This window comes from Nicotiana sylvestris, chromosome 11 (genome assembly GCF_000393655.2).
Source record: "Nicotiana sylvestris chromosome 11, ASM39365v2, whole genome shotgun sequence".
Lineage (NCBI taxonomy): Eukaryota > Viridiplantae > Streptophyta > Magnoliopsida > Solanales > Solanaceae > Nicotiana > Nicotiana sylvestris.
In genome coordinates this window covers 60,286,019-60,358,107 of record NC_091067.1, presented here as the reverse complement: position 1 = coordinate 60,358,107, position 72,089 = coordinate 60,286,019, and the positions used below count along the sequence as shown (strand labels likewise).

General features: G+C 40.5%; 3 protein-coding genes across 3 annotated transcripts; all 3 read right to left on the bottom strand.

The window, feature by feature from the left end:
- Positions 1-33,601: 33,601 nt before the first annotated feature.
- Positions 33,602-33,970, bottom strand: LOC138881084 (uncharacterized). The gene has a single exon (XM_070161284.1). It carries the CDS (start codon positions 33,968-33,970, stop codon positions 33,602-33,604), a length of 369 nt encoding a protein of 122 aa, XP_070017385.1.
- A 2,917-nt stretch (positions 33,971-36,887) lies between these two features.
- LOC104217698 (uncharacterized) lies at positions 36,888-37,934 on the bottom strand. Its single transcript, XM_009768005.1, has one exon. The coding sequence runs from the start codon at positions 37,932-37,934 to the stop codon at positions 36,888-36,890; it is 1,047 nt and encodes a 348-aa protein (XP_009766307.1).
- Positions 37,935-39,395: 1,461 nt separating this feature from the next.
- Positions 39,396-40,088, bottom strand: LOC138881083 (uncharacterized). Its single transcript, XM_070161283.1, has one exon. It carries the CDS (start codon positions 40,086-40,088, stop codon positions 39,396-39,398), a length of 693 nt encoding a protein of 230 aa, XP_070017384.1.
- Between the last annotated feature and the right edge of the window lie 32,001 nt (positions 40,089-72,089).

The window sequence follows — 72,089 nt, the reverse complement described above, 5'->3', positions numbered from 1 at the left end:
TATTATAATACTCGCACCTCTGGTACATACACAATCCAGTGAGAGCTTCGTACTGACTTCTTATGGGGCTGGTACTTCTTCTAACTGGCTTCCTTATAGAGTCATTATAGATTATGGTTGTTGTGTTATTTCTCTTGAACATTTGATATTAAGAGTGAGTTTGTCATGTTCTCCAACACAACTTCTATAATTTTTCTAGTCCAATAATCAAACTCCTGATTTACTTAGATGATGTAATTCTTTAGTTTCTTCTTCTTTCTAATAAGCCTTTACGTAGGCTTAAGCTATCTTCCAATCTGTGGCTCATGGTATCAGTTATTACCTTAGCCTTTCATGGGCGTTACGAAATATCCATGATACAATCTTCTAACAATTCAATCCTTTGTCTATGCCCTGGGCTCACTTCTTTCTTTTAACTTATACCAGAGTCTTTTATGGATGTATGATTGTTAACAAATATGCTGCCTGGACAATGCTCCAAAATCTTTAGTGTATCCATAATGTACTAACTCTGGATCATTGATCAAATAATTCTTTCGTTCCATTTTAGCTTTCTTCCAACGTAAGCTATTGCTTTCCTGGTCTTTCTGCCCCCTTGTTACATCCATACTTAGCTTATCTTAGTGTCCACGCTTGCTAGAGTTTTTATACAACTCGTATGATCTCGAAAATTACTTTTAACTCTTACTTCCTGTTCATTAGCCACGGTATGTGCCACTTTCCTTTGGAATGCTTACAATGTTGTTACGAGATTATTGTTACGCGACCATTTCCTCTTTAGGTCGTTGTGCTTAGGTTGATGCCTTTTTTCTTATCTCCTCGGCTAGTCTTTCGTTGTAGTACATAGGGAGAACCATTGACTATCGTAAAGTTGTGAGCTTATTACAGACCTTTTCTGATGTCCTTACTTGCCTATAATCATCTGTAGTTGCTTACTTCCATGTCCTTGTGCTTGTATAGTTGCTTCTGAACTGATATTTTGACTGTCTTCCCAGTGGCAATTTCTTTTATCCCTGTAACACTCATATGGTACATTTAACACCCTGACTATTGTTTGAATATATCTCAAGTATTATAATGATATTCTCCGAGGCTAAATTCTCCATGTTGGGTTATACTATGTTTATCTTACACGATATGATAACTCATCTGTAACCTCCTGTTTAGCCATAACTGAGATCTTCCTAACCAATTACTAACTACTCGTTGGACCATTCTCATATCAATATTCTTCGTAATCTTTCTTGGGTTATTTACTTTGTTTTAACTTACGTCTCATACTGGCTCCTTATTTATTAATAACAGCTCGGGCAGGAACCTTTAATTCCTCTCCTTGACGTCGTGCTTGCATAATATTCTTGAATCGTAGTGTATTTGTAAGATTTGGATAAGTACCATCTCATTCCTCTTTCATTTATCACATTCTTCCTTTACCATTCCATAGTCACTAGAACCATTAATTCTGACTTAATGCCACATTACTCCATATTCCCCCCTTAAGGGGTGTACTAAAAGCTGAAGCCACGAGGATCTACCTATAGATGTTTTACCTCTTTATCTTTGGCGTCGTTTCTCAATACCAATGATCCTTACTCGCCTTGCGGAAATTCTTCTGTACCAAGGATGACAAATTCCCTTACTTGCGAGGGTGACACTTACCGTAACTGGCACATACAGTCTCTTAAGCTTAACTTTGCTCACATTGCTTGCTCTAGGGAAGCGTCTCCCTGAATGACTATTCTCTGAATTCATCGTGAATCTTCTTATGTGGTCCATTCTATTACCGCCGGAATGAAATCTGAAATTCCCATGATACCGAGTTCTTTCCAATCATTCAGTCCCTAATTCATATTTAGTTCATCTTGTTTACCAGTCCATACTAATTTTTGTTACCTCAAGGATTAACTCTCCCCTCTGGTAGTCGCATTCGAGTCACAGACTTATTTCTCGAAATGAGGATATAACCTTATGGCCTATACTCTTTTGTTGTCATAAGGCCCATCACCTTTCGTCTCTTCCCTCATTTAACTATAGGTTTTGTAACACTCTACTGTTTTCATCCATGTATCACACCTTATTCATAATGCTTTCTTATCCCTCTTCTCATTATTCTGCTAATATTTCTATGACATTCTTTCGCTTTTAGCTTTCCTTTGCTCCATCCAGTGGCTCTTCAAGTTGCTTAACGTTCTCGCTTTACTAGGGACACGAGCAACACTACGGTAATATTTATCCCTGCAAGGCTTGTAGTGCATGTCTTTGTAGCACTCATATCTGGCTGCACTATTTTAGAGTGCACCATCTAGGCATCTCATAAAGAGATCTATTAACACATTTGCAATACCCTTCGAAAATGTCAACTGACGCAATCAATTCATCCATTATATCTTCTTATACTACTTTTGTTAACCCCCATAGGGCATATCTGGAAGGGGTGAGGCCAATTGTATATACTTCTATTACTATTGAATATAACTCAAAAAGCTTATGTTCCTCTGCCTAAATTATAAACACTGTTAACCTTCATTAACTGGGTGCCTCATACTTTTCTTCATCTTACTTCCTTTACTTGTTGACACTTGTATTTACCTTCTAAATCTCTCATTGTCATTCACCATTAAGATGGATACATATTCTTTCCTCAAGATCCTTACCAAGAGGCTTACACCTTTTACTACGCATGTGATCTACTGAAGACCTCATATTTACTTATCATAAACATGATGCAAAGTCGAGTTCCTCTGACTCAAATCTCCCATAGCTATATATCTTACCACCTGTCTCTCTGGATGTAGGCATCGTCGTATTATGAATAAGGTAGAGTTTAGGAAATTGAGTTCTTACAACTGAGTTGTACCACACGATCTAAAGTAGGAAGAAAGAGTGACAGTCCTAAATGTCCTGTAGCCTCCTGCTTATAAAAGTGGTGCACGACACACCCATAAACAAGACTCTACTAGACACGGCTTGTAGACTCCCTAGGACAGAACTGCTCTGATACCACTTTTGTCACGACCCAAACCGATGGGCCACGACGGGCACCCGGTACCTTACTCAACCGAGTACCAACTTAACGTATCTTTCTTATTACATCATTATATACACATGACATACGGGCCTAATAGGCCAACATTATCCTTTATAAACTCAAAACATAGGCCAACTAGACCGTACAATCTTTTATATACACGACATATGTCTACAAGCCTCTAAGAGTACATAAATGTCATAAAGGTCGGGACAGAGTCCCGCCATACTAAACAATAAACGTCTAAATCATACTAACCAAATGAGCAACTCCGAAGCAAATGGAGCGCACCAACATCTTTCGCTGATCTCGACCTGTCTATCGGGACCTGCGTGCATAAAACGCAGCGTCCCCAGGCAAAAAGGATGTCAGTACAAATAATGTACCGAGTATGTAAGGCACATAAATAAGTACATAAGAAACAATGAAGAAATATAGAGTACATGACTCAACTTGTAAGTCTGAATAACTTTGTAAATCATAAATTAATTTAGCATCATGCATATGCGTATGAATGTCATGTCGTGCATAGGTACATGTTTCATAACATCATCAGCCTCTGAGGGCATCCCATCATATCATATCGGCCACTGTGGGCAAAATCATCATCGTATACCAGCTGATCAGGTGGTGGTGCGTATATAACGCCATAACCTTTCCCATATCCCATATACATATATATATATATATACTCATATATATACGTGTATATAATGCCGTTTGAATACATACATATATACGTGTATATAACGCCGTTTGGATTATATTTTAGCCACTATGGGCAATATCATCATCATATACCAGCTGATCAGGTGGTGGTGCGTATATAACGCCGTAACCTTTCCCATATCCCATATACATATATTTACATATATACGCGTATATAACGCCATCTGGTCATGAGTCAATGCACATGTATTAATGAGTAAAATGCATGAAAATACATAATAATCTCGATATTCCTTCCGGATAAACATTTCCAACTGTGTATTATTCTAAGACCCATGAACAGAAGATAATAATAATTCTCATGGGGAATCAAGAATATAGATTCCCCTACTATTTCTATGAATAGGGTAATTTATAGAAACTGTGTATTTGCTCGTTTCTTCAATATAATTATGACCATGCCAAAAGAAAGAAGGGAGTAGGAAAAAATCCGTATGATATTTTTGAGAATGATTGCACCGTACTCCCTTAGAATTGTAAAATCCCGTTGTTATTACGCAGTACAATTTCATATGAATTTCAAAACTCTATCACCTTCGTTCCTTGTTTTGTCTATATACAATATATAATACTGCTTGAAATGAATATATAATAAACACTAATTTGGGATTCAAAAAAAATAATGACTTGAAGCCTTCTAATGGGTAATATTCGGTGGTTTGAGTTCAATTCTTTTAACCCGATTTTCCCTTTCTTTCCTCCAATCCACTAATACAATGGAAATCTTTTGAAAATAGAACCTACTTTCTTTCATATCTTATCTAACGAACTAGACCAAATTTAATCTCAGAATACGCGAATTCGCTCCTTATATATATATATCTGAATATGCGAATTCGCTCCTTATATATATATTGCTAGAGGCTAGGGTACTTCCACGACTTTGCCACATTTCATATGACTTTAAGAGTCATCAATATGTTAAGGGAGGGGCTGCCACGTTGAGTTTTCTATAAGGCTTATCCAAAATATTATCCACTTATTAGTTAACTGGGTAATGTTCTGTTACCCAGTAATCAACCAATTACCCGTATAATTGAGAATTATTTCCACTTTCTTAAAATACTACTCACTTTTCACATACCTTATACACCTTACTATCATGGTCATGTGGTACCTTGTATGGTACTAGTTCATAAATAGTGGGTATTTTAACTCGGGCCGTATTTTATCCCAAAATTCCAAATTTCAACAAAATTCATTTTCTTCGACTTGCTTCCCCTCTCACCTTCACGAATTTATTCATCACTTACAATCTTTATAATCTCCAAATAATCTTTTCCTTGGATTGATGTCAATTACCTTACGACAAATTCAACGTACATTACTACAGGGTGCAACATTGTCGTAACTTATTACTGCGAAGCTTAACATCACCGTAATATATTACTGTAGAGCATAACATTATTGTAATATAATACTGCTGAACGTAATATCGACGTTATATTGCGGGGCATGGCAGACGGGTTAATATTTCAACAAGTTCGAAATAACACCCTTTAAGGCCAAGGGCCTTCGCCCAAAAGAAGAGTTCGACCTCGATCGAACGATGATAGGTCAGTATTTCGACAAGTTCAAAATAACACCCTTTAAGGCCAAGTGCCTTCGCCAAAAAGAAGATTTCGACCTTGATCGAACGACGACAGGTTAATATTTCGACAAGTTCGAAATAACACCCTTTAAGGGTAAGGGCCTTCGCAAAAAAGAAGAGTTCGACCTCGATCGAACGGCGACGGGTCAGCGTTTCGACAAGTCCGAAATAACACCCTTTAAGGCCAAGGGCCTTTGCCAAGATGAAGAGTTCGACCTTGATCCAACGACGACGGGTAAGTGTTTTGACAAGTTCGAAATACTACCCTTTAAGGCCAAGGGCCTTCGCCAAAAAGAAGAGTTCGACCTTGATCGAACGGCGAAGTTTTAATATTTCAACAAATTCGAAATAACACCCTTTAAGGCCAAGGGCCTTCGCCAAAAATAAGAGTTCGACCTTGATCGAACGACGATGGGTTAATATTTCGACAAGTTGGAAATAACACCCTTTAAGGACAAGGGCCTTCGCCAAAAAGAAGAGTTCGACCTTGATCGAACGACGAAGGGTCAGTATTTCGACAAGTTTGAAATAACACCCTTTAAGGCCAAGGACCTTCGCCAAAAAAAAGAGTTCAACCTTGATCGAACGATGACGGGTTAATATTTCAATAAGTTCGAAATAACACCCTTTAAGGCAAAGGGCCTTCACCAAAAAGAAGAGTTCGACCTTGATCGAACGACGACGGGTTAATATTTCGACAAGTTTGAAATAACACCCTTTAAGGCCAAGGGCCTTTGCCAAAAAGAAAAGTTCGACCTTGATCGAACGACAAAGGGTTAGTATTTCGACAAGTTTGAAATGACACCCTTTAAGGCCAAGGGCCTTCGCCAAAAATAAGAGTTCAACCTCGATCGAACGGTGACGGGTTAATACTTCGATAAGTTCGAAATAACAACTTTGAAGGCCTAGGGCCTTCGCCAATAAGAAGAGTTTGACCTTGATCGAATGAAGACAAGTTAATATTTCTACAAGCTCAAATTAACACCCTTTAAGGCCAAGGGCCTTCGCCAAAAAGAAGAGTTCGACCTTGATCGAACGACGACGGGTTAATATTTCGACAAGTTCGAAATAACACCCTTTAAAGCCAAGGGCCTTTGCTAAAAAGAAAAGTTCGACCTCGATCGAATGACGATGAGTCAGTATTTCAACTAGTTTGAAATAACACCCTTTAAGGCCAAGGGCCTTCGCTAAAAAGAGGAGTTCGACCTTGATCAAATGACCCGGGTTAATATTTTGACAAGTTCAAAATAACACCCTTTATGGCCAAAAGCCTTCGCCAAAAAGAAGAGTTCGACCTCGATCGAATGACGATGGGTCAGTGTTTCGACAAGGTCGAAATAACACCATTTATGGCCAAGGACCTTCGCCCAAAAGAAGAGTTCGACCTTGATCGAACTATGATGGTTCAGTACTTCGACAAGTTCAAAATAACACTCTTTAAGGCCAAGGCCCTTCGCCAAAAAGAAGAGTTCGACCTTGATCGAACAATGACGGGTTAATATTTCGACAAGTTTGAAATAACACACTTTAAGGCCAAGGGCCTTTGCCAAAAAGAAGAGTTCAACCTCGATCGAACGATGATAGGTCAGTATTTCGACAAGTTCAAAATAACACCCTTTAAGGCCAAGTGCCTTCGCCAAAATGAAGAGTTCGACCTTGATCGATAGACGAGTTAATATTTCGACAAGTTCGAAATAACACCCTTTAAGGCTATGGGACTTCGCAAAAAAGAAGAGTTCGACCTCGATCGAACGGCGACGGGTCAGCGTTTCGACCAGTTCGAAATAACACCCTTTAAGGCCAAGGGCCTTTGCCAAGATGAAGAGTTTGACCTTGATCCAACGACGACGGGTAAGTGTTTCGACAAGTTCGAAATACTACCCTTTAAGGCCAAGGGCCTTCGCCAAAAAGAAGAGTTCGACTTTGATCGAACGGCGATGGATTAATATTTCGACAAGTTCAAAATAAAACCCTTTAAGGCCAAGGGCCTTCGCAAAAAATAAGAGTTCGACCTTGATCGAACGACGATGGGTTAATATTTCGACAGGTTCGAAATAACACCCTTTAAGGCCAAGGGCCTTCGCCAAAAAGAAGAGTTCGACCTTGATCGCATGACGAAGGGTCAGTATTTCGACAAGTTTGAAATAACACCCTTTAAGGCCAAGGACCTTCGCCAAAAAGAAGAGTTCAACCTCGATCGAACGATGACGGGTTAATATTTCGATAAGTTCGAAATAACACCCTTTAAGGCAAAGGGCCTTCTCTAAAAAGAAGAGTTCGACCTTGATCGAATGACGACGGTTTAATATTTCGACAAGTTTGAAATAACACCCTTTAAGGCCAAGGGCCTTTGCCAAAAAGAAGAGTTCGACCTTGATCGAACGACAACGGGTTAGTATTTCAACAAGTTTGAAATAACACCCTTTAAGGCCAAGGGCCTTCGCCAAAAAGAAGAGTTCGACCTTGATCAAATGACGACGGGTTAATATTTTGACAAGTTCGAAATAACACCCTTTATGGACAAAAACCTTCGCCAAAAAGAAGAGTCCGACCTCGATCGAACGACGATGGGTTAGTGTTTCGACAAGGTCGAAATAACACCCTTTATGGCCAAGGGCCTTCGCCCAAAAGAAGAGTTCGACCTTGATCGAACGATGACGGGTTAATATTTCGACAAGTTCGAAATAACACCCATTAAGGCCAAGGGCCTTCGCCAAAAATAAGAGTTCGACCATGATCGAACGACGACGGGTTAATATTTGACAAGTTCGAAATAACACCCTTTAAGGCTAAGGGCCATCGCAAAAAAGAAGAGTTCGACCTCAATCGAACGGCGACGGGTCAGCGTTTCGACAAGTTCGAAATAACACCCTTTAAGGCCAAGGGCCTTTGCCAAGATGAAGAGTTCGACCTTGATCCAACGACGACAGGTAAGTGTTTCGACAAGTTCGAAATACTACCCTTTAAGGCCAAGGACCTTCGCCAAAAAGAAGAGTTCGACCTTGATCGAACGGCGACGGTTTAATATTTCGACAAGTTCGAAATAACACCCTTTAAGGCCAAGGGACTTCGCAAAAAATAAGAGTTCGACCTTGATCGAACGACGATGGGTTAATATTTCGACAAGTTCGAAATAACACCCTTTAAGGCCAAGGGCCTTCGCCAAAAAGAAGAGTTCGACCTTGATCGAACGACGAAGGGTCAGTATTTCGACAAGTTTGAAATAACACCCTTTAAGGCCAAGGACCTTCGCCAAAAATAAGAGTTCAACCTCGATCGAACGATGACGGGTTAATATTTCGATAAGTTCGAAATAACACCCTTTAAGGCAAAGGGCCTTCACCAAAAAGAAGAGTTCGACCTTGATCGATAGACGGGTTAATATTTCGACAAGTTCGAAATAACACCCTTTAAGGCTATGGGACTTCGCAAAAAAGAAGAGTTCGACCTCGATCGAACGGCGACGGGTCAGCGTTTCGACCAGTTCGAAATAACACCCTTTAAGGCCAAGGGCCTTTGCCAAGATGAAGAGTTTGACCTTGATCCAACGACGACGGGTAAGTGTTTCGACAAGTTCGAAATACTACCCTTTAAGGCCAAGGGCCTTCGCCAAAAAGAAGAGTTCGACTTTGATCGAACGGCGATGGATTAATATTTCGACAAGTTCAAAATAAAACCCTTTAAGGCCAAGGGCCTTCGCAAAAAATAAGAGTTCGACCTTGATCGAACGACGATGGGTTAATATTTCGACAGGTTCGAAATAACACCCTTTAAGGCCAAGGGCCTTCGCCAAAAAGAAGAGTTCGACCTTGATCGCATGACGAAGGGTCAGTATTTCGACAAGTTTGAAATAACACCCTTTAAGGCCAAGGACCTTCGCCAAAAAGAAGAGTTCAACCTCGATCGAACGATGACGGGTTAATATTTCGATAAGTTCGAAATAACACCCTTTAAGGCAAAGGGCCTTCTCTAAAAAGAAGAGTTCGACCTTGATCGAATGACGACGGTTTAATATTTCGACAAGTTTGAAATAACACCCTTTAAGGCCAAGGGCCTTTGCCAAAAAGAAGAGTTCGACCTTGATCGAACGACAACGGGTTAGTATTTCAACAAGTTTGAAATAACACCCTTTAAGGCCAAGGGCCTTCGCCAAAAAGAAGAGTTCGACCTTGATCAAATGACGACGGGTTAATATTTTGACAAGTTCGAAATAACACCCTTTATGGACAAAAGCCTTCGCCAAAAAGAAGAGTCCGACCTCGATCGAACGACGATGGGTTAGTGTTTCGACAAGGTCGAAATAACACCCTTTATGGCCAAGGGCCTTCGCCCAAAAGAAGAGTTCGACCTTGATCGAACGATGACGGGTTAATATTTCGACAAGTTCGAAATAACACCCATTAAGGCCAAGGGCCTTCGCCAAAAATAAGAGTTCGACCATGATCGAACGACGACGGGTTAATATTTGACAAGTTCGAAATAACACCCTTTAAGGCTAAGGGCCATCGCAAAAAAGAAGAGTTCGACCTCAATCGAACGGCGACGGGTCAGCGTTTCGACAAGTTCGAAATAACACCCTTTAAGGCCAAGGGCCTTTGCCAAGATGAAGAGTTCGACCTTGATCCAACGACGACAGGTAAGTGTTTCGACAAGTTCGAAATACTACCCTTTAAGGCCAAGGACCTTCGCCAAAAAGAAGAGTTCGACCTTGATCGAACGGCGACGGTTTAATATTTCGACAAGTTCGAAATAACACCCTTTAAGGCCAAGGGACTTCGCAAAAAATAAGAGTTCGACCTTGATCGAACGACGATGGGTTAATATTTCGACAAGTTCGAAATAACACCCTTTAAGGCCAAGGGCCTTCGCCAAAAAGAAGAGTTCGACCTTGATCGAACGACGAAGGGTCAGTATTTCGACAAGTTTGAAATAACACCCTTTAAGGCCAAGGACCTTCGCCAAAAATAAGAGTTCAACCTCGATCGAACGATGACGGGTTAATATTTCGATAAGTTCGAAATAACACCCTTTAAGGCAAAGGGCCTTCACCAAAAAGAAGAGTTCGACCTTGATCGAATGACGACGGGTTAATATTTCGACAAGTTTGAAATAACACCCTTTAAGGCCAAGGGCCTTTGCCAAAAAGAAGAGTTCGACCTTGATCGAACGACAAAGGGTTAGTATTTCAACAAGTTTGAAATAACACCCTTTAAGGCCAAGGGCCTTCGCCAAAAAGAAGAGTTCGACCTCGATCGAACGACGACGACTCAGTATTTCAACAGGTTTGAAATAACACCCTTTAAGGCCAAGGGCCTTCGCCAAAAAGAAGAGTTCGACCTTGATCAAATGACGACGGGTTAATATTTTGACAAGTTCGAAATAACACCCTTTATGGACAAAAGCCTTCGCCAAAAAGAAGAGTTCGACTTCGATCGAACAACGATGGGTCAGTGTTTCGACAAGGTCGAAATAACACCCTTTATGGCCAAGGGCCTTCGCCCAAAAGAAGAGTTCGACCTTGATCGAACGATGACGGGTTAATATTTCGACAAGTTCAAAATAACACCCATTAAGGCCAAGGGCCTTCGCCAAAAATAAGAGTTCGACCATGATCGAACGACGACGGGTAAATATTTGACAAGTTCGAAATAACACCCTTTAAGGATAAGGGCCTTCGCAAAAAAGAAGAGTTCTACCTCGATCGAACGGCGACGGGTCAGCGTTTCGACAAGTTCGAAATAACACCCTTTAAGGCCAAGGACCTTTGCCAAGATGAAGAGTTCGACCTTGATCCAACTACGACGGGTAAGTGTTTCGATAAGTTCGAAATACTACCCTTTAAGGCCAAGGGCCTTCGCCAAAAAGAAGAGTTCGACCTTGATCGAACGGCGACGGTTTAATATTTCGACAAGTTCGAAATAACACCCTTTAAGGCCAAGGGCCTTCGCAAAAAATAAGAGTTCGACCTTGATCGAACGACGATGGGTTAATATTTCGACAAGTTCGAGATAACACCCTTTAAGGCCAAGGGCCTTCGCCAAAAAGAAGAGTTCGACCTTGATCGAACGACGAAGGGTTAATATTGCGACATGTTTGAAATAACACCCTTTAAGGCCAAGGGCCTTTGCCAAAAAGAAGAGTTCGACCTTGATCGAACGACAAAGGGTTAGTATTTCGACAAGTTTGAAATGACACCCTTTAAGGCCAAGGGCCTTCGCCAAAAAGAAGAGTTCAACCTCGATGGAACGATGAAGGGTTAATATTTCGATAAGTTCGAAATAACACCTTTTAAGGCCAAAGGCCTTCGCCAATAATAAGAGTTATACCTTGATCGAACGCAGACAAGTTAATATTTCTACAAGCTCAAATTTACACCCTTTAAGGCCAAGGGCCTTCGCCAAAAAGAAGAATTCGACCTCGATCGAACGACGATGGGTCAGTGTTTCGACAAGGTCGAAATAACACCCTTTATGGCCAAGGGCCTTCGCCCAAAAGAAGAGTTCGACCTTGATCGAACTATGAGGGTTCAGTACTTCGACAAGTTCAAAATAACACTCTTTAAGGCCAAGGGCCTTCGCCAAAAAGAAGAGTTAGATCTTGATCGAACGATTACGGGTTAATATTTCGACAAGTTCGAAATAACACCCATTAAGGCCAAGGGCCTTCGCCAAAAATAAGAATTCGACCATGATCGAACGACGACGGGTTAATATTTGACAAGTTCGAAATAACACCCTTTAAGGCCAAGGGCCTTCGCCAAAACGAAGAGTTCGACCTTGATCGAACGACGAAGGTTGAGTATTTCGACAAGTTTGAAATAACACCCTTTAAGGCCAAGGACCTTCGCCAAAAAGAAGAGTTCAACCTCGATCGAACGATGACGGGTTAATATTTCGATAAGTTCGAAATAACACCCTTTAAGGCAAAGGGCCTTCGCCAAAAAGAAGAGTTCGACCTTGATCGAACGACGACGGGTTAATATTTCGACAAGTTTGAAGTAACACCCTTTAAGGCCAAGGGCCTTTGCCAAAAAGAATAGTTTGACCTTGATCGAACGACAAAGGGTTAGTATTTCAACAAGTTTTAAATAACACCCTTTAAGGCCAAGGGCCTTTGCCAAAAAGAAAAGTTCAACCTCGATGGAACGATGACGGGTTAATATTTCGATAAGTTCTAAATAACACCTTTTAAGGCCAAGGGCCTTCTCCAATAAGAAGAGTTTGACCTTGATCGAACGCAGACAAGTTAATATTTCTACAAGCTCAACACCCTTTAAGGCCAAGGGCCTTCGCCAAAAAGAAGAGTTCGACCTTGATCGAACGACGACGGGTTAATATTTCGACAAGTTCGAAATAACACCCTTTAAGGCCAAGGGCCTTTGCCAAAAGGAAGAGTTCGACCTCGATCGAATGACGACGAGTCAGTATTTCAACTGGTTTGAAATAACACCCTTTAAGGCCAAGGGCCTTCGCCAAAAAGAAGAGTTCGACCTTGATCAAATGACGACGGGTTAATATTTTGACAAGTTCGAAATAACACCCTTTATGGCCAAAAGCCTTTGCCAAAAGAAGAGTTCGACCTCGATCGAACGATGATGGGTCAGTGTTTCGACAAGGTCGAAATAACACCCTTTATGGCCAAGGGCCTTCGCCCAAAAGTTGATCGAACTATGATGGTTCAGTACATCGACAAGTTCAAAATAACACTCTTTAAGGCCAAGGGCCTTCGCCAAAAAGAAGAGTTCGACCTTGATCGAACGATGACGGGTTAATATTTTGACAAGTTCTAAATAACACCCTTTAAGGCCAAGGGCCTTCGCCAAAAATAAGAGTTTGACCTCGATCGAATGACGACGGGTCAGTTTTTTAACAAGTTCGAAATAACACCTTTTAAGGCTAAGGGCCTTTACCAAAAAGAAGAGTTCGACCTCAATCGAATGACGACGGGTCAGCATTTCGACAAGTTCGAAATAACATCCATTAAGGCCAAGGGCCTTCGCCAAAAATAAGAGTTCGACCATGATCGATCGACGAAGGGTTAATATTTGACAAGTTCGAAATAACACCCTTTAAGGCCATGGGTCTTCGCCAAAAAGAAGAGTTCGACCTTGATTGAATGACTACGGGTTAATATTTTGACAAGTTCGAAATAACATCCTTTAAGGCCAAGGGCCTTCGCCAAAAAGAAGAGTTCAACCTTAATCGAACTACGATGGGTCAGTACTTCGACAAGTTCAAAATAACACCCTTTAAGGCTAAGGGCCTTCGCCAAAAAGAAGAGTTCGACCTTCATCGAACGACAACGGGTTAATATTTCGACAAGTTCGAAATAACACCCTTTAAGGCCAAAGGCCTTCGCCAAATAGAAGAGTTCGACCTCGATCGAATGACGAAGTGTCAGTGTTTCGACAAGTTCAAAATAACACCCTTTAATGCATGGGGCATTCGCCAAGATGAAGAGTTATACCTCAATCGAACGACGACGGGTTAATATTTCGACACGTTCGAAATAACAACCGTTAAGGCAAAGGGCCTTCGCCAAAAAGAAGAGTTCGACCTTGATCGAACGACGACGGGTTAATATTTCGACAAGTTTGAAATAACACCCTTTAAGGCCAAGGGCCTTCGCCAAGATGAAGAGTTTGACCTCGATAATATTTATAAAAGTTCGAAATAACACCCTTTAAGGCCAAGGGCCTTCGCTAAAAAGAAGAGTTCGACCTCGATCGAACGACGACAGGTCAGTATTTCGACAAGTTTTAAATAACACCCTTTAAGGCCAAGGGCCTTCACCAAAAAGAAGAGTTCGACCTTGATCCAATGACGACGGGTTACTATTTTGACAAGTTCAAAACAACACCCTTTATGGCCAAGAGCCTTTGCCAAAAAGAAGAGTTCGAGGTTGATCGAACGATGACGGGTTAATATTCTGACAAGCTCGAAATAATACTCTTTAAGGCCTAGGGCCTTCACCAAAAAGAAGAGTTCGACCTTGATCGAACGATGACAGGTTAATATTTCGACAAGTTCGAAATAACACCCTTTAATGCCAAGGGACATCGCCAAAAAGAAGAGTTCGACCTCAATCGAACGACGATGGGTCAGTGTTACTACAAGTTTGAAATAACATCCTTTAAGGCCAAAGGGCTTCGTCAAAAAGAAGAGTACGACCTTGATCGAACGATGACGGGTTAATATTCTGACAAGCTCGAAATAACACTCTTTAAGGCCTAGGGCCTTCGCCAAAAAGAAGAGTTCGACCTTGATCGAACGATGACATGTTAATATTTCGACAAGTTCGAAATAACACCCTTTAAGGCCAAGGGACTTCGCCAAAAAGAAGAGTTCGACCTCAATCGAACGACGATGGGTCAGTGTTACTACAAGTTCGAAATAACATCCTTTAATGCCAAAGGCCTTCGTCAAAAAGAAGAGTACGACCTTGATCTAACGATGACGGGTTAATATTCTGACAAGCTTGAAATAACACTATTTAAGGCCAAGGGCCTTTGCCAAAAAGAAGAGTTTGACCTTGATCAAACAACGACGGGTTAATATTTCAACAAGTTCGAAATAACACCCATTAAGGCTAAGGGCCCTCGCCAAAAAGAAGAGTTCGACCTTGATCGAACGACGACGGGTTAATATTTCCACAAGTTTGAAATAACACCCTTTAAGGCCAAGGGCCTTCGCCAAGATGAAGAGTTTGACCTCGATAATATTTATAAAAGTTCGAAATAACACCCTTTAAGGCCAAGGGCCTTCGCTAAAAAGAAGAGTTCGACCTCGATCGAACGACGACAGGTCAGTATTTCGACAAGTTTTAAATAACACCCTTTAAGGTCAAGGGCCTTCACCAAAAAGAAGAGTTCGACCTTGATCCAATGACGACGGGTTACTATTTTGACAAGTTCAAAACAACACCCTTTATGGCCAAGAGCCTTTGCCAAAAAGAAGAGTTCGAGGTTGATCGAACGATGACGGGTTAATATTCTGACAAGCTCGAAATAATACTCTTTAAGGCCTAGGGCCTTCACCAAAAAGAAGAGTTCGACCTTGATCGAACGATGACAGGTTAATATTTCGACAAGTTCGAAATAACACCCTTTAATGCCAAGGGACATCGCCAAAAAGAAGAGTTCAACCTCAATCGAACGACGATGGGTCAGTGTTACTACAAGTTTGAAATAACATCCTTTAAGGCCAAAGGGCTTCGTCAAAAAGAAGAGTACGACCTTGATCGAACGATGACGGGTTAATATTCTGACAAGCTCGAAATAACACTCTTTAAGGCCTAGGGCGTTCGCCAAAAAGAAGAGTTCGACCTTGATCGAACGATGACATGTTAATATTTCGACAAGTTCGAAATAACACCCTTTAAGGCCAAGGGACTTCGCCAAAAAGAAGAGTTCGACCTCAATCGAACGACGATGGGTCAGTGTTACTACAAGTTCGAAATAACATCCTTTAATGCCAAAGGGCTTCGTCAAAAAGAAGAGTACGACCTTGATCTAACGATGACGGGTTAATATTCTGACAAGCTTGAAATAACACTATTTAAGGCCAAGGGCCTTTGCCAAAAAGAAGAGTTTGACCTTGATCAAACAACGACGGGTTAATATTTCAACAAGTTCGAAATAACACCCATTAAGGCTAAGGGCCCTCGCCAAAAAGAAGAGTTCGACCTTGATCGAACGACGACGGGTTAATATTTCGACAAGTTTGAAATAACACCCTTTAAGGCCAAGGGCCTTCGCCAAGATGAAGAGTTTGACCCTGATCGAACGATGACGGGTTAATATTTTGACAAGTTCGAAATAACACCCTTTAAGGCCAAGGGCCTTCGCGAAAAAGAAGAGTTTGGCCTCTATAATATTTCGACAAGTTCGAAATGACACCCTTTAAGGCCAAAGGCCTTCGCCAAAAAGAAGAGTTCGTCCTCGATCGAATGACGACGGGTTAATATTCTGACAAGCTCGAAATAACACTCTTTAAGGCCAAGGGCCTTCGCCAAAAAAAAGAGTTCGACCTTGATCGAACGACGACGGGTTAATATTTTGACAAGTTCTAAATAACACCCTTTAAGGCCAAGGGCCTTCGCCAAAAAGATGAGTTCGACCTTGATCAAATGACGACGAGTTAATATTTTGACAAGTTCGAAATATCACCCTTTATGGCCAAAAACCTTCGCCAAAAAGAAGAGTTCGACCTCGATCGAACGACAATGGGTCAGTGTTTCGACAAGGTCGAAATAACACCCTTTAAGGCCAAGGGCCTTATGATGACCCGGCCAGTCGTCTCATGAGTTACCGCTCTATTTCCCCCATTTCAGCTTCTTTACACTTCGTTATCCGTGTTTTATGGGATCGAGATGATTAGTTGGAATTTGGAGAGGATTTGGTAAGAAATGAGACACTTAGTCTCTTTTAAGAAGGCTTAAGTTGGAAAAGTCAACCGGATGTTGACTTATGTGTTAGAGGGTTCGGATGTGAGTTCTGATGGTTCGGTTAGCTTCGGGAGGTGATTTGTGACTTAGGGGAGTGATCGGAAGTGGTTTTGGAGGTACGGTGTAGAATTAGGCTTGAATTGGCGAAGTTAGTATTTTGGCGAATTCCGGTTGATAGGTGAGATTTAGATCCGAGGGTCGGAGTGGAATTCCGATAGTTTATGTAGCTTCGTTATGTCATTTTGGGCTTGTCTGCAAAGTTTGAGGTCATTCAGACGTGGCTTGGTTGGGTTTTGGATCAAAAATGGAATTTGGAAGTTCTTGAGATTCATAGGCTTGAATTCGAGGTCATTTGATGATTTTGGTGTTAGTCAAGGTGTTTTGATGAGTGGAACGAGGTTGAATAATGTTTAGGATGCGTTGGTGCTTTTGGTTGAGGTCTCGGGGGCCTCGGGTGTGTTTCGGGTGAGTTTTGAGCGAGTACGGACACCCCGGAACTTAGAAAAATGGAGGGAGCAGCAGTTTTTGCGCAGAACGTGCTCCTTTTCGCGCTGGCCTAGTGCTGGCCGCGTCAAACTGGCCACGACCGCGGTCATGAAGACAGCAGGTTGCTGGTCCTACTTCGGAAACTCATATCTTTTGATCCACAAGGAATTTTGAGGTGATTCAAAAACGAAAGTTGTAGCCCTTTGTGTATAGTTTCCAGAAAGGTAAAGATATTGTAATTTGGACATCTGTAGGGAAAGGTATGGCCAAAATACTAAAGCTTGTCCCTGCAAAGCAAGACCTGCGCGGCCGCGGTCGTTTTTGCACGGACCCCGCTGGTTTTGCGCGGACCGCGGTCATTTTTGTGCGATCAGCGGTGTCAGAATCCGAGGGGTACTCTATAAATACGAGGTTTTGGGTTTTATTTGATATTTTGACCTAGAGAGCTCGGATTTTGGCGATTTTTCGAACGTTTTTCAAGAAATTGGTCGGGGTAAGTGATTCTAACTCAGATTTTGTTAGAGTACATGAATCTATCACTGAATTCATCATTTAATTCGTGATTTGAGATGGAATTTGGGAAGAAAATTGTGGAACCTTTAAAAAATATAAAATGATGATTTGAAGGACCAAATGGTATCAGAATTGGATAATTTTGGTATGGTTAGACTCATGAGGGAATGAGGATTCTGAAAATGTAAATTTTACCCGATTCCGAGACGTGGGCCCGGGGCTCGGGTTTTGCTAATTTCGAAATTTTTGATATTTTTCGAATATTTTCGCTTGGGCTTTGTTCCCTTAGCATATTGTGACGTATTCGTTCTGATTTTGAATGAATTCGACGCGCGTGGAGGCCAATTCAAGGGGCACAGGCGTCGTGAGCTAGAGAATTAGCCAGTTCAAGGTGAGTAATGGTTGTAAATGATGTTCTGAGGGTTTGAAACCCCGGATTTCACGTTGTAGTGCTATATTGAGGCAAGATACGCGCTGGGTGATGAGCGCGGGGTTTTCACTACTGGGGATTTTGACTTGGTCCATCCTGATTGATGATTTTACCGAATATTTGACTAAAATTCATTTGTTACCATCATGATTTGGGCTGATTGCCATAATTGAGCTTCGTGCCAACTATTTGGACCCTTCGGGGATTTTTATCACTATTTCTTTACTGCTTGACTTATTATTTGAAATCAGTCTTGTTGATATCTACTATTTTACAAACTCAGTCACTTTTACACAGATTTGAAACTTAAATGATATTTCTACATCATGTTTTGGGCTGATAACTAATGTTTTACTAATGCCCAAGGGGCTTATGATGATTTCTGGACTGAGTGAGGCCAAGGGCCATATGTGAGGATATGCTGAGTGATATGAGGCAAGGGCCTGAGATACTATTTATGCCATGCGGTGGCTTGAGTGATGTAAGGATATGTTGAGTGATGAAGCCACGAGGTGGCTTGATATAGCGTTTGGGCCGTAAGGGGCCCCTCCGGAGTCTGCACACCCACAGTGAGCGCGGGTACCCATGTGATTTGAAACAGTGGTAACAATGACACTGTTTGATGAAAGGTTGGTCAGGTAACAATGGTTGACCATTATGCTGAGTGATTGTGAGGTAGCCCGCGGGGCTGATACTGTATTGAGAGTGAGCCCGAGGGGCTGAAACTATGCTGAGCGATTGATATTGTGCCCGAGGGGCGGATTTCTACTTGTTAATTACCTGTTAAATTACCTGTTTTACTTGTTTTAAAAAGGAATATCATTTGATTTCTTCACTGATTTACTGCTTTAAGTGATTTTACTGCTTGATATGGAATTGCTTTGTGCCTTTACGTGTTTTCATACTTTCAGCCATTATTTGTAATTATTACTCACTGAGTCGGAGTACTCACATTACTCCCTGCACCATGTGTGCAGATTCAGGTATAGCAGAGTCTGCACCTGAGCGTTGATTCCTTCAGGCTAGGGAGTGATTTGGAGTTATGAGGTAGTTGTTGACGTCCGCAGCCCCTTGACTCTCTTATCCTCTATCATTTATGTTTTCTTCAAACTGTTGTATCAGATTTCGTACTTTGTAGACCTATAGTAGATTCTGTAGTAGCTCATGACTTGTGACACCCCGGTTTAGGCTGTGTCGGGATGATTCCGGCTGTTATCATCATTAAATTCCGCAATTTATGAGCATTATATTATATGTTATTATTGTTTATGATGATTAACTGTTTTAAAGAGGTGTTCCGTTTTGGTCTGGCTGGCCTTGTCTTCACGAGAGGCGCCATCACGACCGGGTTCGGGGATCGGGTCGTGACAAGTTGGTATCAGAGCCTAGGTTACTTAGGTCTCACGAGTCATGAGCAGGTTTAGTAGAGTCTCGCGGATCGGTACAGAGACATCTGTATTTATCCTCGAGAGGTTGCAGAACCTTTAGGAAAAATTTCATATTCTTAAAACTCTTGTCGTGCGAACTTGTTGGTCCGAGTACTAAATTTCTGATATTCCATTCTCTCACAGATTGTGAGGACGTGAGCTACCAGATGAGGTGGACGACCACCAGTGCCACCCACTGAGGCCACTAGAGGCCGTGGACGCGGTCGTGGACGTGGCAGGGGCAGAGCAGCGAGGGCAGCACCTGTTGATGCATCGGCTACCCCGGCTCTGGATCAGGCTCCCGCTAAGGATGCTCCAGCAGCACCAGTTCAGGCACCAGCTATGCCTATTGTGGTTCCGGGTCTTCAGGAGGCCTTGGCATAGATCTTATCAGTTTGCACTGGCCTGGCTCAAGCAGTTTCAGCCACTACAGCAGTAGCTACTTCACAAGCCGGGGGAGGCAATCAGACCCCCGCTGCTCGCACACCTGAGCAGGTAGTGCAGGGACTACAGACACCGGGGGCACCTCCAGCTCAGCCGGTTGCACCAGATCAGGAGTTTATTATGCCAGTTATGCCGGATGATAAGCAGCGTCATCTTGAGAGGTTTGGTAGACTCTAGCCTCCGTCATTCAGTGGTGCCGAGAGCGAGGATGCCTAGGGTTTTCTGGATAAGTGTCAGCGGATGCTCCGTATAGCACGGATTCTTGAGACTAGTGGTGTGGAATTTACCACCTTTCAGTTTACTAGGGCTGACTTCACATGGTGGGAGGCATATGAGAGGCGTAGGCCTGTTGGAGCAGCGCCCCTTACTTGGCAGAAGTTCTCTACTCTCTTCTTAGAGAAGTATGTGCCGCAGTCCCGCAGAGAGGAGCTGCGTAGACAGTTTGAGTGGTTGCGACAGGGGGATATGACTGTGTCACAGTATGAGTCGAGGTTTTCTGAGTTGGCTCATCATGCCATTTGGATGGTTCCGACAGATCGTGAGAGGATCAGGAGATTTGTTGATGGCCTTAACTATCACCTCCGTATTCTTATGACCCGAGAGAGGGTGTTGGGTGCTACGTTCGAGGAGGTGGTCGATATCGCTCGCGAGATTGAGACGGTTCGCCATCAGGATCAAGAGGAGAGGGAGGCCAAGAAGCCTCGAGGATTTGGCAGTTATAGTGGTGCTTCTTCGAGGGGCCAGTTTCAGCATGGTAGAGGTCGTTCTTTCAGGCATTCTCAGCCAGTCCGCCCAGAGTATCGCGGGGCATCTTCGGGTCATGGTCATCATGGATCTCAACGGGGCCAGTCATCACTCAGTGCCCTTCCAGCCCAGAGTTCATCTCGTGCCCCGTAAGCTCAGGGTTCTTCTATGCTGAGTGCATCAGCTGGTCACTCCGGTGTGAGGGGTTCCCTTCAGTCCCCTTCTCCAGCACCTGGGAGTTGTTATGAGTGAGGAGAGTTTAGACATGTGTGGAGGCAGTGTCCTCGTTCCATAGCTAGTTCATATCAACAGAGGGGTCAGCCCTCGACTACTACTCCACTTACCTCACCACCCGCCTAGCCAGCTAGGGGTGGAGGTCATGCAGCTAGGGGTCATCCTAGAGGGGGAGGTCGATCAGGGGGCGGTCAGGCCCGTTTCTATGCACTTCCTGGTAGGCCAGATGCTATTGCTTCAGATGCTGTCATTACAGGTATTGTTTCAGTCTGCCACAGAGGTACCTCTGTATTATTTGATCCTAGTTCCACCTTTTCTTATGTGTCATCATACTTTGCTCGTTATTTGGGTATGCCCCGTTATTTTCTTGCTTTACCTATTTATGTATCTACCCAGTGGGCGATACTATTGTGGTAAACCATGTGTACCGGTCATGTGTGGTGACTATTGGGGGTCTGGAGACCCGAGTGAATCTATTGCTATTGAGCATGGTGGATTTTGATGTCATTTTGGGCATGGATTGGCTATTTCGGTGTCATGCTATTCTAGACTGTCATGCTAAGACAGTCACTTTGACTATGCCGGGTGTACCGCGGATCGAGTGGCGTGGTGTGACTGATTATATCCCTAGTAGAGTGATCTCATTCTTGAAGGTCCAGCGTATGGTTGGGAAGGGTTTCCTTTCATATCTAGCATTTGTGAGAGATGTTGGAGCTGAGACTCCTAGTATTGATTCTGTCCCAATTGTGAGGGATTTTCCCGATGTTTTTCCTGCAGACCTACTAGGGATGCCACCGGACAGGGATATTGATTTTGGTATTGACCTAGTGCCGGGCACTCAGAACATTTCTATTTCTCCATATCGTATGGCACCAATAGAGTTGAAGGAATTGATACAACAGCTTCAGGAACTCCTAGATAAGGGGTTCATTCGGCCTAATGTGTCCCCTTAGGGTGCACCGATTTTGTTTGTGAAGAAGAAGGATGGCACGATGAGAATGTGCATTGATTATAGGCAATTGAACAAAGTAACAATTAAGAACAAGTATCCTTTACCTCGCATTGATGATTTATTTGATCAGCTTCAGGGAGTGAGGGTGTTCTCCAAGATTGATCTCCGTTCAGGTTATCACCAGTTGAAGATCAAGGATTCAGATATTCTTAAGACCGCTTTCAGGACTAGATATGGTCATTATGAGTTTCTTGTTATGTCCTTCGGTCTAACTAATGCCCCAGTAGCATTCATGCATTTGATGAACAGTGTATTTCGGCCTTATCTGGATTCGTTCGTTATTGTATTCATTGATGATATCCTGGTGTACTCACGTAGTCAGGAGGAGCACGCGGAGTATTTGAGAGTTGTGTTACAGAGACTGAGGGAGGAGAAGCTTTATGCAAAATTCTCCAAGTGTGAGTTTTGGCTCAGTTTTGTGGCTGTCTTGGGGCACGTGGTGTCCAGCGAGGGTATACAGGTTGATCCGAAGAAGATAGAGGCGGTCCAGAGTTGGCCCAGACCATTCTCAACCACAGAGATTTGTAGCTTTCTTGGGTTAGCAGGCTATTATCGTTGGTTTGTTCAGGGATTTTCCTCCATTGCATCGCCCTTGACCAAGTTGACTCAGAAGGGTGCTCCATTCGTATGGTCGGACGAGTGTGAGGAGAGCTTTCAGAAGCTCAAGACAGCCTTGACCACAGCTCCAGTGCTGGTTTTACCATCAGCTTCAGGTTTATATATGTGTATTGTGATGCTTCAAGAGTTGGGATTAGTTGTGTGTTGATGTAGGAGGGTAGAGTTATTGCTTATGCTTCTCGGCAGTTGAAGCCCCATGAGAAGAACTACCCCATTCATGATTTGGAGTTGGCTGCCATAGTTCACGCATTGAAGATTTGGAGGCATTACTTGTATGGCGTATCTTGTGAGGTGTTCACTGATCATCACAGTCTTCAGCATTTGTTCAAGCAAAAGGATCTTAATTTGAGGCAGCGGAGATGGTTGGAGTTGCTTAAGGATTATGATATCACTATATTGTACCATCCGGGAAAGGCCAATGTGGTGGCCAATGCTTTGAGCCGAAAGGCAGTGAGTATGGGGAGTTTGGCATATATTCCAGTTGGGGAGAGACCTCTTCCGGTTGATGTTCAGGCCCTAGCCAATCGGTTCGTGAGGTTGGATATTTTGGAGCCTAGTCGGGTGTTGGCTTGTGTGATTTCTCGGTCTTCTTCATATGATCGCATCAGAGAGTGCCAGTATGATGATCCGCATTTTCTTGTCCTTAGGGACAGAGTTCAGCATGATGATGCCAGAGATGTGACCGTCGGTGATGATGGTGTGTTGAGGATGCAGGGCCGGATCTGTGTGCCCAATGTGGATAGGCTTAGAGAGCTGATTCTGGAGGAGGCCCATAGCTCGCGGTATTCCATTCATCCGGGTGCCGCGAAGATGTATCAGGATTTAAGGCAACACTATTGGTGGAGAAGAATGAAGAAAGATATTATGGGATGTGTAGCTTGGTGTCTCAACTGTCAGCAGATGAAGTATGAGCATCAGAGACCGGGTGGCTTATTTCAGCAGATGGTTATTCCCGAGTGGAAGTGGGAGAGAATCACAATGGACTTTGTGGTTGGACTTCCTCAGACTTTGAAGAAGTTCAATGCTATTTGGGTGATTGTGGATCGGCTGACCAAGTCTGCGCACTTCATTCATGTGTGTACTACCTATTCTTCATAGCGGTTGGCAGGGATTTATATCCGAGAGATTATTCGGTTGCATGGCGTTCCTGTTTCCATCATCTCAGATAGAGGTACTCAGTTTACTTCGCAGTTCTGGAGATCCGTGTAGAGAGAGTTGGGTACTCAGGTAGAGTTGAGCACAGCGTTTCATCCTCAAACGGACGGACAGTCCGAGCGTACTATTCAAATATTGGAGGACATGTTCCGTGCTTATGTTATTGACTTTGGAGGTTCATGCGATAAGTTTCTACCACTTGCAGAATTTGCTTACAACAACAGCTACCAGTCGAGTATTCAGATGGCTCCATATGAGGCTTTGTACGGGAGGCGGTGTAGATCTCCAGTTGGTTAGTTCGAGCCCGTCGAGGCTAGACTATTGGGGACAGATTTGGTTCAGAATGCCTTAGAGAAGGTGAAGGTGATTCAGGAGAGGCTTCGTACAGCGCAATCACGTCAGAAGAGTTATGCGGACCGGAAGGTTCGAGATGTGTCCTACATGGTCGGTGAGAAGGTCCTGCTGAAGGTTTCGCCCTTGAAGGGTGTTATGAGATTTGGGAAGAAAGGCAAGTTGAGTCCTCGGTTCATTGGTACTTTTGAGGTGCTTCGGAGGATTGGGGAGGTGGCTTATGAGCTTGCTTTACCACCCAGCCTATCGAGTGTGCATCCGGTATTTCATGTTTCTATGCTCCAGAAGTATATTGGGGATCCGTCTCATGTTTTGGACTTCAGCACGGTTTAGTTGGATGACGACTTGACCTTTGATGTGGAGCCAGTAGCTATTTTAGGTCGCTAGGTTCGGAAGTTGAGGTCAAAGGATATAGCTTCAGTGAAGGTGCAGTGGAGAGGTCGACCCATGGAGGAGGCCACCTGGGAGACCGAGCGGGAGATATAGAGCAGATATCCTCATCTGTTTGAGGCTTCAGGTATGTTTCTTGACTCGTTCGAGGACAAAGGTTTGTTTAAATTGGGGAGGATATGACGACCCGGCCAGTTGTCTCATGAGTTTCCGCTCCATTTCCCTTATTTCAGCTTCTTTATCCGTGTTTTATGGGATCGAGATGATTAGTTCGAGTTTGGAGAGGATTTGGTAAGAAATGAGACACTTAGTCTCTTTTAAGAAGGCTTAAGTTGGAAAAGTCAACCGGATGTTGACTTATGTGTTAGAGGGGTCAGATGTGAGTTCCGATGGTTCGGTTAGCTTCAGGAGGTAATTTTTGACTTAGGAGAGTGATCGGAAGTGGTTTTGGAGGTACGGTGTAGAATTAGGCTTGAATTGGCGAAGTTAGTATTTTGGCGAATTCCGGTTGATAGGTGAGATTTTGATCCAAGGGTCGGAATGGAATCCCGAGAGTTTCTGTAGCTTCGTTATGTCATTTTGGACTTGTCTGCAAAATTTGAGTTCATTCGGACGTGGCTTGGTTGGGTTTTTGATCAAAAATGGAATTTGGAAGTTCTTGAGATTCATAGGCTTGAATTCGAGAGGTGATTTGATGATTTTGGTGTTAGTCGAGGTGTTGTGATGATTGGAACGAGGTTGAATAATGTTTAGGATGCGTTGGTGCTTTTGGTTGAGGTCCCGGGGGCTAGGGTGTGTTTCGGGAGAGTTTTGAGTGAGTACGGACACCCCGAAACTTAGAAAAATGGAGGGAGCAGCAGTTTTGGCACAGACCACGCTCCTTTTCGCGGTGGGCGCGCTGGCCTAGCGCTGGCCGCGTCAAAGTGGCCGCGGCCGCGGTCGTGAAGACTGCAGGTTGCTGGTCCTGCTTCAGAAGCTCATATCTTTTGATCCACAAGGAATTTTGAGGTGATTCAAAAACGAAAGTTGTATCTCTTCGTGTCTAGTATCTAGAAAAATAAAGATATTGCAATTTGAACATCTGTAGCGAATGTTATGACCAATATACTAAATCCTATCCCTGCAGAGCAAGACCTGCGCAGGCGCGGTCGTTTTTGCGTGAACCGCGCTGGTTTTGCACGGACCGCGGTCATTTTTGTGCGGTCAGCGGTGTCGGAATCTGAGGGGTACTCTATAAATACAAGGTATTGGGTTTTATTTGATATTTTGACCTAAAGAGCTCGAATTTTGGCGATTTTTCGAAGGTTTTTCAAGAAATTGGTCGGGGTAAGTGATTCTAACTCAGATTTTGTTAGAGTACATGAATCCATCACTGAATTCATCATTTAATTCGTGATTTGAGATGAAATTTGGGAAGAAAATTGTGGAACCTTTCAAAAATGTAAAATGATGATTTGAAGGACCAAATGGTATCGGAATTGGATAATTTTGGTACGGTTAGACTCGTGAGGGTATGCGGATTCTAAAAATGTAAATTTTACCCAATTCCGAGATGTGGGCCCGGGGCTCGGGTTTTGCTAATTTCGAAATTTTTGATATTTTTCGAATGTTTTCGCTTGGGCTTTGTTCCCTTAGCATATTGTGACGTATTTGTTCTGATTTTGGATAGATTCGACGCGGGTGGAGGCCAATTCAAGGGGCAAAGGCGTCATGAGCTAGAGAATTATCCAGTTCGAGGTGAGTAATGGTTGTAAATGATGTTCTGAGGGTTTGAAACACCGGATTGCACGTCGTAATGCTATATTGAGGCAAGATACGCGCTGGGTGATGAGCGTGGGGTTTTCACTACTGGGATTTTGACTTGGTCTATCCCGATTGATGATTTTACCGAATATTTGACTGAAATTCATTTGTTTCCATCATGATTTGGGCTGATTGCCATAATTGGGCTTCGTGCCAACTATTTGGACCCTTCGGGGATTTTTATCACTATTTCCTTACTGCTTGACTTATTATTTGAACTCAGTCTTGTTGATATCTACTATTTTACAAACTCAGTCACTTTTACTCAGATTTGAAACTTAAATGATATTTCTACATCATGTTTTGGGCTGAGAACTAATGTTTTACTAATGCCCAAGGGGCTTATGATGATTTCTGGACTGAGTGAGGCCGAGGGCCATATGTGAGGATATGCTGAGTGATATGAGGCCGAGGGCCTGAGATACTATTTATGCCATGCGGTGGCTTGAGTGATGTAAGGATATGTTGAGTGATGAAGCCACGAGGTGGCTTGATATAGCGCTTAGGCCATAAGGGGCCCCTCCGGAGTCTGCACACCCACAGTGAGCGCGGGTACCCATGTGATTTGAAACAGTGGTAACAATGACACTGTTTGATGAAAGGTTGGTCAGGTAACAATGGCTGACCATTATTTAGCAGTGGAATTATCGAACACATAGATAATGATGAATTAAGAAGAAAATATTTAACTGAGTTAAAAACATTATCATTAAACAAAAGGGAAATTGACCACAGATAGAACCTTTTGATATGAAAAAGGTAATGAATAGATTCTTTGTAAAAACAGAAGAGACTACTATCCAACATCTTCAAACTGAACTTAAATCAGTAAAAGAATAACTAAAAGATATTAAGCTTCGACTTAATAAAATTGAGATGGAAAGTATTACTGATAAAATACTATCTCAAGTAGATAAAGGGAAAGCTATTGACAAAGAATTCTTCTCAAAAGAAGAACACGATGAAGAAGAAGATAATAGCCCTTCACGATTAAAGGACACTGATTCTATTATCGAAGAATAAGGAGGATGAGCTGCCTTAGTTAAACTTACTAAAGTAAAGGCTAAAAGCTATCATCTTCCTATAACATTGAAGGTTCATGATATGACCCTTACTAAGTTAGCATTATTAGATTCAGGTGCAGATAAAAACTGCATAATGGAAGGAATAATACCAATAAAATATTTAGAAAAAAGTAGACAAAAATTATACTCTGCTATAGAAGAATTATTAAAAATAAATTACAAATTATCGAAAGCACATATCTGCAATGATGGAATATGCTTTATTAACGACTTTGTAGTAACAAGAGATATTAATGAAGAAATAATTCTAGGAATTCCTTTCCTGATTCAAATAAAACCACATTACGACGACTTAAGTACACTTTGCACCACAGTGTTAGGCAAAGAAATAAGATTTCCTTATCTAAATCCCATCTCTAAAGAAGAAAATGATTATATTAAATCACAAATAATTTTTAAAATATATTTGTTAACTCAGCAAGTTAATTATTTAAGGAATGACATCAAAGTTAACAAAATATAACAAACTTTAAAAACCCCCGAGGTAGAAGATAAGATTAAACTGTTTCAACAAAAACTCGAACTAGAAGTTTGTTCCGATTTGCCTACTGCCTTTTGGGAACGGAAAAGGTATATAGTCAACCTACCTTATATTAAAGAATTTAACAAATAGGCTATACCTACTAAGGCAAGACCTATTCAAATGAATTATGATTTAATGGAAGTCTGTAAAAAGGAAATAAATTATCTTCTCCAAAAGAAGATTATTAGACCTTCCAAGTCACTTTGGAGCTGTGTAGCCTTCTACGTTAACAATAACGCAGAAAAGGAAAGAGGAGCTCCCAGATTAGTTATTAATTATAAACCGTTAAATAAAGTATTACAATGGATTAGGTATCCGATACCTAATAAAAGAGATTTATTAAAAAGAACTTACAAAGCTAATATTTATAGTAAATTTGATACGAAATCAGGTTTTTGGCAAATTCAAATTACTGAAGAAGATAAATATAAAACCGCTTTCAATATTTCATTTGGACAATAAGAATGGAATGTAATGCCTTTCGGATTAAAGAATGCCCCATTTGAATTTCAGAATATTATGAATAATATATTCAACCCTTACGGTAATATGTCAATAGTTTATATTGACGATGTATTAATATTTTCAGAAGATATAGATTCTCACTTTAAACATCTCAATACTTTCTTTAAGATAGTAAAACACAATGGCCTAGTAGTCAGTGCTAAAAAGATTAAGTTGTTCCAAACTACTATTAGATTTTTAGGACATGACCTTTATCAAGGTACTTACAAACCAATCTGTAGAGCCATTGAGTTTTCGTCCAAATTTCCCGATAAAATCACAGACAAAACACAACTACAAAGGTTTTTAGGTAGTCTCAACTATGTAGCAGATTTTATTCCTAACATCAGAAAGATCTGTGAACCCCTCTATAAACGCCTTAGGAAGAATCCAGTCCCTTGGGGTCTAGAACAAACTGACACAGTCAAAAGAGTCAAGTCCATTGTTCAAAAACTCCCATGTCTAGGCATTCCAAATCCTGAAGCATTTATGATAGTAGAAACCGACGCTTCAGAAGAAGGGTACGGTGGAATCCTTAAACAGCGAATTTCTCCAGAGTCTCTCGAACAGTTAGTTCGTTTCACTTCTGGTATCTGGAATCTGGCTCAGAAAAATTATAGTACAGTCAAAAAAGAGATTTTGTCTATAGTACTATGTATTACAAAATTTCATGACGATCTAATAAACAAAGAATTTTTATTAAGAGTTGATTGTAAATCAGCTAAAGAGATTTTGCAAAAGGATGTTAAAAATCTTATTTCAAAACAGATTTTTGCGAGATGGCAGGCATTATTATCTAGCTTCGATTTTAGAATCGAATTTATAAAAGGTCAAAATAACTCTCTACCCGATTTTCTAACTAGAGAATTTCTACAGGGAAAAAATGAGACCAAACCAGAAAGGTCCGTTTAGGGCCTCCCTCAAAAGAGAGAATAGGTATTCTGCCCTTGCAGAATTCCCCTTGTTACCACCCATGAGACCACCTTTTATGATTACCCCTTCGAGAGTACCCACTTTAAACAAACCCTCTACCATGACAATACTCGGATACATTCCGAAAAAAGACGGCCCATTTCAACAGGTTTCCTCAAAAGCCTCAACAAGCCAAACAGGAAAGGTACTAACTAGTTCTGACTATGCAATGAAGGTCCCAAAGTCCTTCGCTCAAGTAGTTAACCCACACACACCGGTTAAAACGGAAGAAAAGAGACATGTTTCCTCAGAAAAGGAAACATTTGAATTAATTGCAAAAGAACCAGTCAAGGTTCTAGCCCTAGACAAAGGCTACGAAAATTATGACCTTGCAGATCTTATCAGACCTTACTACACAGACAAAAATTATGTTGAAACCAGTGAATCTCTGAATACAAGGAGGTACTACGAATTAATCCTAACAGATACAAAGTCTGTTACATTCGAGCATACTCTTTACGATGAGAGAGACCCAACTAGTATCAGAATCTCGAAATTCACCATCAATAAGGTATTAAGCCCGTTTGAATGGGGAATGGATCATATACACACTCCAATTGTGTTATCAATTCAATATAGACCTCAAACCTATAATTTCAAAGATTATATGGACGTTTGGTTTAACTTTCTATACCTACATCCAAAAACACACACCTGGTTTGTCAAGTATAACGAACAAGCCCAGAAATCAATTCTACCCAAATGGTTTTACGACTGGTGGAAAGTATTTGGAGGAATAGAGCAAACGATGCCCCGAAGCTTTCAAATACATTATGAGAGATTCCAAATTGAAAACGAAATCTCCTCTCTTCCAGACCACATAAAATTATGCAAATATTACTTTGCAAAAAGAATATCTTTTATTATTAATTGGTCATTTGATATAGAACAAATCGATAAAATCAAATATTTAGTTGAAACGCCTAAAATCAAAGGTTGGATTCCTGAAATCAAAAAGACCAAGAAGTCCAGACCAATTAGGACAGAATCAAGAACAGAATCAAACAACTCTCAGAAAGAGTTAAAGAAAAAACTACTCGGTATGCTAGCCAATATTGAGTCAGCAGATCCGACTCAAGTACAAGCCATGTTAGAAACAGTTTCGAGTTCATCCTCTGCAGAAAGCGGAAAAAATGGAGATATGGAAGATCTAGACGGAAAACCCCAAACCTATGCCCAGTCTAGCAGGTGATCGATTACCTCTTTAAAGAAAGGACAAAGGCACTGACCCTTCAGAAAAGAAGAAAATGACCTCTGCCCCTTCAAAAAGAAGAAAACAACGTTTGACCTTTCAGAAAAGCAAGGGACCGCCTTTCAAAAATGCAAAGGACAAATGACTTTTCTAAAAGTAATATCGGGCCATTCAGCATGAACTATGGAGAGAATTCGATCTTTTCTTCGAGGTCTATATAAGACTCTCAAATTGTAATATTCAGGGCAGACCAAAAATCGCCCATTTTCTTTCTTATGTTTTCCCTACCTTTGTCAAAATCCCCTTGTTCTGCATGTTCTTGATGTTCAAATAAAAGTATGTTTCTTAAAACTTGTCATTAATTTACTTTCATTTCCGCATTTTCAATTATTTTCATTAATTCGTAGTACCTCTTTGTTTTTAGAGGTTCACTGGTTTCAACATAATTTCTGTCTGTGTAGCAAGGTCTGATAAGATCTGCAAGGTCATAATTTTCATAGCCTTTGTCTAGGGCTAGAACATTGACTGGTTCTTATGCAATTAATTCAAATGTTTCCTTTTCTGAGAAAACAAGTCTCTTTTCTTCTATTTTAACCGGTGTGTGTGGGTGAACTGCTTGAGCGAAGGACTCTAGGACCTTCATTGCATAGTCAGAACTAGTTAGTACCTTTCCTGTTTGGCTTGTTGAGGCTTTTAAGGAAACCTGTTGAAATGGGTCGTCTTTTTTCGGAATGGATCCGAGTATTGTCATGGTAGAGGGTTTGTTTAAAGTGGGTACTCTCGGAGGGGTAATAAAAAAAAGTGGTCTCACGGGTGGTAACAAGGAGAATTCTGCAAGGGCAGAATACCTATTCTCTCTTTTGGGGGAGGCCCTGAACGGACATTTCTGGTTTGGACTCATTTTTTCCCTGTAGAAATTCTCTAGTTAGAAAATCGGGTAGAGAGTTATTTTCACCTTTTATAAATTCGATTCTAAAATCGAAGCTAGATAATAATGCCTGCCATCTGGTAAAAATCTGTTTTGAAATAAGATTTTTAACATCCTTTTGCAAAATCTCTTTAGCTGATTTACAATCAACTCTTAATAAAAATTCTTTGTTTATTAAATCGTCTTGAAATTTTGTAATACATAGTACTATAGACAAAATTTCTTTTTTGACTGTACTATACTTTTTTTGAGCCGGATTCCAAATACCAGAAGTGAAACGAACTAACTGTTTGAGAGACTCTGGAGAAATTCGTTGTTTAAGGATTCCACCGTACCCTTCTTCTGAAGCGTCGGTTTCTATTATCATAAATGCTTCAGGATTTGGAATGCCTAGACATGAGAGTTTTTGAACAATGGACTTGACCCTTTTGACTGTGTCAGTTTGTTCTAGACTCCAAGGGACTGGATTCTTCCTAAGGCATTTATAAAGGGGTTCATAGATCTTTCTAATGTTAGGAATAAAATCTGCTACATAGTTGAGACTACCTAAAATCCTTTGTAGTTGTGTTTTGTCTGTGATTTTATCGGGAAATTTGGACGAGAACTCAATGGCTCTACAGATTGGTTTGTAAGTACCTTGATAAAGGTCATGTCCTAAAAATCTAATAGTATTTTGGAACAACTTAATATTTTTAGCACTAACTACTAGGACATTGTGTTTTACTATCTTAAAGAAAGTATTGAGATGTTTAAAGTGAGAATCAATATCTTCTGAAAATATTAATACATCGTCAATATAAACTATTGACATATTACTAAAAGGGTTGAATATATTATTCATAATATTCTGAAATTCAGATGGGGCATTCTTTAATCCGAAAGGCATTACATTCCATTCATATTGTCCAAATGGAACATTGAAAGCGGTTTTATATTTATCTTCTTCAGTAATTTGAATTTGCCAGAAACCTGATTTCATATCAATTTTACTGTAAATATTAGCTTTGTAAGTTCTTTTTAATAAATTTCTTTTATTAGGTATCAGATACCTAATCCATTGTAATACTTTATTTAACGGTTTATAATTAATAACTAATCTGGGAGCTCCTCTTTCCTTTTCTGCATTATTGTTAACGTAGAAGGCTGCACAGCTCCAAGGTGACTTGGAAGGTCTAATAATCTTCTTTTGGAGAAGATCATTTATTTCCTTTTTACAGACTTCCACTAAATCATAATTCATTTGAATAGTTCTTGCCTTAGTAGGTATAGCATGTTTGTTAAATTCTTTAATATAAGGTAGGTTGACTATATGCCTTTTTCGTTCCGAAAAGGCAGTAGGCAAATCGGAACAAACTTCTAGTTCGAGTTTTTGTTGAAACTGTTTAATTTTATCTTCTACCTCAGGGGTTTTTAAAGTTTGTTCTATTTTGTGAACTTTGATGTCATTCCTTAAATAATTAACTTGCTGAGTTAACAAATTTATTTTAAAATTTTTTGTGATTTAATATAATCACTTTCTTTTTTAGAGATGGGATTTAGATAAGGAAATCTTATTTCTTTGCCTAACATTGTGGTGCAGAGTGCACTTAAGTCGTCGTAATGTGGTTTTATTTGAGTCAGGAAAGGAATTCCTAGAATTATTTCTTCATTAATATCTCTTGTTACTACAAAGTCGTTAATAAAGCATATTCCATCGTTGCAGATATGTGCTTTCGATAATTTGTAATTTATTTTTAGTAATTCTCCTGTAGCAGAGTATAATTTTTGTGTACTTTTTTCTAAATATTTTATTGGTATTTTTTTTTTTGGTAATTATGTTTTCCATTTATCACCAAAGAGAACATTACAAAGCAGTAGAACCATTCTCGGCTCACTTAGTCTATACAAGTTTCTATTCTATCCTACCTTATAAGCAGTACATAAGACATTAATCAAATGTCTGGCTAGTTAGTACATTGTTTTCAATACATAAGCTGTTGCATCTTCTCCCTCATTCCTCATTTAGCTCTTATGTTGCAAACACATGCTATTTCCCTTGCCACTTGTTCTGCAGTCTTCATTGTCTCACCAAAAATTCTGTTGTTTCTCTCCATCCATATCCCATGTATATGATCGGAGTATACCATTTTCACAATTTTTGCTTTGCATGGTGTCCCTTTGGCTTGCTTTATTATCCATGCCATCTTCTGTGTGTATGACAGTGATGGACTCGCATTGATTTGAATCCATTGCATAAGCCTTCCCCATACTATGTTAGCGAATTTGCATTCACCAAACAAATGTGCATGTGACTCAACTATTTCATTACACAAGCAACAAATTGTGTTTGCTTGGACTCCCCAGTTAGCAAGCCTATCTATTGTCATTAGCCTCCCATGGCATTGCATCCACATAGTGAATATTGCCTTGGGCCTAGCTTCATTGTGCAACATCAAGGTTCTCCGTACCACTTTGTTGTATCTTCCCAGAATTCCCAAATAAATTTGCTTGGTTATGGTCCTTCTTTATTGCACTGTGGGCAGTTGCTGGATTTCTCCTCTTGCTTCCATAATCTTTCTCACCATCCAACTTGCTTGTTGGGGTATATTCATCTCCACTATACTTTTCCCCTTTATGTAATAAGTATGAATCCACTTTATCCACATCTTGTCTTTCTTCTGTGCTAAGTCCCAGTATACACTTGTTATAGCTGCTTTATTCCAAATTCTGATATTCAATAGATTGTACCCTCCAACAGACTTAGGCAAGCACATTCTGTCCCAGGCTATCAATGCTCTCTTTGTGATTGTATTGGATCCTGACCATATATAGCTTCTGCAGTAAGCCTCTATCAATTTCATCACTTTAGCTGGTAGTATGAAAATTTGGGCCCAATAGGATTGGATACCAAATATCACTGTTTGGACTAACTGAACCCTTCCAGCATAAGATAGTTTCATGGCTGTCCATGAAGAAATCCTTGCTACTATTCTATCAATCAATGGTTTCCATTGCATAACTGACAGCTTCTTTGTGTCCAATGGTATGCCCAAGTATTTGAAAGGCAATTCGCCAAGAGTATATACATTATTCTGTAGTATTCCCTGCCTTGTTGCTTGATCAACTCCTCCAAAGTAGATTGCACTCTTGTTGAGATTAGCTATCAGTCCAGATGTAGCGGAAAATTTCATGAAACAATCATGCATTGTGGAGACAGACTTGCTATCTCCCATGGCAAACAGCAGCAAGTCATCTGCAAAGTTGAGATGAGTTATGTCTAATTTCCCACATCTTGGATGAAATCTGAACTCCTGAGCATTTTTCAGTCCTTTGAGCAGCCTGCTTAGATATTCCATCACTATAACAAACAAAAAAGATGATATAGGGTCACCTTGTCTGAGTCTCTTAGCAGCATCAAAAGGTTTTGTCAGCTCCTCATTTATCATAATTGAGTAACTGACTGTTGATATACAAGCTTTCACCCAGTTATAGAACTTTGTGGGAAAACACAAATACTCTAGCACTTGTTCCAGATATACCCATTCCACTGAATCATGTGCTTTCATCATGTCAACTTTCATCATACATCTAGGGGATATATGCTTCCTGCTATAAGCCTTGACTAGCTCATGAGCAAGGATGATATTGTCTGCTATTTTTCTCCCTGGGATAAATCCTGCTTGGGCTTCATATATGATGTGTGGCATGATTTTATGCATTCTTCCAGCTAGCCCTTTAGAGATAATCTTGTACAGCATAGTGCAACAAGCAATAGGTCTGAAATTCTTTATTGTCACTGGATTGGACACTTTTGGCAATAATGTGATTGTTGTACAATTGATTGCTGGAAACATCACCCCTGTATTGAAAAAATCTTTCACTGCAGCATACACTTCTTCTTTGATCACTAGCCATGATTTTTTGAAAAATTCTGCATTATATCCATCTATGCCTGGTGCTTTGTCACTTCCTATCCCCTTTAAAGCTTCATCAATGTCTTGGCTAGTAACTTCTGCAATCAGATCTTGCTGTTGTTACTTTGTTAATGTTGGCCCTCCCTTCATTACCCTCTTGTCCACAGCTGGAAGTACATGAGCACTTGTTCCCATTAAGCTTTTATAGAATGACAGTATCTCCTCTTTTATGGCTGCATAATTTGTTATGATACTTCCTGATAGTGTCTGTAGTTCCACTATTAGTTTCCTTTGTTGCCTCTCCTTTATCACTGCAAAAAAGAATTTATTGTTAGAATCACCCACTTTGATCCAGTTTTCCCTTGCCTTCTGCTGCAGTATCTTTTCTTCCACCATTGACCAAGTTTCCAGGTTGTGCAACCATTCTTTTTCTTGTTCTTGCAGCAGGTCATTGTAGTTGCTTTGTAACTGGCTCTGTATGTGTTGAATGGTCTGCCTTGCTTGATTTATCTTCTCTGCCACTCCTTTAAATTCTGCCTTATTAAGCTTTCTAAACTGCCTTTTCATCTTTTTGAGCTTTGTCCAAATGCTTCCCATTTTACCTGATGCATTGCTACTATTCCACTCTTCCTTTACTATCCTTTCAAAATCAGGATGGCTTGCCCATACATTAAAGAACCTGAAAGGGCATTTAGTTGTTTTCCTAGGCTGCCTTATGTTGATAACCATGGGACTATGATCTTAAATATGAGGCTCCCCATACTCAGTGCTTAGGTGGATAAAGTTCATCACCCACATATCATTCCCAAACACCCTATCTATACGACTCCACACCCTATCATCACCTTATTGTTTGTTGGTCCATGTATAATAATCTCCTCTCCATGGTAATTCAGTAATACCAATGTCATTACACAGCTCAGCAAATTCCTTTACATCAACACTTTTCACAGGCACTTTAGAAATTCTATCTTGAATATTAAGGATTGCATTGAAATCTCCCCCTATTATCCAAGTTCTTGTTATGTTCTGTTCTAATATTTTTAGATAACCCCATAGCTGCCTTATATGATCTGTATCATTGTGGCCATACACCACTTGTGAGGCAACACTGCATCCCATTCTGATTCCCAGATACTAAGCAATGAATAAATTGGTCTTATTTATCTATTGGTTGAACTGTGTAAGCTTGTTCATCCTATAGGATCCATACCCTTCCATTCCAACATAGTCATAATTTGTTAGTTTCTGCCATCCTTGGACTATTATATTAATCACCTTTCTTGCTTTGTCTTCTTTCCCCTTTGTTTCTACTATCCCAGCCAGCTTGATGTGTTTGTCTTTAATGTACTGCTTTATTTATTTTTGTTTGTATCTCTTATTCAATCCCCTAATATTCCAGATTAACCAAGTCATTGATGAATAATGATTCCACCTCCCAGGTCAGGTGGCCTAGTCTCCTCCATTTCCTCTCCTGCTGTAGAATTTGAAAGGCATTTGCTGTAGTTATTGTTGTCCTTCCCAATGTCATTCTACTGTTACTAGGCAAAGTTGGCCACTCCTCTCTTTGGTATACATCTTGCAACTCTTTGGCTTTCCCTTTATCCCTTACTATCTGAAGCTTGCCATTATTCCCAACATCTTCATTATCATTTTCCTGCCTTATTGCCTTACTTGGTTCTCCCTTTAGATCAGTTTGTTGTTGTTGTCCTTGGCCTTTGACTTGCCATTTTGTGATAACTTTCCCCTGTTTCTGATTTCCTCTGTATTGTTCTTCTTTTCTGACTTTCTTCTCCACGGTACAGTCATACCCTATCTCCATGCAATTTATACAATACTTTGGTTTCCATTCATACTCCACCTGCAACTGGATCTGTTTCCCTGATGTTTCTTGCAAAGTCACCTCTGTTGGAAGCTTTTTTGTCACATTAGCTTCCACTAGAATCCTGGCATAGGAAATTCTAATCTGTTTTGTTATACATTCATCTGCAAAGAGAGGCTTCCCAATAGCACTTGCCAGCTTACTTAAAGTCTTGTTTCCCCAGTAGCTCATAGGCAAATTAGGGATAGTGACCCACAAAGGGATCTCCATCAAAACTTCAGCCTTAATGTCAAATTCAGGTGTCCATTGCTTCAGGACCATAAGTCTACCATTAATGGTATAAGGTCCACCATATAGAATATCTTTCAAGTCTCCTATGGTATCAAATTTTGCTATGTAATAACCTTCATCATGAAGAAACAGATCTGGTATATTAACTTTACTCCAAGCTTGAGCTATATATTTCTCCATGAATTTATATCTAGACATATCCCCAATCACATAGATAATTAAGGCACATTCCCATTTTTTGTTCTGTTCTTCAATTTCTTCTTTATCTGCTTTAACCACAATGTTACCATCAACAATTTCCGGAGGAATATATGATAATATCATACCATTTTATGAAGATCTGTTCCCCGCAAATAAATTTGCCCATGTTTTCTCCTTCTCCGGTACTGCTGCATGTGATTTTAGCTCCTCCTTTTGCTCAGCTGTTACTGTTCCATTGACCTTCAGCTCACTTGGCGCTGCATCCACTTTGTTCTTCTTAATCTCCATGCTTGAGCTTGTTGGTGTGCCTTCACATGAAGATGTGGCTACATTCATCTGAACTGCGTTGAGATCTATCCTCTTCACCGGTCCCTTATTATTGCTAGATGAACCTAATTGTTGTGGATTAGGTTGAAATTGGTGCCCAATTGGTGTTGTTATCTTCTGGGTAGAACCTTTAGCTAAAGTATCTGCAATTACTGTTGCATTTATGGCTTCGCCGACCATCACTAGTGGTACTCACTTAGGTCGACCTTGCTTTCTCACCACGGCTGCTTCTCAGTCGGCGTACGTTAGCATAGCGTGTGCCATTTGCAGCGTTCTTAGTTAGTTTATGATTTTGCAGTAATTATCTTAAAAAAGGCTTCCTTTTATTGGTATTATCCCTTCCATTATGCAGTTTTTATCTGCACCTGAATCTAATAATGCTAACTTAGTAAGGGTCATATCATGAACCTTCAATGTTATAGGAAGATGATAACTTTTAGCCTTTACTTTAGTAAGTTTAACTAAGGCAGCTGAACTTCCTTCAGATTCTTCGATAATAGAATCAGTGTCCTTTAATCGTGAAGGGCTATTATCTTCTTCTTCATCATCTTCTTCTTTTGAGAAGAATTCTTTGTCAATAGCTTTCCCTTTATCTACTTGAGATGGTATTTTATCAGTAATACTTTCCATCTCAATTTTATTAAGTCGAAGCTTAATATCTTTTAGTTCTTCTTTTACTGATTTAAGTTCAGTTTGAAGATGTTGGATAGTAGTAGGCTCTTCTATTTTTATAAAGAATCTATTCATTACCTTTTTCATATCAAAAGGTTCTATCTGTGGTCGATTTCCCTTTTGTTTAATGATAATGTTTTTTAACTCAGTTAAATATTTTCTTCTTAATTCATCATTATCTATGTGTTCGATGATGTCGAATAAGACTTCTTTGGAGTCTTCTGTGATTACTCTAAGAGAATTTTGACTACATACGCAAATTTCGCCAGTACAATTACAACTGTCTTCTACTGAGCTGTTGCTATCTGAGTCAAATGCGACATTATTCAATTCATTATCGCTATCAGAATAGCTATCAGTGGATGAAGATGATGAACTGTTATAATTATCTTCTAGAATTGCGTAAAGTTTTTCTTTAGTGTTGTCGTCAATTTCAAGAGCATTTACTTTACTCTATTTCTTTTTGGTAACTTTGCACTCATTGGCTCTATGTCCCGTTTTTCCACAAGACCAGCATTTTTCACCATAATCCCTTTTAGATTTTCTTTTAAACCTTTTATTTTTAGAAGTTTCTCCTTCTTTCTTTTATTTACGCCTGTGGCGTCCTTTAGGTTTATCTGAAGATCTGTGTTTCTTTGACACTCTTTTTGATGGAGCGGCTATTGATTTGTAGCCGAAGTCTTGGCAAAAACTACCAAGCTCAGCTTTGGACTGTAGTCTATCCTTTTTAATAAGACTTTTAAGTTTTAGGTCTGTACATAAGTCTAAACCGGTAACATTGATAAAACTTATTAAGTCTCGATACGTAAGATTGTCATATGGAATTTGACCATTAAACCTATCTCTAATTTTAGTTCTTACCTTTTTGACAAATAATCTGGGTAATCCACTAAAAAATCTTTCCTTCCAAAAAGGTTTATTGCAGTCTTCTCTGACCATTACCTTTTCTATGAACATATCTTTATACCCCCTAAAGTCTGTTAATTTTGGGCAGCTAAGATTATTTAGAAGTTCAAGACTTCTATCCTGAAATAATTTTGGTTCACCAATAAAATGTTTGGCTATACAGTAGATTAAAGTTGCAGTAGCGTCTTCTTTAGATTCTTGCTCTGCTATTTGAGTATTATTTTCAGTTTTTACAACAGTTATTACTGCTTTGGCATTCAGGATTTGATTACTATTTTCTTCGGAAAGGTAATTATCCCACCAATTTTTTAATGTACCAGTAAAGCCTGATACTATTAAGGTTGTTGCGTGTTTATCTGACGTATTTTTCATTTTGTATGTTGTTACAAAAATTCCTATTTCGTGAAGCTTTTTGTAGATTTGGCTTTCAGCTAAACCATCAATATTGCAATCGGAAATTCCAGTTCTATCGTGACTGGAGTGGGATAGATAGATATCTTCTTCGAACCGAACGTCTGGAAATGATGCTCTTTTGTAATAATTCTTTTTATTAGGGTGTCGATGTCGCGACCCAATCCCCGAACCCGGTCGTTATGGCGCCTCTCGCGGAGACAAAGCCAGCCAGACCAAAATGGAACACCTCTTTTAAACAGTTAATAATCATAAACAGTAGTAACATATAATATAATATTCATAAATTGCGGAATTTAACGATAATAACAGCAGGAACCATCCCGACACAGCCCAAACCGGGGTGTCACAAGTCAGGAGCTACTACAGAATCTGCTATAGGTCTACAAAGTACGGAATCTGATACAACAGTATGAAGAAAACATAAATGATAGAGGATAAGAGAGACAAGGGGCTGCGAACGTCAACAACTACCTCGTAACTCCAAATTACTGCCTAGCCTGGAAGGAATCAGCGCTCAGGTGCGGACTCTGCTATACCTGAATCTGCACACACGGTGCAGGGAGTAATGTGAGTACTCCGACTCAGTGAGTAATAATTACAAATAATGGCTGAAAGTATGAAAACACGTAAAGGCACAAAGCAATTCCATATCAAGCAGTAAAATCACTTAAAGCAGTAAATCAGTGAAGAAATCAAATGATATTCCTTTTTAAAACAAGTAAAACAGGTAATTTAACAGGTAATTAACAAATAGAAATCCGCCACTCGGTCACAGTATCAATCGCTCAGCATAGTATCAGCCCCTCGGGCTCACTCTCAGTACAGTATCAGCCCCTTGGGCTACCTCACAATCACTCAACATAATGGTCAGCCATGGTTACCTGACCAAATTGCATCATACAGTGTCATTGTTACCACTGTCTCAAATCACATGGGTACCCGCGCTAACTGTAGGTGTGCAAACTCCGGAGGGGCCACTTACGGTGCAAGCGCTATATCAAGCCACCTCGTGGCATTATCACTCAGCATATTCTCGCATATGGCCCTCGGCCTCACTGAGTCCAGAAATCATCATAAGCCCCTTGGGCATTAGTAAAACAGTAGTTCTCAGCCCAAAACATGAGGTAGAAATATCATTTAAGTTTCAAATCTGAGTAAAAGTGGTTGAGTTTGTAAAACAGTAGATATCAATAAGACTGAGTTCAAATAATAAGTCAAGCAGTAAGGAAACAGTGATAAAAATCCCTGAAGGGTTCAAATAGTTGGCACGAAGCCCAAATATGGCAATCAGCCCAAATCATGATGATAACAAATGAATTTCAGTCAAATATTCAGTAAAGTCATCAATCGGGATGGACCAAGTCACAATCCCCAGTAATGAAAGACCCCACACGCTCATCATCCAGCGCGTATCTTGCCTCAATATAGCATTGCGATGTGCAATCCGGGGTTTCAAACCCGCGACGCCTTTGCCCCTTGAATTGGCCTCCACGCACGTCGAATCTATCCAAAATCAGAACGAATACGTCACAATATGCTAAGGGAACAAAGACCAAGCGAAAACATTCGAAAAATATCAAAAATCTCGAAATTAGCAAAACCCGAGCCCCGAGCCCACGACTCCGAATCGGGTAAAATTTACATTTTCAGAATCCTCATACCCTCACGAGTCAAACCATACCAAAATTATCCAATTTCGATACCATTTGGTCCTTCAAATCATCATTTTACATTTTTGAAAGGTTTCAATATTTTCTTCCCAAATTCCATCTCAAATCACAATTTAAATGATGAATTCAGTGATAGATTCATGTATTCTAGCCAAATCTGAGTTAAAATCACTTACCCCGATTAATTTCTTGAAAAACCTTCGAAAAATCTCCAAAATCCGAGCTCTCTAGGTCAAAATATTAAATAAAACCCAAAACCTCGTATTTATAGGTACTCCTCAGGTATCAGCTACCGCGGGCCGCACCAAAACTCGCGCGGTACGCGCAAGCCAGTGCGGTCCGCGCAAAGGCAAAGTGCTGCCGCACAGGCCTCCCTCTGTAGTGATAGGATTTAGACTTGTGGCCATAACTTTTTCTACAGATGTCCAAATTGCAATATCTTTACCTTTCTGGAAAATAGACACTAAGGTCTACAACTTGCGTTTTTGAATCACCTCACAATTCCTTGTAGAGTAAAAGATATGAGCTTCCGAAGTAGGACCAGCGGATCATTCCCCACCGCAGCCGCACACCATTTTGTGCGGTCTGCATGACACCTACCACGGCCGCGTCTGATTTTGTGAGGTCCGCACAGCACTCAACGCGGGCGCACCTATTTTTGTGCGGACCGCATGGGTGAGTTCTGGGGCCTGCAACCCCTGTAGACCTGCTGCAGCTATGATTTTTGCACTAAAACATCCCGGAACCTACCCGGAACTCCCGGAACTTCAAACCAATTGTACCAACACATCTCATGACATCGTTCAAACTTGCTCAAAACTTCGGAACGCTCACAACAACATCAAATCACCAATTTAACATAGGATTCAGGCCTAAGAGCTCCAAGAACTCTTAAATTATGCTTTCGATCAAAAGGTCTATCAAATCTTGTCCGAATGACCTGAAATTTTGCACACACATCCCAAATGACACAATGAAGCTATGGCAACTCTCGGAATTCCATTCCGACCCCTATATAAAAATCTCGCCTATCAACTGGAATTTGCCAAAATATCAATTTCGCCAATTCAAGCCTAAATCTTCTCTACAACTCCAAAACCCATTCCGATTGCGCTCCTAAGTCACAAATCACCTCCCGAAGCTAGCTGAACCATCGAAACTCACTTCCGAGCCTTTTAACACATAAGTCATCATCCAGTTGACTTTTCCAACTTAAGCCTTCTTAAAAGAGACTTAGTGTCTCATTTCTTACCAAATCCTCTCCGAACTCGAACTAATAAACTCGATCACATAAAATACGGAAAACGAATCGTAAAGAAGCTAAAATGAGGGAAATGGGGCGGTAACTCATAAGATAACTGGTCGGGTCGTCACATCCTCCACAACTTAAACAAACGTTCGTCCTCGAACGAGTCAAGAAACATACCTGAAGCCTCAAACAGATGAGGATATCTGCTCCGTATCTCCCGCTAGGTCTCCCAGGTAGCCTCCTCCACGGGCCGACCTCTCCACTGCACCTTCACTGAAGCTATATCCTTTGACCTCAACTTCCGAACCTGGCGACCCAAAATAGCTACTGGCTCCACATCAAAGGTCAAATCATAATCCAACTGAACCGTGCTATAGTCTAAAACATGAGACGGATCCCCGCTATACTACCGGAGCATAGAAACATGAAATACCGGATGCACACTCGACATGCTGGGTGGCAAAGCAAGCTCATAAGCCACCTCCCCAATCCTCTGAAGCACCTCAAAAGGCCCAATGAACCGAGGACTCAACTTGCCTTTCTTCCCAAATCTCATAACACCCTTCATGGGCGAAACCTTCAGCAAGACCTTCTCACCGACCATGTAGGACACATCTCGAACCTTCCGGTCCGCATAACTCTTCTGACGTGACTGCGCTGTACGAAGCCTCTCCTGAATCACCTTCACCTTCTCTAAGGCATCCTGAACTAAATCTGTCACCAATAGTCTAGCCTCGCCGGGCTCGAACCAACCAATCGGAGATCTACACCGCCTCCTGTACAAAGCCTCATATGGAGCCATCTGAATACTCGACTGGTAGCTGTTGTTGTAAGCAAACTCTGCAAGTGGTAGAAACTTATCCCATGAACCTCCAAAGTCAATAACACAAGCACGCAACATGTCCTCCAATATTTGAATAGTACGCTCGGATTGTCCGTCCGTCTGAGGATGAAACGCTGTGCTCAACTCTACCTGAGTACCCAACTCACTCTGCGCGGCTCTCCAAAACTGCAAAGTAAACTGAGTACCTCTATCTTAGATGATGGAAATAGCAACGCCATGCAACTGAACAATCTCCCAGATATAAATCCCTGCCAACCTCTCTGAAGAATAGGTAGTACACACAGGAATGAAGTGCGCAGACTTGGTCAGCCGATCCACAATTACCCAAATAGCATCGAACTTCTTCAAGGTTCGAGGAAGTCCAACCACAAAGTCCATAGTGATTCTCTCCCACTTCCACTCGGGAATAACCATCTGCTGAAACAAGCCACCCGGTCTCTGATGGTCATATTTCACCTTCTGACAATTGAGACACCGAGATACAAATCCCACAATATTTTTCTTCATTCTTCTCCACCAATAGTGATTTCTACCTCAAATCCTGATACATCTTCGCGGCACCCGGATGAATGGAATACCGCGAGCTATGGTCCTCCTCCAGAATCAGCTCTCTAATCCCATCCACATTGGGCACACAAATCCGGCCCTGCATCCTCAACACATCATCATCACCGATGGTCACATCTCTGGCATCATCATGCTGGACTCTATCCCTAAGGACAAGCAAATACGGATCATCATACTGTTGCTCTCTGATGCGATCATATAAGGAAGACCGAGAAACCACACAAGCCAACACCCGACTGGGCTCTGAAATATCCAACCTCATGAACCGATTGGCCAAGGCCTGAACATCAACTTCAAGAGGTCTCTCCCCAACTGGAATATATGCCAAACTCCCCATACTCACTATCTTTCAGCTCAAAGCATCGACCACCACATTGGCCTTTCCCGGATGGTACAATATAGTGATATCATAATCCTTAAGCAACTCCAACCATCTCCGCTGCCTCAAATTAAGATCCTTTTGCTTGAACAAATGCTGAAGACTGCGATGATCAGTGAACACCTCACAAGATATGCCATACAAGTAATGCCTCCAAATCTTCAATGCGTGAACTATGGCAGCCAACTCCAAATTATGAATGGGGTAGTTCTTCTCATGGGGCTTCAACTGCCGAGAAGCATAAGAAATAACTCTACCCTCCTGCATTAACACACAACCAATCCCAACTCTTGAAGCATCACAATACACAGTATATGAACCTGAAGCTGATGGCAAAACCAACACTGGAGCTGTGGTCAAGGCTGTCTTGAACTTCTGAAAGCTCTCCTCAGACTCGTCCGACCATACGAATGGAGCACCCGTCTGAGTCAACTTGTTCAAGGGCGATGCAATGGATGAAAATCTCTGAACAAACCGGCGATAATAGCCTGCTAACCCAAGAAAGCTACGAATCTCTATGGCTGAGGATGGTCTGGGCCAACTCTGAACCGCCTCTATCTTCTTCGGATCAACCTGTATACCCTCGCTGGACACCACGTACCCCAAGAAAGCCACTAAACTGAGCCAAAACTCACACTTGGAGAATTTTGCATAAAGCTTCTCCTCCCTCAGTCTCTGCAACACAACTCTCAAATGCTCTGCGTGCTCCTCCTGACTACGCGAGTACACCAGAATATCATAAATGAATACAATAACGAACGAATCCAGATAAGGCCAAAATACATTGTTCATCAAATGCATGAATGTTGTTGGGGAATTAGTTAGCTCGAAGGACATAACAAGAAACTCATAATGACCATATCTGGTCCTGAAAGCAGTCTTAAGAATATCTGAATCCCTGATCTTCAACTGGTGATAACCCGAACGGAGATCAATCTTGGAGAACACCCTCGCTCCCTGAAGCTGATCAAATAAATCATCAATGCGAGGCAAAGGATACTTGTTCTTGATTGTTAATTTGTTCAATTGCCTATAATCAATGCACATTCTCATCGTGCCATCCTTCTTCTTCACAAATAAAATCGGTGCACCCCAAGGGGACATACTAGGCCGAATGAACCCCTTATCTAGGAGTTCCTGAAGCTGTTCTTTCAATTCTTTCAACTCTGCAGGTGCCATACGATATGGTGGAATAGAAATGGGCTAAGTGCCCAGCACCAGGTCAATACCAAAATCAATATCCCTGTCCGGTGGCATGCCCGACAGGTCTGCAGGAAACACATCAGGAAAGTCCCTCACAACTGGGACAGAATCGATACTAGGAGTCTCAGCTCCAACATCCCTTACAAATGCTAGATATGAAAGGCAACCCTTCCCAACCATACAGTGGGCCTTCAAGAAAGAAATCACTCTACTAGGTATATAATTAGTCACACCACGCCACTCGATCCGCGGTACACCTGGCATAGCCAAAGTGACTGTCTTAGCATGACAGTCTAGAATAGCACGACTTGGAGATAGCCAATCCATGCCCAAAATGACATCAAAATCCACCATGCTCAATAGCAATAGATCTACTCGGGTCTCCAGACCCCAATAGTCACCACACATGACAGGTACACACGGTCTACAACAACAGTATCGCCCACTAGGGTATATACATGAACAGGTAAAGCAAGAAACTCACGTGGCATACTCAAATAACGAGCAAAGTATGATAACACATAAGAAAAGGTGGAACCAGGATCAAATAATACAGAGGCATCTCTGCGGCAGACTAAAACAATACCTGTAATGACAGCATCTAAAGCAATAGCATCTGGCCTGCCAGGAAGTGCATAGAAACGGGCCTGACCGCCCCCTGATCGACCTCCCCCTTTAGGGTGACCCCTAGCTGCATGACCTCCACCCCTAGCTGGTTGGCGGGTGGTGAGGTAACTGGAGTAGTAGTCGAGGGCTGACCCCTCTGCTGAGATGAACTAGCCATACGATGAGGACACTGCCTCCACACATGTCCAAACTCTCCACACTCATAACAACTCCCAGGTGCTGGAGAAGGGGACTGAAGGGAACCCCTCACACCGGAGTGACCAGCTGATGCACTCGGCATAGCAGAACCCTGAGCTGACGGGGCACGAGATGAACTCTGGGCTGGAAGGGCACTGAGTGATGACTGGCCCCGCTGAGATCCATGATGACCATGACCCGAAGATGCCCCGCGATACTCTGAGCGGGCTGACTGAGCATGCCTGAAAGGACGGCCTCTACCATGCTGAAACTAGCCTCTCAAAGAAGCACCACTATAAATGCCAGATACTCGAGGCTTATTGGCCTCCCTCTCCCCTCGATCCTGACGGCGAACCGTCTCAATCTCGCGAGCGATATCGACCATCTCCTCGAACATAGCACCCAACACCCTATCTCTGGTCATAAGAATACGGAGGTGATAGTTAAGGCCATCAACAAATCTCCTGATCCTCTCACGATCTGTCGGAACCATACAAATGGCATGACGAGCCAACTCAGAAAACCTCGACTCATACTGTGACACAGTCATATCCCCTTGTCGCAACCACTCAAACTGTCTACGCAGCTCCTCTCTACGATATTGCGGCATATACTTCTCCAAGAAGAGAGTGGAGAACTGCTACCAAGTAAGGGGCGCTGCTCCAACCGGCCTATGCCTCTCATACGCCTCCCACCATGTGAAGGCAGCCCCAGTAAACTGAAAGGTGGTAAATGCCACACCACTAGTCTCAAGAATCCCTGCTGTACGGAGCATCCGCTGACATTTATCAAGAAAACCCTAGGCATCCTTGCCCTCGGCACCACTGAATGACAGAGGCTGAAGTCTACCAAACCTCTCAAGACGACGCTGCTCATCATCCGGCATAACTGTCACAATAAACTCCTGAGCTGGTGCAACCGGCTGAGCTGAAGGTGCCCCTGGTGTCTCTAGTCCCTGCACTACTTGCTCAGGTGTGCGAGCAGCGGGGTCTGAATGCCTCCCCTAGCCTGTGAAGTAGCTGCTGCTGTAGTGGCTGAAACTGCCTAAGCCAGGCCAGTGCAAACTGATAAGATCTGTGCCAAGGCCTCCTGAAGACCCGGAACCACGATAGGCACAACTGGTGCCTGAACTGGTGCTGCTGGAGCATCCATAGTGGGAGCCTGATCCGGAGCCGGGGCAGCCGGTGCATCAATAGGTACTGCCCTCGCTGCTCTGCCTCTGCCATGTCCACAACCGCGTCCACGGCCTCTGGTGGCCTCAGTGGGTGGCACTGGTGGTCGTCCACCTCATCCGGTAGCTCGCGTCCTCACCATCTATGAGAGAATGGAATATCAGAAGTTTAGTACTCGGACCAACAAGTTCGCACGACAAGAGTTTCAAGAATATGAAGTTTTTCCTAAAGGTTCTGCAGCCTCTCGAGGATAAATACAGACGTCTCTGTACCGATCCGCGAGACTCTACTAAACTTGCTCATGACTCATGAGACCTAAGTAACCTAGGCTCTGATACCAACTTGTCACGACCCAATCCCCGAACCCGGTCGTGATGGGGCCTCTCTCGGAGACAAGGCCAGCCATACCAAAACGGAACACCTCTTTTAAATAGTTAATAATCATAAACAGCAGTAACATATAATATAATATTCATAAATTGTGGAATTTAACGATAATAATAGCATGAACCATCCCGACACAGCCCAAACCGGGGTATCACAAGTCAGTAGCTACTACAGAATCTGCTATAGGTCTACAAAGTACGAAATCTGATACAATAGTCTGAAGAAAACATAAATGATAGAAGATAATAGAGACAAGGGGTTGCGGACGTCAAAAGCTACCTCGTAACTCCAAATCACTGCCTAGCCTGGACGGAATCAACGCTCAGGTGCGGACTCTACTATACCTGAATCTGCACACACGGTGTAGGGAGTAATGTGAGTACTTCGACTCAGTGAGTAATAATTACAAATAATAGCTGAAAGTATGAAAACACGTAAAGGCACAAAGCAATTCCATATCAAGCAGTAAATCAGTGAAGAAATCAAATGATATTCCTTTTTAAAACAAGTAAAACAAGTAATTTAATAGGTAATTAACAAGTAGAAATCCGCCCCTCGGGCACAGTATCAATCGCTCAGCATAGTATCAGCCCCTCAGGCTCACTATTAGTACAGTATCAGCCCCTCGAGCTACCTCACAATCACTCAGCATAATGGTCAGCCATTGTTACCTAACCAAATTGCATCATACAGTGTCATTGTTACCACTGTTTCAAATCACATGGGTACCCACGCTCATTGTGGGTGTGCAGACTCCCGAGGGGCCCCTTACAGCCCAAGCGCTATATCAAGCCACCTCGTGGCATCATCACTCAACATATCCTCACATATGGCCCTCGGCCTCACTCAGTCCAGAAATCATCATAAGCCCCTTAGGCATTAGTAAAACAGTAGTTCTCAGCCCAAAACATGAAGTAGAAATATCATTTAAGTTTCAAATCTGAGTAAAAGTGACTGAGTTTGTAAAACAGTAGATATCAACAGGACTGAGTTCAAATAATAAGTCAAGCAGTAAGAAAACAGTGATAAAAATCCCCGAAGGGTTCAAATAGTTGGCACGAAGCCCAAATATGGCAATCAGCCCAAATTATGATGATAACAAATGAATTTCAGTCAAATATTCAGTAAAGTCATCAATCGGGATGGACCAAGTCACAATCCCCAGTAGTGAAAGACCCCACGCTCATCATCCAGCGCGTATCTTGCCTCAATATAGCACTACGATGTGCAATCCGGGGTTTCAAACCCTCAGGACATTATTTACAACCATTACTCACCTCGAACTGGCTAATTCTCTAGCTCGCGACGCCTTTGCCCCTCGAATTGGCCTCCACGTGTGTCGAATCTATCCAAAATCAGAACAAATACGTCACAATATGCTAAAGGAACAAAGCCCAAGCGAAAATATTCGAAAAATATCAAAAATCTCAAAATTAGCAAAACTCGAGCCCCGGGCCCACGTCTCGGAATCGGGTAAAATTTACATTTTCAGAATCCTCATACCCTCATGAGTCCAACCATACCAAAATTATCCAATTCCGATACCATTTGGTCCTTCAAATCATCATTTTACATTTTTGAAAGGTTTCATAATTTTCTTCCCAAATTCCATCTCAAATCACGAATTAAATGATGAATTCAGTGATAGATTCATGTATTCTAGCCAAATCTGAGTTAAAATCACTTACCCCGATGAATTTTTTGAAAACCCTTCGAAAAATCGCCAAAATCCGAGCTCTGTAGGTCAAAATATTAAATAAAACCCAAAACCTCGTATTTATAGGTACTCCTCAGGTATCAGCTACCGCGGGCCGCACCAAAACTCACGCGGTCCGCGCAAGCCAGTGCGGTCCGCACAAAGGCAACGTGCGGCCGCACAGGCCTCCCTCTGCAGTGACAGAATTTCGTATTTTGGCCATAACTTATGCTACATTTGTCCAAATTGTGATATCTTTACCTTTCTGGAAACTAGACACGAAGGGATACAACTTTCGGTTTTGAATCACCTCACAATTCCATGTAGAGTAAATGATATGAGCTTCCGAAGTAGGACCAGCGGATCGTTCCCCAATGCGGCCGCACACCATTTTGTGCGGTCCGCATGACACCTACCGCGGCCGCGGCCACTTTTGTACGGTCCGCACAGCACTCAACGCCGGCGCACCTATTTTTGTGCGGACCGTATGGGTGAGTTCTGGGGCCTACAACCCCTGTAGACCTGCTACAGCTATGATTTTTGCACTAAAACATCCCGGAACCTACCCGGAACTCCCGGAACTTCAAACCAATTGTACCAACACATCTCATGGCATCGTTCAAACTTTCTCAAAACTTCGGAATGCTCACAACAACATCAAATCACCAATTTAACATAGGATTCAGGCCTAAGAGCTCCAAGAACTCTTAAATTATGCTTTCGATCAAAAGGTCTATCAAATCTCGTCCGAATGACCTGAAATTTTGCACACACATCCCAAATGACACAATGAAGCTACCGCAACTCTCGTAATTCCATTCCGACCCCTATATCAAAATCTCGCCTATCAACTAGAATTTTCCAAAATATCAATTTCACCAATTCAAGCCTAAATCTTCTCTACAACTCCAAAACTCATTACGATCGTGCTCCTAAGTCACAAATCACCTCCCGAAGCTAACCGAACCATCGGAACTCACTTCCGAGCCTTCTAATACATAAGTCAACATCCGATTGACTTTTCCAACTTAAGCTTTCTTAAAAGAGACTAAGTGTCTCATTTCTTACCAAATCCTCTCCGAACTCGAACTAATAAACTCGATCACATAAAATACGGATAACGAAGCGTAAAGAAGCTGAAATGGGAGAAATGGTGCGGTAACTCATGAGATGACTGTCCGGGTCGTCACAGTCGAGGATCATTCGTTAATCTACTTACTTCAGGAGTAGTGGTAGATATAGTTTTTAGAGTGAGTGAAGGTTTTAATTTATTTATATAATCTACAAGCCCTTTAGAAGCTCTTTCTATCATCTTTAGTTTAGTTTCCCTGTCAGGGATGGTTTCTTCCTTTAACAGAATTTCATATTTGTTATTTAATGAAGTTAACTGTGTTTGCAGTTTATGGAGTTCAACGGTTTTATCTTTGCTAGTACTAGCTTGTTCTGTATTAGGCTTTGAGATACTTAGTTTTGTTTTAAGTTGTTCTTCTATTTTTTCTAGAAGTTCATTTGTAAAATCGAATTTTTCTCTTTATTGAGGGAATTTTTCTTTAGAAAATTCAGGGATTCTGATAGTAGGATGTGTTTCAATTGTGGATGCTACCATCGTTCTAGTAGGGGTTGCTATCTTGTTGGTATCTTTTAGCTGATTAGATACAACATGTAAAAGGTTATTTGTGTAGTTATTTTGGACAATTATTTTGTTTAGATCTTTGTTTGTTGGTTCTTTGTCAAGGTAGGTACTTTCTCTTTTAAATAGGGAAGCTGTGACTACCTCACTTTGAACGGGAATTATGATTTCATCTAATGGTGGAATGGTGGCCTCTATTATACCTTTATTTTTTGTATACCACAACAACAACAACAACAACATCACAGTATAATCCCACCAGTGGGGTCTGGGGAGGGTAGTATGTACGCAGACTTTACCCCTACCACGAGGGGCAGAGAGGTTGTTTCCAGGAGACCCTCGGCTCAAGATAGCAACAAGAGACTTTTGGTATACCATTTATTGATAATCATGTGTAAAGATTCCTTTTGATTTGGAATTTGTCCTGTTAATTCGAACCATCTAAAGAATTCAATATCACATCTAAGTCTTTTTAAGTCCTTAATCCATTTATTTCTAAAAGTTCTTCTTTGGTCAAAAGAATAGGTATATACGTACCATTCTCTTTTAATGTTATTATTGTCGCACCTCCTTTTTCCGCCCCGCGAGGGGTGAAGGGAGTTTTTTCCAATTAAAGGACATTCGAAACGGGATTTATTTCTTTATTTCAGAGTCGCCACTTGGGAGATTTAGGGTGTCCCAAGTCACCTATTTTCTTGATCCTGAAAATTGTCTATTGCTGAATCTGCCCGCGTGCAATTTATTGTTTACATGTGGAGGTTAACTTGAACCCTTTCTTGCATTTATGTGTTGTCCTATATGTTTTGAATACACGCTAGTTTTATCCTTTTTGAGCATCTTAAGTAAAGTCTAGAACCACCCAAATAGAGGTCCAAAGCCTCCTGGACCATAGGCATGTGACGGGTAGTGCACGCATAGGGTACGACCTAGAATTGAGTTAGAACGCCTTTAGGTAAACAACTTTAACATAGTAATCGGGTAGCAGGAGATGATAGTCTATGCCCGCTGAATAATATGAGCAATCCCTACCTCAAGGGAGTTACGAAGTATTATTTATGTTGTACGGGGTGATCCTTTAGGCTAAAAAACTTAGGACCCCCTTTCTTTATGTACTTGTTATTTACACTTAGTCATTTAACATAGATCAATGTAGTTGTATCCTTGTAGCTATTAAGATTTGTACCAATTCTCATGTGTTACAATAAGACTCTTCAACTTCTAAATTTTCCTGTATTTATTTGATCATCTACCCTAATTACATATTCCACATAGTTTAAAGTTCGGTCGGAGCCCATAGTTGTGGACCTTGAAGAGTGCTTAACACCTTCTCTTTGAGGTAATTTGAGCTTTTACCCAATCTTTGGTGACACGAGAAAACGGGGTGTGACACCTATAACACTTCCTTTCAATTCTAATCAACACCAAAAACAACATCAACAACAACACATCCAGCTACTACATCAAGAACCAGCCGAAACCTAGCTCAAAAACCTTCCAAAACAGCTCCATATGCACAACACCTCAAACTTACTTCCAACTTCAAGTTTAACATGTTTCCCTTCAATATCTATGCTTTTTATGGCCTAAAAATGACTCAACCCAAGGAGTGGGGTGAATAAAAGATCTAAACCTAACCTTAAAAGTTAGCCTAAGTGAAGAAAATAGTCTCTATTGTATTGTGATATCATTAAGGGTGCTTAGTTTCTCTATTCCTTAAAGGGGCTTTTAGATTAGTCTTCTCCCTAGAGGAAAGAGTTTGTGCATCATATAGTGTGCTCTGGCAGCCTGTGGGCGATGAGTGATGGTCAGTGATATGGAGAGATGAATATAAGTGGTATATGGAATCATTAATACCCTTTTGATCATCATTCCAATTTCATGTCTCATCCTGGAGGGCTAGGATCTTATTTCTTCTTCTCCTATTAAGATAAGAGGTATGAAAGAATCTAGTGTTAGCATCACCCTCCATAAGCCAATTGATCCTGGATTTTGTCTTCCAGAATTCTTCTCTACTTCTCAGAATGGTTGAGTGTTCTTCTAGGAGCTAGCCCTCTAGGTTTTGGAGAAAGTAGATAAAGTGGTAGGCTCTAGAACTTTGCAAACCATACAATTTATCCAAACATTGTATCCATCAAAATGATATAATACAGTATAATATAATACAATACATTATAAAACGATCGGTAACAATGATCCAAACAGAGTGTTAGAACAATATAGAGGGTGTTTGGCTAAGCTTATAAGCTGATCAAACTAGCTTATAAGCACTTTTCGGCTTATCTACGCGTTTGGTAAAGTTAAAAGTGCTTATAAACCAAGTGCTTATAAGTCAAAAATAAGCCAAAAGTCGTAAGTTGGTCACCTCCAACTTATCAATTTTTAGCTTATAAGCACTTTAAGTTTGACCAAAATTTTTACTATTTTATCCTTAAAATATTTCTTTTTAGAACAAAACTCCTACATTAATACTCACTGCCTCAAGTATTCAACCTAAACCCCCCTCCCCCCCCCCTCCCCTCTTCAAGTCTGCAATTCTCATTGACTATTTAAGATAAGAAAATTCTCTATTCCTTTGCATACTTATATCTATGTGATTGTGTATTAATCTTTGAACTGTATGTAATAAATGAGGACATATCAAATTTTTGGTGTATTGCTTTCTAAGTGTTGTAGTAATGAAGACAATGTTTGTTTCTCTTTAAATAATTTGTCCTATTTAGGTTTATTTTTTACTGAGAAACTTTTGTCAATTTATTAATTATTATAACTTATAATATATGCTTATTATGAAATAAATTATATTTATCATAAAAATTATCTTATCTAAGCACAATTGTATTTTAAAAAAATGACAAATAAAATATTTTGTATTTGAATCGATCCAGAATATAAAATTTTAAAGAAATTATACCCTTATAAGTGTAAACAGTTCTAAGGTTATTTAAGTCATTTTAACATAAAAGGAGCTTATCGGCACTTTTTTATCAAATACTGCAGCAACTTATTATAAATTTCAGCACTTATACCCAAACGCGTAACTGCTTAATTATTAAATCACTTTCAGCACTTACAAGTGCTTAATGCTTGTCAGCTGCTTCATATCAGCTCATCCAAACAGGCTCATACTCACCAAGCATGAAATGCTCATGCCATTCTCAATTGATTGATACCGAGGTCCAATCCAAACACACCATTTTTCCTATCTAAACCCTACTACAGGCCAACGCCATATTTGGTGACTAAAAACTTCCTGTTATGAATAGTTTGTACATTGGATGCTACATTGGATGCCCATGTTGTGAATAACTTAAAGATTAAATCTCCTACTTTATATCCATCATCTTTACTTTTTATGCCTATAAAAGACCATATAATTGCAATGGAAAGATACACCAAAGTGAAAGAAGAAAAGACTTCTTCCTTCTTTCTATTTCTTCTTATTTACATTTTACTGCATGGCTTTTATTTTATAACACGTTATCAGCACGAAACTCTAATTTTATTCTTAACTCCCGCTAAGTTGAGTCATATTTTATTAAGGTATGCATCATTATAATCATTTTATTTATGGCAGTACATATCATATGCTCACTGTTTGCAGATTACTTGTGCGCTTGGGCATCTTAAATAGTTTAAGTACATTGCAGTGATAAAATAACTATTTCCATCCGTGCTCAACTCTTAGAGGACCTCAAAGTCATCAAACTAGCTATGCACTAATGCCATACTTATAATATTCATGGACTCCCTGGATCAAAACATACCTTTAACGCATTTTGAAGAACTGTGAGAAATGAATTGACAAGCAATAATTTTGTAGTTTAATTACTTTATATTTATTGAAACATATAAATAATGTTAGTCACGTTCAATTCTATTAACACATATATATCAATAATATAAAGTGAAGTGAAACAAGTATATAATTTCCACTTTGTGGCAAGAATAAAAGGAAATAGTAGATTGTTAACATGATATAGCTCTATTTTCATTTCTTTTACCTTAATCGTTTTGTTTTCATTAATTGTTTATTATTATAATTATTTCTCTAACTTATTCATCTTTTATGATAATTTTCACTATGTCAAATTTATCAAAACTTGAATTTGTGGCACTTGACATCACCGGGAGGAACTATTTATCATGGGTCCTTGATGCTGAAATTCACCTTGACGCTAAAGGTCTTGGAAATACTATTATACAAGGAAATGAAGCATCAAATGAGGATAAAGCGAAGGCCATGATTTTCCTTCGTCAACATCTACATGAAAGGTTAAAATTGATTTTTAACCGTAAAAGATCCACTTGAATTATGGATTAATTTGAAGGATCGGTATGACCGCCTAAAACTTATGGTATTACCGAAAGCTCGGTATGAGTGGATACATTTAAGGTTGCATGACTTTAAAACTGTAAGTGAGTATAATTCTGCTATCTTTAAAGTAAGTTCTCTATAAAAATTATGTGGAGACACTATCATAGATGAGGACTTATTGGAAAAAATATTTTCTACTTTTCACGCTTCAAATGTGGCGCTACAACAACAATACCGTGAAAAGGGTTTTAAGAAATATTCTGAGTTAATCACATGCCTACTTGTGGCAGAGCAGAATAATACTCTATTAATGAAAAATTATGAAGCTCGTCCCACTGGGTTAGCTCCATTTCTGGAAGTGAATGCTGTAGCGGCATATGATAAGTTTGAAAGAAAATAAAATAATTACCGTGGTCGTGGACATGGTCGTAAACGTGGAAGTGGCAGGGGGCGAAACAATTATCGTCATTATGGTGGAAATAAATTGGAGAACAATAAGGGTTCTCAAATTAATCATTCAAAAGGTAAAACTAGTATGTGTCATCGATGTGGTATGAGAGGTCATTGGGTACGCATTTGTCGTACGCCAGAACATTTTGTCAAACTTTATCAAGCCTTCCTCAAGAAAAAAGAAAATAATGTGGAGGCACACTTGACCTTTCAAAATAATGATGATGAAGCATGTCCCTCAAACAAATATAATTCTAAGGCACATCTTGCATATACAGATGATGATTTTGAAGGCCTAACAAATATTACTCATTTAGAAGATGGAGACTTCTTTGAGGATATTGACGGAAAAACTAATCATCTTACTGGAGAATAAAGCTATAAAAGTTGTTATTTTTATGTTTGCAACTAGTTTATTTTTCTTGAGTGTATTTTCCTAATGCATCACGTGTTGCTAGTTTCTACATTCCTAATGTATTTCTTAATGTTTTTTTTTGCTTGTCTTTCATATTTCTTATGATGTATTATTTGTCTTTTTTTTATGAAGAATATGAAAATTCCCCAGTCTTCAATTGGACTCAAGATTAATAAAGATGATATATGTCTTCTGGATAGTGCTACAACACACACTATTTTAAAAGATAAGAGATATTTCTCTTATTTGGTAATGAAAGAAGCGAATGTTAATACAATATCCGGTAGTACAAGATTAATTGAAGGTTCTGGAAGAGCCAATTTATTACTACCAGGAGGAACAAATTTGGCTATTGATGAAGCACTATATTGTAGTAAATCTCAAAGAAACTTATTAAGTTTCAAAGATATTCGCCAAAATGGCTATCATATTGAGACTACAAATGATGAAAAGATTGAATATCTTTATATTACTACAATAATGTCCGGTAAGAAATATGTGCTTGAAATGTTACCTGCTCTTTCCTCCGGCTTATACTACACAAGTATTAGCAGGATTGAAACACATGCCGTAGTAAACGAGAAGTTTACTAATCAAGATAATTTTATTATTTGGCATGACCGGTTGGACCATCCTGGTTCTAATATGATGCGTAAAATAATTGATAATTCACATGGACATGCAATGAAGAATCAGAAGATTCTTCAATTTAAGGAATTCTCTTATGGTGCATGTTGTAAGCACGTGATTTTTGACCCTCCCCGGGAATTTTTACATTCTTAGCTTAAATATCTAATTTAGGACTGTATAGCTATTTTAACTATTTTTACTTTATTTCGTTGCAAAAAGAGAAAAATTTCAAAAAATATATATATAAATTTTAGTTTATGTATCTCTCATAAACTTGAAAAATACAAAAATTGCACTTTATTTTTGTACTTTATATAATTTCGAAAATTGCAAAAAATAAATAAAATATAGTTCATTAAGGTTTTTTTTTAGTCATTTTAACTTTGAAAAATACAAAAATATTACCTCATATTCTATCTTAATATTTAAAACGAAAATTACAAAAATAGTTTCATTAATATTTGGTAGCTATTTTAAATCTTGAAAAAATATTTAAAAAGATATAGTTTTGTAGCTATTTTAAATCTTGAAAAAATATCTAAAAAGATATAGTTTTGTTCAAATACTATTTATATTTTTGGTAGTTATTTTGCTTACATAGGACTAGTTAAGCAACGTGTTTTTATTTCTTGGGTCCGGGCAAAAGAATAATATTCGGGTTCAAACTACCCGATTTTAGGCCTAATTTCGGACCTGACCCATAATAAACCGTGTCCAGGACACATGGGGAACCCCACCACGCGTGGGGGACATAAACCTTGAACCCCACCACGCGTGGGGCTCATTTTTCTTGGCAAAACATTACAAAACACGGACAAAGGGGCCAAAGCAAGAGGACTTTGATTTTTTTTTAAAAAGGAAATACTGTTCACGCTTCTTCTTCTTTAGGAGAAGAAGCAGAAACCCTAGAAAAACCTTCCCTCCGTCCATAACCACCACCCCAAACAGCGACCACCCTACTGTCCGAACGCGATTCCTCCATCAACACCATCACTAACCCTCCGCCATCGTCAACCAACCACGCAAAAAACCCCACCAGCTCCTCTCCGTCGTTACTGTCCCCAACCCACTGTCCAAGCGCCATAACCATCGTCAAACAACCACCCTCCTCCTCGTAGCGACCGACCCCTCTCCGTCAACCACCAGTTCCAGCCATCCCACGCACCCCAGCAACACCCAGACAACCACCCATCAAGCAGCAGCCATCGCTACTGCATCGTCCAAACACCCCCTCCGTCAACTGCGCATCGTCTTCCTCCTCCTACTGAAGAAAACCTAGGAAAAACCCTAGCAACCATAACCCAAACACCATTACCAAGCATACCACTCCATTTCCAGCTTCCCTGTCGCGACCAGTCCTCATCCTCCTAGGTTCATCGTCGACCCCATTGTCGCGTAGGTCGAGCAGCAACCATTGTTGTTGCTGTTCGTCTAACACCACGTCAAACAGCTACCCACGACCACCTGCTACCCAGCATTGTCCAAAACCACCGGCGTACACCACCAAACAGGTCCGCCAGTAGCCCCCCCCCTACGTCGACCTTACTGCTGTTGACGTCGTTCCGTCTTTCGCGAGCAGTTGTGGGTTGCCGCGATCCCGCCTTGCCGAGTTTTCTGTTTTCCGTCGAGGTCGACTTTGGGTCGTCGAGGTCCGGTACGTCGAGGTGTTTGTCCGAGGTTTCATCATTATTCCTCGTCGAGTGAGGTCCGGTTCGAGTTCCGTAGGAAGCACTGTTTGTCGTTCTAGGATTGTCGAGGTTCGAAGGTTGGTGTTCTTCGTCCTTTGTTTCATTTCATTCATTTTTGCATATTATGGTTCAAGGCAATAAATGAGAATATTCGATATTTATGAATGTCAACAATGTAATTTTTGTTGTTGTGTTAAAAATGTTTATTCTATGTTTAGTTACTGCATGCTTAAAGTAAATGTGAGCATATGAACAAGGTTATTCTATTTTTCATTTTTACCATGGATATTATTACCTGTTAGAATCGTTGTTTTTTTTGTTTAACCCCGGATGATTTCATTGGTAGAAAATCGTAGTTGCCTTAAGTTTGCCCTCAAATAATAAAAACGAGACGAGTTTCGCCACATAAAAAATGTACAAATTGCGGAGCCCTCGCAAAAATATATGTATTAAATACTTAGATTCCGGGACGGGCCGTTTAGTAAATTTCACGGCCCTACCCCAAAATAATAATGCGCTAGTTGCTTTAGGCGCGCCTTTAATAATGTTATCTCCCTAAACTCGGGTGCACATTTATGTGACCCAAATCCAAATCTCAACGGAGTCGAAATGTGTCTCTAGTCACGGGCGCATTGATTGTGGCGTGGCCCGAGATGCATTTCCATGACGTTGCAAATTCCTTTAAAAAATAAGAATGAGATGAGCCTCGCCGAATAAAAATACAAATTGCGGGGCCCTCAGTAAATACTTGTGTTAAAATTATCTAGAATCCAGGAGGGTCGTTTAGCGAATTTCACGGCCTCCGCAAAATAATAACGCGATAGTCTTTTTAGGCGCGTGTTTAATAATTTACTTTCTTAAACTTGGGTGTGCATTTCATGCGACCCAAATCCAAATCCCAAAACGTCAAATAAGATATGTTCCGGATTGTGGGTGCATTTCATGTGACGCAGTCCAAAGACATATTTTAAGCGATGTTCACATTCTTAATAATAATAATTAATAAAGCGGTTAAAAGATAAAATTTGCACATGGTTCATAATTGTATTAAAAATCAGATAAATAAGCCGAATATAACAGTTGAGCGACCGTGCTAGAACCACGGAACTCGGGAATGCCTAACACCTTCTCCCGGGTTAACAGAATTCCTTATCCGGATTTCTGGTACGCAGACTGTAATATAGAGTCATTCTTTTCCTCGATTCGGGATTAAAATTGGTGACTTGGGACACCCTAAATCTCCCAAGTGGCGACTCTGAAATAAATAAACCAATCCCGTTTCGATTGTCCTTTAATTGGAAAAAACTCCCCCTGCACCCATATGGCGCGAAAAAAGGAGGTGTGACAGCTCTGGCGACTCTGCTGGGGATTACATAACCCAGAACCACTGGTTCAGGGTTAAGAATTCGAGCTTAGAATAATTGTTGTTATTTGGCTTTATTTATTATCTGATTTTTACATGATATATGCTTAATGTGCTAAATGATGCTTTTACCGCTTTAATATTATCTGAATTGTGTATATAAAACTGCTACGAAACCCTTCTTTCTAAGTCTTCTGAATTTATGGTTTACACGTGCGCGTGACCCACCTTTCTGTTAAAGTCATACCAAATAAGACGGAGTTGGGACAAGTAACTAGGCCGGGCAGACTTTCGTGCTCCCGGTACGTTGCACCCGCTTCGGCTCAAACTGTCCGTTTGGGTAAGCCAGGTCTAGAACAAATACCCAGGTTATGAACTTAGTATAACAAAGCCACATGTCGGATCCCTAGTAGGAGCGTTTATTTGCATCATGTGCATTTGACTTAGGGGACTCAACACAGGGGTTGGGTCCGTCTAGGACGAGCAACCTGAAAATAATAGACCATCTTTTGGCATCCTATGTGCTACATGTTGTATTATTCAAGGGTGAATGGGTCGTTTGGCGGACCAATAATAGTTGCGGACAAATAACACACCTTGTTAGGTTGATCACATTTAAATAAGAAGGCCGCACATTTTTCCAGCATGATGTTATTTTAATCAAAGCATGGGGAACATTTGTGGAATCCAAGAATTCTTGGAATTCCCTATGTCCCCCACGCTTGCTTTTGGGGAAAGCACATGGGGAACATTTGTGGAATCCAAGAAGCCTTGGAAATCCACTATGTCTCCCACGCTTCATTTTTGGGAAAAGCACATGGGGAACATTTGCGGAACCCAAGAAATCTTGAAATTCCCTATGTCCCCCATGCCACATTTTTGAAAATATGATAAATATAAAAAATAAAATATATATGTATATATATATATATATATATATATATGTATATATGTATATATAAAAAAAAACGTTGAAAAATTCAAAAAAAGATTTTGTATGTTTTCATCATCATCCACAAGTTAGAAATAGTGGAAAAGAGGAAAAAATAACAGTTTATAAATGTGAAAAAAAAAAACAAATGTCCAAGTAGTATCGAAAAAATCATCATTGTTTTGTTTTGTTTTTCAAAAAATAGTTTGTCTTGCCATAAAAAAAAATAAAAGTAAAAAAGGGTCTTGTTTTTAAAAATATGTTTATTTATTTGTTTATGAAAATGCTGAAATTATAATAATCCAAAAATACTTTCCATTATTGATTTCTTTAGAAATTCTTTCTAATTGTTTTTTTAAAAAAAAAACATGTATATATAATAAAAAAAAATCCGAAAATATTTCGATTCTTTTTCAAAATTGAAAAGAAAATTCAAAATCCAAAAAAAAACATTTTGAGAAGCATTTCTTTTATTAAAAGCAAAATTCCGAAAAATATTTTCTTCTTCTTCTTTAGAATAAAGAAAAAAAAGAGCAAATGAAAATTCAAAAAATATATCTTAGAAGTGTTTCTTTTAAAAAGAAAATCAATCAAAAAAAATGCTTCCTTTCTTCTTTTAAAGTAGTTCTTTTGCCCGAACTACGCGGGTTTGATTCTCACCGGATGTGAGATACGTAGGCAACCCTCATCGGGTCCAACCCCCCTTTTTGCTAAAAAAGCCAAAAACAAATAATAATAATTTAAAAAAAAAAACATGTCAAGATTTTTTCATAAATAAGTCGGGTGATGTCCAACTTCCCCTTTTACAAAAAATAGCAAAAATATATATGTCAAATTTCATAAAGAAGTCAGGTGACGCTGTTTTATCAAGACATAGCCGAAGGTTCCCGAAAGGGACGCCGGAAGGCTGACTTTGCATAAACAGCCACTTTTGGTTCATTTTTAAGACTTGGTCCATTTGACCCCCACAGCCTCAAAAATCTTCGTCCCCGAGGCGTTGAAAGGCCGTGTTTGCAATATTGACTTTTCTAATTTGAAAAATGATAAAAAGAGTTATAAATAAGTCAGGTGATGCTGTTTTGTCATAAATAGCCGAATGTTCCCGAAAGGGACGCCGGAAGGCTGACTTGGCATAAACAGTCACCTTTGGGTCATTTTGAGATATGGACCCACACAGCCTTAAAAAAGGCTTCGTCCCCGAGATGCTGAAGGGCCGTGTTTACAACGCCAAGTCTTTTATTGTAGTTTGAAAAGAAAAAAATCAAAGGGTCAGCGGTCATGTGAATACCGTCTTTTGTCATAATAAGCCGAGCCAGCTTTGGCCGCGTCTTAAACCATTCTTGCCGAAATAGCCTTAGAGTATCTTTCAGTTGTCGAAAGGTTATTTTCGTAAAAGAATGGACAAATTCGTAAAGTGTCATAAAATAATCCTCCCCGGCCTCAAAATTTATATGAAATTTGGAAGGGGCCACATTTGAAAAAAATAACCGTCTGGTTGCATTTGGCAAACGGGGAAAGGAACTGGCCGTTCGTTTTTGAGTTTGTAATTTTTTATTAGAGTATGCGAATGATTTTGATTTTCAAGTCCGTTTGTTGTCTCTTGTCAAAAGTCTGTTAGTTAGTTTTTAAACTTTTACAATCAAGTTTGTTTTAATTTGAAAGTTGGAAATTCCAAAAAATGTGTGTTTATTATTGTTTATCTTTCATTGGTCCGAACTACGCAAGGTCTGATTCATGCGGGGTCATGATACGTAGGCAATCTCCATAAGATTCGACCACAACAAAGAAAAAAAGAATGAAAAAAAGAGAATGAAAAAAAAAAAGAATGAAAAAAAGAAAAAAAAAAGATGTTGTCAATAATAAGGACCGACTGAGTCCATTCTAACCTGTTTGTTTTGCAAATAAGTTAAGGTGGTTGGTTTGTGGTAAGCCGGACAATGACACCCAGAATCCTTTACTTGCACCTCCTGATGCACACTCTGCGGGGATCAGGCCTGATGACGGAAGCATTCGAGTCCTATTGGGAACTTGTTGACTAAGGGTAATGATATGGAAGTTGGCAATGGTCATTGCAATACTAATGCAAAGCTCAGTGGCTACGATGCCAAGTTTGATAAAATGGGAGGACGCTCCGTTCCTTGGTTAACAAGAAAGAAGCAGTTGGTGGCTTATTTTGTTGTCATTCCTGTTTGTTCGGATTATTAGGATTGTAATTCGGATTTTGTTTTGTGTCAATATCTTTCCGCTTATCTTTCCGTTTTGTCATAGCGGTTTGTTTAAGTTTTGTCCAGGTTGTTTAGGATTTTATTTCGTTTGTTTTGTTATTCAAACCATTTCACCGGTAGTCTAGCACAAAATCCAGTCTTTTATTATTTCCATTCATCTTTTTGTTTAGTCTTTTTATCATTTTTGTTCAATGCCGATTCTAGGGACATGACATGCGCACCCAGTTTGGGCCTAGTCTTAAAAGTTAATCATAAAACCCTGGGAAGGTGATCAAAGCATTTAAAGGAAATAAGAACGGTTTGAGATTATTTGGAGCCCGAGTCATGTGGAACTGGGGCAAGTTAAACACAAAGAAAACCGTTAAAGAAAGATTCGCCTAAATTGGCATGAGGGTCGTTCATAATAATGAGAATGAGAGTGTCGCCCAACGGTGCTTTAGAAGTGACAAATGAACAAACAGATGTTGAATATAATTGTCAAGTCCAGCACCATCAGAAGAGACTACAAATTTAAATTGTGTTGTTTGCACTTGGCATGTTTTGAAGACCGGAATGACGAAGGCATTTTGTTCTGCTACCCAAACACTTTATCCTTCGTTAACCCCTTTTGAGCCTTATTTATTTCCTTTCATACCCCTCGTTCGGAATCAGTAGCAACGAAAAAGAAGAAAAAAAAAGAGAAAGAAAGAAAACAACAAAACGAAAAAAAAGAAGAAAAAAAAGAGAAAGAAAGAAAACAACAAAACAAAAAAAGAGAAAAAGAAAAGAAAATCAAATGAAAAAGAGGAATTGGGAACTACGTTTGACCTGATTCCTCAAAGAGGATACGTAGGCGCTTCACGGCTCGGTCATAGTTTTGAAAAAAATGAAAAAAACAATTAAGATATCCCCAAGCAAGAAACTGGGGCAGAGGTTGCGGTCGTTGTAAATAAATCTAATTCCGAAGGTTGTAACTAATAACCCAAAAAATTAATGTATTTTTGAGCCTTTTATACCCTTTCTTTCTAGCCTATCCAAAACCCACATTACGGTCCAAAGAAAGACCTTCCGATCAGTCTTCAAAAGTTGCCAAGTCAGACAAATGAAGAGTCTTACCGGCGAACATAACATTCTGTTCCGCAGCAGAAAGGACTCAATCTCCAACAGAAAGAGTCATACCGACGACACTCCAAATCCCCAGCTGGAAAGTGATACAAATGAGAGAGTCTTATCGGTGAAAACCTTCACAGGCACCATAAGGCGATGAAAGCTGAGAGAAGAACCCAAAAATGAGAGAGACTTGATAGTGAAAACCCTCCGGGCACTACAAGTCGAATAAGATTGAGAATCAGATGGGGAATCGCCAATTGAAGATTTTGAAAGATGATTGACGGTAGAGGATAAGCCACATACGCATGTCATGGCCATTAGAGTCGGTCTCTGCATTTGATAGGGTTTTTATTTATAGTTTCTTTCGTTAAAGAGTCATGTTTTTTTTCCCCTTTATCTTTATATTCTGTTCCCTTTTATCTTTCTCCTTTCATAGAAAAATCCCCAATAGAGTCTGTCTGGTCAGAACAAGTGTGAATTGACTTCAAAATATGCCATCACCTTTCCAATTATGCCAGATGAGATCTGACTAGTGCACCCAAATGGTATAGTCGTCAAGGAACAAGCGCGAGGCCAGTGTCAAAAAGATATCCCCAAAAGGGAGTTGACAAAAAGATTGACAAGTGTCAAGAGGGATACCATCGCCTTTACCAAAAGTTATAAACCTCAAGGCCAAGGCCCATGAACAAAGCAAGGAAAGCAGTGTGCATGATTTGGGGAAATTCATGCTAGACTAAAAGGTCGGGGAAATGCCAGTTTCCGAGCTATGCCACGAAAGAAGAGGGATATCCCCAGCAGGAAGGGATTATCCCCAGCACATAATATCATCCCCAACAAGTTGTGGAGCACAGAGCAAGGAAGAGAGAAAGGGAAAGCCATCCCAGTAGGAGTATCACAACCAACCACCGCGTTTTAAACTAACAAAATTTTGTTTGATTTGAAGCAGGTAACGGAAATGGCATTGATGCCAGAACTGCATGCCACAAGGGATATTATCAAACTGGGGCAGAAAATTTTCCTTCCATTTAGAAAAATTTTCTGGAAGTCAGGTACCCCCAGCTGATAACATTTTATCCCCCAGCAGGTAAGTAAATAATCCCCAGCAAGTGTTGAGGTAAGACATTTTCAAGCCTTAAGGATATTTTGGGTTCGTCCGCCCTCGAATAGGATATTTTGGGTTCGTCCGCCCTCGAACAGGATATTTTGGGTTCGTCCGCCCTCGAACAGGATATTTTGGGTTCGTCCGCCCTCGAATAGGATATTTTGGGTTCATCCGCCCTCGAATAGGATACTTTGGGTTCATCCGCCCTCGAATAGGATACTTTGGGTTCATCCGCCCTCGAATAGGATATTTTGGGTTCATCCGCCCTCGAATAGGATATTTTGGGTTCATCCGCCCTCGAATAGGATATTTTGGGTTCATCCGCCCTCGAATAGGATATTTTGGGTTCATCCGCCCTCGAATAGGATATTTTGGGTTCATCCGCCCTCGAATAGGATATTTTGGGTTCATCCGCCTTCGAATAGGATATTTTGGGTTCATCCGCCCTCGAATAGGATTTTATTTTCAAAATTATTGATGAAGCCAGGCGCCCACCTGAATAACGAGAGGAATACATTTCAGTCTTTAAATTTCTTGACAGGCGCCCACCTGAATAACGAGAGGAATACATTTTTGTCTTTTCATTTCTGTTCTAGGTCACCCACCAGTATAATGCGGGCATATCATTTTTCATATCTTTACCACCAGGCGCCCACCTGAATAACGAGAGGAATACTTTTATGTCTTAGTTTGGACAGGCGCCCACCTGAATAACGAGAGGAATACATTTCAGTCTTTATATTTCCAGAGTTGAAGTTGGGAGCCCGCCCAGATAACAGAGGCATACATTCAGTCTTTTTATTTCAAGTGTTGAAATTGGGAGCCCGCCCATAATAACAGAGGAATACATTCAGTCTTTACTTTTAAGTGTTGAAGTTGGGAGCCCGCCCAGATAACAGAGGCATACATTCAGTCTTTACATTTCAAGTATTGAAGTTGGGAGCCCGCCCAGATAACAGAGGCATACATTCCACGTCTTTACCCATAGGAGATGCATTTCCTCCTAAGAATAGTTCACCAATAGGAGACGCACTTCCTAAGTTCAGTTTTACCAATAGGAGACGCACTTCCTAGATCCATTGTACCAATAGGAGACGCACTTCCTAAGAAGTTTCACCAATAGGAGACGCACTTCCTAAGTTCAGTTCTACCAATAGGAGACGCACTTCCTAAGAATAGTTCACCAATAGGAGACACACTTCCTAAGTTCAGTTTTACCAATATGAGACGCACTTCCTAGATCCATTGTACCAATAGGAGACGCACTTCCTAAGAAGTTTCACCAATAGGAGACGCACTTCCTAAGTTCAGTTCTACCAATAGGAGACGCATTTCCTAAAAATAGTTGAACCAATAGGAGACGCACTTCCTAAAATTCAGTTTTACCATAGGAGACGCACTTCCTAAGTTCAATTTATCATAGGAGACGCACTTCCTAAGTTCAGTTTCACCAGTAGGAGACGCACTTCCTAAGTCAGTTTCACCAACAGGAGACGCACTTCCTAAGCAAGTTTCATCAATAGGAGACGCACTTCCTAAGTCAGTTTCACCATAGGAGACGCACTTCCTAAAGTTCAGTTTCACCATAGGAGACGCACTTCCTAAGTTCATTTCACCCATAGGAGACGCACTTCCTAAGATATGTTTCACCATAGGAGACGCACTTCCTAAAGTTCAGTTTCACCATAGGAGACGCACTTCCTAAAGCAAGTTTCACCAATAGGAGACGCACTTCCTAAGCAAGTTTCATCAATAGGAGACGCACTTCCTAAGTTCAGTTTTACCATAGGAGACGCACTTCCTAAGTTCAGTTTTACCAGTAGGAGACGCACTTCCTAAGACAAGTTTCACCAGTAGGAGACGCACTTCCTAAAGTTCAGTTTCACCATAGGAGACGCACTTCCTAAAGCAAGTTTCACCAATAGGAGACGCACTTCCTAAGCAAGTTTCATCAATAGGAGACGCACTTCCTAAGTCAGTTTCACCATAGGAGACGCACTTCCTAAAGTTCAGTTTCACCATAGGAGACGCACTTCCTAAGTTCATTTCACCCATAGGAGACGCACTTCCTAAGTTTAGTTCTACCAATAGGAGACGCACTTCCTAAGTTCAGTTTTACCATTAGGAGACGCACTTCCTAAGAATAGGTTCACCAATAGGAGACGCACTTCCTAAGTCCATTGTACCAATAGGAGACGCACTTCCTAACCTAAGTTTCACAAGTAGGAGACGCACTTCCTAAAAAGTTTCACAAGTAGGAGACGCACTTCCTAAAAAGTTTCACCAGTAGGAGACGCACTTCCTAAGTTCAGTTTTACCATTAGGAGACGCACTTCCTAAAGTTTAGTTTTACCCCTAGGAGACGCACTTCCTAAGTTTAATTCCATGCACAGGAAACGCACTTCCTAAGTTGATTTCACCAGTAGGAGACGCACTTCCTAAAGCAAGTTTCACCAATAGGAGACGCACTTCCTAAGCAAGTTTCATCAATAGGAGACGCACTTCCTAAGTCAGTTTCACCATAGGAGACGCACTTCCTAAAGTTCAGTTTCACCATAGGAGACGCACTTCCTAAGTTCATTTCACCCATAGGAGACGCACTTCCTAAGTTTAGTTCTACCAATAGGAGACGCACTTCCTAAGTTCAGTTTTACCATTAGGAGACGCACTTCCTAAGAATAGGTTCACCAATAGGAGACGCACTTCCTAAGTTGATTTCACCAATAGGAGACGCACTTCCTAAGTCCATTGTACCAATAGGAGACGCACTTCCTAACCTAAGTTTCACAAGTAGGAGACGCACTTCCTAAAAAGTTTCACAAGTAGGAGACGCACTTCCTAAAAAGTTTCACCAGTAGGAGACGCACTTCCTAAGTTCAGTTTTACCATTAGGAGACGCACTTCCTAAAGTTTAGTTTTACCCCTAGGAGACGCACTTCCTAAGTTTAATTCCATGCACAGGAAACGCACTTCCTAAGTTGATTTCACCAATAGGAGACGCACTTCCTAAAGCAAGTTTCACCAATAGGAGACGCACTTCCTAAGCAAGTTTCATCAATAGGAGACGCACTTCCTAAGTCAGTTTCACCATAGGAGACGCACTTCCTAAAGTTCAGTTTCACCATAGGAGACGCACTTCCTAAGTTCATTTCACCCATAGGAGACGCACTTCCTAAGTTTAGTTCTACCAATAGGAGACGCACTTCCTAAGTTCAGTTTTACCATTAGGAGACGCACTTCCTAAGAATAGGTTCACCAATAGGAGACACACTTCCTAAGTTTAGTTTCACCAATAGGAGACGCACTTCCTAAGTCCATTGCACCAATAGGAGACGCACTTCCTAACCTAAGTTTCACAAGTAGGAGACGCACTTCCTAAAAAGTTTCACAAGTAGGAGACGCACTTCCTAAAAAGTTTCACCAGTAGGAGACGCACTTCCTAAGTTCAGTTTTACCATTAGGAGACGCACTTCCTAAAGTTTAGTTTTACCCCTAGGAGACGCACTTCCTAAGTTTAATTCCATGCACAGGAAACGCACTTCCTAAGTTGATTTCACCAGTAGGAGACGCACTTCCTAAAGCAAGTTTCACCAATAGGAGACGCACTTCCTAAGCAAGTTTCATCAATAGGAGACGCACTTCCTAAGTCAGTTTCACCATAGGAGACGCACTTCCTAAAGTTCAGTTTCACCATAGGAGACGCACTTCCTAAGTTCATTTCACCCATAGGAGACGCACTTCCTAAGTTTAGTTCTACCAATAGGAGACGCACTTCCTAAGTTCAGTTTTACCATTAGGAGACGCACTTCCTAAGAATAGGTTCACCAATAGGAGACGCACTTCCTAAGTTCAGTTTCACCAATAGGAGACGCACTTCCTAAGTCCATTGTACCAATAGGAGACGCACTTCCTAACCTAAGTTTCACAAGTAGGAGACGCACTTCCTAAAAAGTTTCACAAGTAGGAGACGCACTTCCTAAAAAGTTTCACCAGTAGGAGACGCACTTCCTAAGTTCAGTTTTACCATTAGGAGACGCACTTCCTAAAGTTTAGTTTTACCCCTAGGAGACGCACTTCCTAAGTTTAATTCCATGCACAGGAAACGCACTTCCTGAATTAAGTTTTCATTATTAGGAGACACACTTCCTAGTCTGGTTCGCTCAAGTTATACTTTTGCTTTAGGAGACGCACTTCCGGAATCGATATTTCGCCCTTAGGAAATGCACTTCTTAGTTTGATTCATTTTAAGTTCGACCATAGGAGACACAATTCCTAGTCCAGTTTTTGAAGTTTACCCGTAGGAGACGCACTTCCTAATCGAGATTTTATTCATAGGAGACGCACTTCCTAGTTCTAGTCACTGAAGTTTTCACCCTTAGGAGATGCACTTCCTAGTTTTAGCTCATTCCGATTCAACCATAGAAGAAGCACTTTCTAGTTTGAGTCATTGAGGTTTTAGCAGGACACATTTGCTAGCAAGAGTTTTGGTTTTACTCATAGGAGATGCACATCCTAGTCTTTAGTTTACTCTCATCATTGCATCAATAGTGTAAGTGAGTTACAATTTTGCTAACGACTCACAAATCTTCCCAGTACAAACTGGTTAGGAAATTTTGTTTGTTTTGTTTGTTTTGATTTTCAGGGACCAGCCTGTAGAACGGAGTTTGTTGCGTGTCGAAGATCGAAGAAGTCAGGAGTCCGCCTGTCAAAGATCAAGCAGTGACCCACTGGAAAGCAGAAGGATTACAACAGAAATCCCCAGCATTCAATCCAAGTTAGAAGCTCGCCTCAAGAACGCGAATCAATAGTCTGGGATGATCAACAGAAGCTGGTCACAAAAACAAAAGAAAAAAAAAAGAAAAAAAAAGAAGAAAAAAAAAGAAGAAAGAGAAGAGCCCAAATTACGGAAGTGGAGAACAAATGTGGTCTGCTCAAGAACTAGCACCTACAACTAGCAAGTATCAAGGTTCAGATCCAAAGTCTGTATGAAGCACCATTCAAGACTCAAGACCAAGTTTCAGAAGACTTAAGAGATAGGAATCCTTGTAACTAGTAGCTGATAGGCTTAGTTAGTCTTTTTCAGTTTTCATTTTTGTTGTAATGACAGGACCGCGGACCGGAACCTCAACGGAACGGCACCTCGATCGGCTCTTCACCTCGGTACACTTCACTATCTCTCTCATATCCGAACTACACGTGGCCTGATTCCTGTAAAACCAAGGATATGTAGGCAGCTCAGATACCAGGGCTCGGTCACATTCCCTCCCTTTCCTTAGTGTAGTCCCTCCAAGTAATGGTCGGGTCAAAAAACACGTCTAGTCGTTCTTTGTCGGAAAACTCTTCGTGTTTCCAGTCAAAGAGGGGCAGCTGTAAGCACGTGATTTTTGACCCTCCCCGGGAATTTTTACATTCTTAGATTAAATATCTAATTTAGGACTGTATAGCTATTTTAACTATTTTAACTTTATTTCGTTGCAAAAAGAGAAAAATTTCAAAATATATATATATATAAATTTTAGTTTATGTATCTCTCATAAACTTGAAAAATACAAAAATTGCACTTTATTTTTGTACTTTATATAATTTCGAAAATTGCAAAAAATAAATAAAATATAGTTCTATTAAGGTTTTTTTTTAGTCATTTTAACTTTGAAAAATACAAAAATATTACCTCATATTCTATCTTAATATTTAAAACGAAAATTACAAAAATAGTTTCATTAATATTTGGTAGCTATTTTAAATCTTGAAAAAATATTTAAAAAGATATAGTTTTGTAGCTATTTTAAATCTTGAAAAAATATTTAAAAAGATATAGTTTTGTTCAAATACTATTTATATTTTTGGTAGTTATTTTGCTTACATAGGACTAGTTAAGCAACGTGTTTTTATTTCTTGGGTCCGGGCAAAAGAATAATATTCGGGTTCAAACTACCCGATTTTAGGCCTAATTTCGGACCTGACCCATAATAAACCGTGTCCAGGACACATGGGGAACCCCACCACGCGTGGGGGACATAAACCTTGAACCCCACCACGCGTGGGGCTCATTTTTCTTGGCAAAACATTACAAAACACGGACAAAGGGGCCAAAGCAAGAGGACTTTGATTTTTTTTAAAAAAGGAAATACTGTTCACGCTTCTTCTTCT

What these genes read in the sequence shown, in the direction of transcription:
- LOC138881083 (XM_070161283.1), bottom strand. Translation starts at nt 40,088, where the DNA reads ATGAAAAATACGTCAGATAAACACGCAACAACCTTAATAGTATCAGGC.
- LOC104217698 (XM_009768005.1), bottom strand. Translation starts at nt 37,934, where the DNA reads ATGATATTATCATATATTCCTCCGGAAATTGTTGATGGTAACATTGTG.
- LOC138881084 (XM_070161284.1), bottom strand. Translation starts at nt 33,970, where the DNA reads ATGACAATAGATAGGCTTGCTAACTGGGGAGTCCAAGCAAACACAATT.